The following is a 60948-nucleotide window of genomic DNA, read 5'->3' as shown; positions in this document are numbered from 1 at the left end:
AAGGAACAACAAATTAAAAGAAAAAAAACCTGACTATATGTTGTAGTATGTTTTCATTTTAAATGGTATGCTGATACTACCTCTAACTCTCAACACAAAATAGTGTATCTAGCTCATAAAATTTCAGTGGCCATTTATTAAATGTTGAATAACTATCTCCAAGCCTCCATGAGAATGGCAATGAGTCCATGTTGATGAGGATAATAGTTATGTTTTTATGATACTCTCTTAGCACACTGATCCAATTGATGACACATGATTCAACATTTATTGAACATATATTATGTACCATAATAAATGTCACATTGTCATTTTTGCAAGAAATTCTTCTAATAAAAGAGAAAGAAAGAAAATATCCATAATGTTTCATCAATGTCTTAACATTCTAGAAATCTTGAATTACACGTCTAATAATCCTGAACAGGAACATAAAAGATGGAAATCTTAAATCCCATTTCTATGACCACTTAATTAGAATCGGATGTATTTTTACAATTAAAACTACACATACATTTGTTGTAATAAAATGCCATGGGAGTTTTTCCCTCAGGTACCCTTTATGCCTTTTAACTCAAAGAAATCCCAGCAACAGATCTCTGAACGATCCTTTTGGACTGAAGATTCGTGGGTGTGACAGACGCTTTCCACATCTGTTTGCTGGTTTGTGCTACAGTGACAGAGAAATGAACGAAATCATCCTGAAATGCCACATTGGCACTTGAAGGTAATGTAAAATCCTACAGATGTAAGAATCATTATGTATATGTATTTTAAATTATAATATAGTCCTTTTAGCTTGAGTAATTATTTTATATAAAATTTAATATTAGTGAATTCTAATTTTTAAGTTTAATTTTTATGGAATATTTTCTCTGGTGTTGTAGGTTTTGAGGAAAATCTGGATAGTAATTTACGGACAAGTGAATTTGAAGGCAAAGATTTTAATGCTTTATTTTTATTTGTGAGATGACCTACCTGGTGAAAAATTATGAGTTTTTGAATCACACAAACAGAGTTTAGATGTAGCTCTTCCCTTTATTACTTATATTACCTTAGATTCTAGTTTCCAAATTTGCAAAGCAGAAAAATAAATACTGCAACATGTGCTTCACTATATCCTGATGAAATGAAATGCACAAGTCAATGCACAGTGTCTAGTTTCATTTAATGAATTATTAATTTCCCAGAACATGTTTTTACTTTGCATGTGATATGTAACTATTTTGCTGTAAATATATCAAGTAATTAAGCATAACAGCTTTCAGTTTTAAATTTTTCTTTGTTGTACATATATGATAATGAAAGAAGTAGAAAAATATAAAATTTTCTTTGATGATTTTTCACTGTTTATATTCTTTTTTTTTTTTTTTTGACAGGCAGAGTGGATAGTGAGAGAGAGAGACAGAGAGAAAGGTCTTCCTTTTGCCATTGGTTCACCCTCCAATGGCCACCATGGCAGGCACGCTGCGGCCGGTGTACCATGCTGATCCTATGGCAGGAGCCAGGTACTTCTCCTGGTCTCCCATGGGGTGCAGGGCCCAAGCACTTGGGCCATCCTCCACTGCACTCCCTGGCCACAGCAGAGAGCTGGCCTGGAAGAGGGGCAACCGGGACAGAATCCGGCGCCCCGACCGGGACTAGAACCCGGTGTGCTGGCGCCGCTAGGTGGAGGATTAGCCTATTGAGCCATGGCACCAGCTATATTCTTTTACAATGCTTGTCATAAGTCCCAAGAATTGCATTTCAATATTTCCCTGTATTTACACTATCAAACTACAGCTAAAATATCATTAAAACACTTCCTCTCAGTGATTTTTCACAGATAATTTAGGTCTTAAAGGAGAGATTTTTGGAAGACATGCTTTAAGTGGCAGGTATGTGAAAAAGTTAACACAATTCTTCATTACTATAGCCCTGTATTCTGGATATCTGTGGTTGGTGTGTGTGTGAAAATGAATTATGAGATGAAGATTTTATAAATAAATTGTATTGAAAATATTAGATAATAAATGATAGGATAAAGAAAGACCATATATCTTTTAAGAGATGGAACGCAGATGCAATCTCATTTGGTCTATGGATAATTTGGCATAACATTTACGATCATGGAATCTGGCATCAAGTATTGGATCATATCTTAGTTCTTTTACTATCTTAATAATTTTGTTCAATAAATTAACCACATTTGTATTATCCCTCTATTTCTTCATATGTAAAATGGCCTAACAGGCTCTTATGAGAGCTGAAGTCATATAAATATTCATATATTTTCATGTGCAAAATTTTTTTATTAAATAGAAACCTAGGAAGAGTTTAAAGGTTAAAAAAGTCATACATTTTCTATGGCCTACATCTCTGTTTTTCAATTTATGAATATTTCCAAAATTTAAAATGTAATATTAAGATGTACTGTGCTCTATATTATTCCAGATGGATTAAATTTCCAGTGTGTATGCTGGACTCACCTGGACTTCATGGAAAATCATAAAAATGTCACAGAATTTGTTTTCATGGGACTGTGGGGAAATAGGCAAATAGAACTACTGTTCTCTTTCTTATTCCTGCTTTGTTATCTGGCTGTCTTGATGGGGAACTTCGTCATTTTCCTCACAATCACCCGCAGCCATCTCATTGAACAGCCTATGTACTATTTTCTCTGCCACCTTTCCCTCATGGACGTCTGCTACACCTCTACTGTGGTCCCCCGGCTAATCAGGGACTTAGCTGCAGTAAGAAAACACATTTCCTACAACGACTGCATGACCCAGCTCTTCACTGCCCACTTGCTGGCTGGTGTGGAAATTTTCATCTTGGTGTCTATGGCCTTAGACCGCTATGTTGCCATTGTCAAGCCCTTGCACTACATGATCATCATGAACCGGAAGAGATGCAACATGCTGCTAGCCATGGCTTGGGTTGTGGGGTTTTGGCACTCTATTGCTCTGCTGCTCATGGTGCTCAGTTTACCTTTCTGTGGTCCTAATCAGATAAATCACTACTTATGCGATGTAAAGCCTCTCTTGAAATTGGTCTGCAAAGATATTCACGTTGTTAGTATCTTAGTGATTGCTAATTCAGGGATGGTGGTAGTTGTAATTTTTCTGGTTTTAGTAGCTTCTTACGTTCTCATTTTATATAATCTTAGGACAAGGTCCTCTGCAGGGCGTCGCAAAGCTCTGTCAACCTGTAGTTCTCACATAATGGTTGTAGTTTTATTTTTTGTGCCCTGCATCTATACCTATGTACTACCTGCAGGTAGTGAGAACAAGGACAAGGAAATCTCTGTGTTTTACACTGTGATTGCTCCCATGCTAAATCCTCTCATCTACACCCTGAGAAATACGGAGATGAAACTTGCCATGGGGAAGGTATGGTCTCGAATGTCAAATTCAGAATTAAAGTAGATAAGGCGATATTCACTGTGCTTTTAATTGCATCTCTCCCAGTAAGTTATCATTTAAAAACTAACAGAAGCATTGTAAACTTCCTTTGGGAGTTGGACTAAATTACCTCTTACGTAAAATGAGAAAAGATGCAAGTTGGCAAGCTACTTTGGTTCACACTGCAATCTGCACTTACCACAGTTGTGACCACCTGGATTTCAAGTGTTCAAGAAATGTTCTTCTAAAGTACATATTTGATGCGGTCAATTAACTTGCTAAGAAGAATTACACAAAATTCAATTTCTCTTGGAATAAAATACAGGTTTCTCACTCGTTAATCAGAAATCTCTCTTTTGCAATGAAATGGATACAACTGGAAACTATACTTAGGGAAATAAACCAGTCCCCAAGAGATAAATACCATTGGTTCTCCCTGATGTGTGGTGACTAATAGAGTACCTAAAAGGTAATCTATAGGAGTGAAGCTGAAACTTTGAGATGTGATGATCTTTAACAGTAATTGTCTTGACTGTTGATGAACAGTTTTTTTTTTTTTTTTTTGGTCATACTGTTTGTTGAACTCTTAGTTTAGGGTAAACCTTATGAGTATAAAGTGAACTGAAAATAGTTCTTTGTAAAAATTAAGAATAGGAACAGTAGAGGAAGGGAGAAGCAGGGTGGGAACATGGGCAGGAGGGAGGATAGGGTAGAAAGTATCACTATGTTCCTAAATCTGTATATATGAAATACATGAAATTTGTATACTTTAAATAAATTTCAGAAAAAAAGAAATTTCTCAAAACTGGTCTAAATCTAATCTACTAATCTCAGAATTTCCTATACTAGAAGAAACTATAATGCCATGGAATTAGGCTTTGGAATCAGGGAGACCCACGTGACAAGCTTGTTTTCTCAATTTTTATCTCTATGTCTTGGCAATTTGCTTTAAATTTATGATTCTTCAGTATAAAATATCTTTGACAAGAGCCAGTAGTACAGTTCCTAAATATGTAAAATTCCTTTGGCTAATGTGAAGTTTCACAGAGCACATAGAATAATAGAAACTCATGCTAGGTATTACTCCTCTTTGCACACTTTTCTTTCTGTGTTCCCTACCCTTGGGTACTTTCATCCATCCACAGTGGACCTCTCTCTATTTCCCACCAGGTCATCATTCTGACATCTTCTCTGCATAAAACTACCTTTCTCCTGCGCTTGCAAGTCCTTCTATTAGATATAATTCAGGCTCCTATATTTACCTCATCCAGGATGGTCTCAAAAACTGAACACAAAAAAATACATTTTTATTCTTTACCTGTTAATATTTTGGCATTCATCTGTATGTGTACAATATTCCAAATAAGCCCATTCTAATGCTGATATTCCTTTTATGAACATGTTTTTCCAGTTGAGGCAGATAATGGGATATATTCTTTTGTTGCATCATTCTTTTTGTTAATTTGACACAGATTAAGATATAAGTAGAAACTATTGAATCTAATTTACAGATACCATGGTCTTTTTTTATTTGACTACATACACTGTTCTCACATACCCTGACCCTTCACTTATATCAAAAACCTTTATGTATCAACAATAAAAATTAGTGTGAGAAATGCCAACAATTCAATCTGCATCCTATGTGCCTAACTTGGCAGAAATAAAATCCAGTAGGTACTCTGCCTCACAAAAAGTTTTTGTTTTTGTTTTTGTTTTAATAAACTGTAGGTTTTATTCTTAGTTTACTCATACTTTTGACATATATAGTAGTAATTTTTTCCTCCAGAAATCTTTTATTTAAGGTATATAAACTTCATGCATTTCATAAATACAACTCTAAGAATATAGTGATTGGTGCCGGCGCCATTGTGGCTTGGTTAATCCTCCACCTGCGGCGCCGGCATCCCATATGGATGCTGGTTCTAGTCCTAGGTGCTCCTCTTCTAGTCCAGCTCTCTGCTTTGGCCCAGGAAGGCAGTGGAGGATGGCCTGAGTGCTTGGGCCCCTGAAGCCACATGGGTGACCAGAGGAACACCTGGCTCCTGGCTTTGGATCGGCACAGTTCTGGCCGTGGCGGCCATTTGTTGGGGTGGACCAACAGAAGGAAGACCTTTATTTCTGTCTTTCTCTCACTGTCTATAACTCTACCTGTCAAAAAAAAAAAGGACAAAGTGATTCTTCCCACCTTTCCCACCCTCTACCCACACTCCCACCCCTCTTGCTTCTCCCTCTTCTATTCAAATTCTTATTTTTTAAAAGATATATTTTCAATTATTTTATACACGAAAGATTAGCCCCATACTAAATAAAGAGTTCAACAAATGGTATGAAAAATAAAAAAACTTCTTCAAAATTGAGACAAGTGTCAATTTTACTTCCATAGATCAACTTGTAGGGGTTCTGTTAGTTACCACTAAACAGGGAGAACATATATTTGTCCTTTTAAAACTGGCTTATTTCACTGAGTATGATGTTTTCCAGCTTTATTCATTTTGTTGCAAACAACAAGATTTCATTTTTTACTGCTGTGTAGTATTCCATGGCATACAACAATAGCAAACCAAATCCAAAACTAGTAGAAAAAAGGAAATAATTAAAATTAGAGAAGAAATCAACAAAGTTGAAACTAAAAAAATTACAAAAGATCAACAAAACAAAAAGCTGGTTTTGGGAAAAAAAATAAAATTGACACACCATTGCAATTGGTGTTTTCATAAAGGTATGAAAAATAAATCAATGTATCAGAATAGAATCTTGAAGGAACATACACAGATGGAGCTAACTAATATTTAATATGTTGGCAATTTGGAAATTAAACAAGAAGAAGATTATTCCTCATTTGGTGTTGGAAAAAGTGGATGTCCCAAGTGGATGTCCCCTTGTAACAAACACACACCTTTCATCAATGTATCACACTTTGCACTAATTTAAATGAAACAGATCTTGAATCTATCTATGAAATGTAAAAGTGTAAAAATGATTAGAGTAAAATAAGGGAAATTCTTTGTGAATTTGGTAAGATAAATAAGTTTCAAGTAACAATATCAAATGGATGATCCACAATATATTGCTAAGTTACGCTTCAGCAAATTAATGCTATTACTGAAAAAATGGTACAATACCTCAGATGTTCTAAAATACAAAAAGATAAGTATATGAAGTAATAAAAATATTAGTTTGAATTAGCCATTCAAAATTTTATACATAAATTACAATATCATGTACACAACAAATATATATGATAATTATTTTAATTACAATCAACATATTTTGAAAATTGAAAGTGTAAGTACAATGCTTATCCTATACATCTTCAATGGATGCCCTACTATGTGCTTTTTTTGGGGGGGGAGGTTAAGATATGGCTGTCTCCGTCTGTGGATTTATACAGGCCAATATGAGTGAAGTTTACTCAACATTGGATGTCATGTGGAAGTGGACATGTAACAAAACACTAGATTTTTGATATTTCTTGTACTGAATTCCACTTTTCTTTGAGTTATTTAATTCTGAAAGCCTAGATTCAAATACTAGACTTAAAAACACTTATTTTCTTGTTCCTCTTGATTACCAGCTGTTTGTGCTAGTTATTTAGTATTTAGAAGCCTCTGTATATTCATCTGTTATAATAGATCTAATAATGCTAAAATATAATTTCATAAGTATTAGATAACATGACAAACTTTCAAAAATCCATATAAAAATTCACATTATCTTATAATTCCATGTCCATTAACTTTTTAAAAAAGGTTTCTATTATTTATTTATTTATAAATAAATTTGAAAGGCAGAGTTACAGAGAGGCAGAGGCAGATTACAGATCACTCCCCAAATGGCCGCAATGTCGGAGCTGGGCTGATCTGAAGCCACGATCCAGGAGCTTCTTCATGGGTCTCCTGTGTGGGGCCAGGGGACCAAGAACTTTGGCCATCTTCTACTATTTTCCCAGGCCATAAGCAAAGAGCTGGATTGGAAGAGGAGTAGCTTGGACAAGAATCTGTGCCCATATGGGATTATGGGGCCACAGGCGGAGACTTAGACATCGATGCCACAGAGCAGGCCCCAAGAGATCTTCATTTTTTAAAATTCTACTTAACTTGTACAAGTTTCACATATTTCATATATACAGATTTAGAAGCATAGTGACACTATCCCCACCCTCCCTCCCACCGTGCTCTAACCATTCCTTCTCCTCTCACACTCCCAGTCTTTATTTTTTTTAAACTTTTATTTAATGAATATAAATTTCCAAAGTACATCTTATGGATTACAATGGCTTCCCCCCCATAACGTCCCTCCCACCCGCAACCCTCCCCTTTCCCACTCCCTCTCCCCTTCCATTCACTTCAAGATTCATTTTCGATTATCTTAATATACAGAAGATCAGTTTAGTATACATTAAGTAAAGATTTCAAAAATTTGCTCCCACACAGAAACATAAAGTGAAAAATAATAGATGATTTTTTTTTCTTTTTTTTTTAACTTTTATAATGAATATAAATTTCCAAAGTACGATTTATGGATTACAATGGCTTCCCCCCCATACCATCCCTCCCACCGACAACCCTCCCCTTTCCCACTCCCTCTCCCCTTCCATTCACATCAAGATTCATTTTCGATTATCTTAATATACAGAAGATCAGCTTAGTATACATTAAGTAAGGATTTCAACAGTTTGCTCCCACACAAAAACATAAAGTGAAAAATAATAGATGATTTTTTTTAAATGATGATGAAATCAGATCAGACCTATTGTCATGTTTAATCCCAGTGAGAGTCAAGTTGGGAGTTGATAATTTCTTTTTTTTTTTTTTTTACAGAGGATCAGTTTAGTATGCATTAAGATTTCAACAGTTTGCACCCCCATAGAAACACAAAGTGAAATATATTGTTTGAGTACTCGTTATAGCATTAAATCTCAATGCACAGAACATTAAGGACAGAGATCCTACATGAGGAGTAAGTGCACAGTGACTCCTGTTGTTGACTTTACCAATTGACACTCCTGTCTATGGCATCAGTAATCTCCCTATGCTCCAGTCATGAGTTTCCAAGGCTATGCAAGCCCTCTGAGTTCTCCGATTATTATCTTGTTTAGACAAGGTCAGGAGGTTCTCTCCTCCCTTCAGAGAAAGGCACCTCCTTCTTTGAAGACCTGTTCTTTCCACTGGGATCTCACTCACAGAGATCTTTTGCCAGAGTGTCTTGGCTTTCCATGCCTGAAATACATCAGTAATCACCCTAGGCTCTAGTCATGAGCTGCCAAGGCTATGGAAGCCCCCTGAGTTCACTGACCTTGATCATATTTAGACAAGGCCATGGTCAAAGTGGAAGTTCTCTCCTCCCTTCAGAGAAAGGTACCTCCTTCTTTGATGACCCGTTCTTTCCACTGGGATCTCACTTGCAGAGATCTTTCATCTAGTTTTTTTTTTTCCCCCAGAGTGTCTTGGCTTTCCATGCCTGAAATACTCTCATGGGCTTTTCAGCCGGATCCGCATGCCTTAAGGGCTGATTCTGAGGCCAGAGTGCTGTTTAGGACATTTGCCATTCTATGGGTCTGCTGTGTATGTCACTTCCCATGTTGGATCGTTCTCTCCCTTTTTTATTCTATCAGTTAGTATTTGCAGACACTAGTCTTGTTTATGTGACCCCTTTGGTTCTTAGTCCTATCATTATGATCAATTGTGAACAGAAATTGATCACTGGGACTAGTGAGATGGCATTGGTACATGCCACCTTGATGGGATTGAATTGGATTTCCCTGGTATGTTTCTAACTCTACCGTTTGAGGTAAGTCAGCTTGAGCATATCCCGAATTGCACATCTCTTCCCTCTCTTATTCCCACTCTTATATTTAACAGCGATCACTTTTCAGTTAAGTTTAAGCACTTAAGAAGAATTGTGTATTGATTACAGTATTCAACCAAAAGTCTTAAGTAGAACAAACAAAAAAAAATGCTAAGAGGGATAACATATTAAGCTGCTCATCAACAGTCAGGGTGAGGGCTGATCAAGTCACCATTTCTCATAGTGTTCATTTCACTTTAACAGGTTTCTTTTTTGGTGCTCAGTTAGTTGTCACCTATCAAGGAGAACAAGTGGTATTTGTCCCTTTGGGATTGGCTTATTTCACTCAGCATAATGTTTTCCAAATTCCTAACAGGGATCACTTTTCAGTTAAAACCAGTCTTTATTTTTACAAAGATCTATTTTCAGTTTACTTATAGACCATAAAGTTGACCTTACACTAAGTGAAAGAGTTGAACAAATAGTATGAAGGAACAAAAAAAAAAAAAAAAAAAAAAAGTGTTCTTACTATTCCTCTATGGAAGAGACAAAGGCTGTAAACAATCATCAAATCTCAAAGTGTCTATTTCACTTCAATACATTCCATTTCAGGTACTCTATTACTTACTCTGGATCATCATTCTCCCTTCACTGCCCCAGGAACACAACCTTTATTTGGGATCATCATTCTCACTGACATGACATTCGGTCGCTTCTCTGCAGTCTATAAGCCTCTTCACTACATTATCATCATGAGCAGGACGAAATGTAAACTCCTGGTCCTGGCTGCTTGGGTTGGTGGAGCTGTCCTTTCATTTCTTCAATTGTCTATAACAATCCAATTACCCATCTGTGGTCCTAATGAGATTGATCACTATTTTTGTGATATTTTTCCTTTGCTGAAAATTGCCCGTACTGATACCAGTATCACGAGTGTCCTCGTGGTTGCCAAATCTAGTCTGATTGTTTTAGTTACTTCTGTTATGCTATTTGTTTCTTATATATTTATAGTATCCACATTAAGAAATCAATCAGCTGGGACAGACACAAAGTGCTTTCTACTTTCAGATCTCATATCACTGCCATTGTCTTATTTTCTGGACCCTCCATATTTGCTTATCTCAGCTCTCCCACCACTTTCCCTGAAGATAAAGTGTTTGCATTTTTTTTCACACCATCATTGCTTCTATGTTCTATCTCCTAATTTATACATTGGGAATTCCAGGGATAAAAATTTCCCTTAGAAATGCTTTGCATCAAGCATGGTTTTGTTGGCTACATACAGTTAATTTACAGAATATTATTGACAGCATCTGTAAAAGAAACTGAATGTGAATGAAAATGTGATAGACCACCTCTGAGATTTTGTGCTACTTGACTAACTTGAGTCAAAAGCATGTAGGGAATAAGACTCAAATGTGAGACCCTGAGCTGCCATCGGCCCAGAGTTGCTGAGACCCTCTGCCTGCTGCCTCCCTGTGTCCCCCACCCTGCCCCATGCTGTCATAGCAGACCTTCAAGCCTACAGCACCTTGAAACAAAGAGTAGACATCCAATTTAACCAAAAACAGCATCCTACCAAAGTCTTGGTGATAACAGAACTACACAAGGGTGAGAATCAGCTTCCTGTCCTGGATAAAAGCGAAATTCTTGTAGAACATGAGTAAACTCGTAAAAATTATTAGGAGGCACTTACAGCTCAACGCCAATCAAGCCATCTTCCTGTCGGTGAATGGTCACAGCGTGGTGAGCATGTCCACACCCATCGCAGAGATACACAAGAATGAGAAGGATGAAGCTGGATTCCTGTATATGGTTTATGCCTCCCAGGAGACTTTTGGAGTGACATTGTCTGTGTAAGAGTAGAACAGCATCTACTCTAGAATTTTTTTTAATTTATTTTTATTTTTGACAGGCAGAGTGGACAGTGAAAGAGAGAAACAGAGAAAGGTCTTCCTTTGCCGTTGGTTCACCCTCCAATGGCCACCGTGGCTGGCACACCACGCTGATCCAAAGCCAGGAGCCAGGTGCTTCTCCTGGTCTCCCATGCGGGTGCAGGGTCCAAGGACTTGGGCCATCCTCCACCGTACTCCTGGGCCACAGCAGAGAGCTGGCCTGGAAGAGGGGCAAGCGGGACAGAATCTGGTGCCCCGACCGGGACTAGAACCCGTTGTGGCTGCGCTGCAAGGCAGAGGATTAGCCTAGTGAGCCGCAGCATCGGCTCTACTCTAGAATTTTACCAACAGAGATTCATCAGTTCATCTGATCACAGATCTTCTAAACAGTAGTGTCCCTGCCTAGGAGTTTTAGGAAATTGTTTTTGTGTTTCAAGCGGAAAAAAGAGCTCCAAAGGAGTGCATTCAGCTTTGGAAAACTATTATTTAACCTAAGCTATCTTGTTTCCAAATTTCAGGAATTGAAAAATAAAATACTATGCATTCTAAGTTGTCAATAAAATAGACCTTCATGTTGTTTTAATGCTCTTTCCTCCCCAACAGGAATCTGCAATTTAAGTAGTAACTTAAAGACCTGCGGAAACATTGATTCTTCTCTTTGGGTTTACAGACCCTGCTGTCTTTTTTATTAGAAGAGGTTCTGCTCAACTAGAGAAATTGCCCTCAGAGAAACGTGTGTTAGTTGTCAAGCACAGCCCCCTAAAGCCACATTTGCCATTACAGTGGGTACAAAACGGGGTCCACAGAGATGTATGAAAAAACAGCTCCGACAGGGAGCTGCCACTGAGAGCTCCTGATTCCTGATAGCAACATACGAAAAACCCAGGCTTCTGCAGTATTGGAAAGTTCTTGTTGGTTCTCTGGAGTAATAGAGAGAAAAAACACTGCTCAGTGGGAACCTTGAATGATTTTTACTTTTGCTCTAGTTTCTTAAAAGGCCCCAGAAAAAAAACAGTTGCATTGGTTCTAGTTTGAACTTTTCTCTAGGAATTCAAATCCATGCCTGCTTTGGTAAAGAAGCAATGGTTTTGGTGTAATTTTTTTTTTTTCTACAGCTAAAAGCAATAAAATTGAAATGCACCCTCTTCCTACTTTTGGTTTAAAGTTGTGTGTGATCTATGGTTTGTGTTTTGTTGTTTTTGGTTTTTGTGTTAAATGTGTAATGAGAAAAGGCTGTCACATTTTAAAGAGTACTTCAGGTAGGTGGAGCAACCATTAGAATCCTCCCTCTAAAGTGCATGTCCATTGTCAAGAAAATAATCACAAAAGGATACATGAGATTATTAATGTCAAACATCTTCCACACCCAATCTAGAATAAATGTCCATTGCTTCCTACTACCTGCATGGGGGTTAAATATTTACTATTTCCTTGGAAGTTTCACAGAAATATCACAGCTATCCTAGGTCACAACCCACCTTATGTGCTGAGATGTGTATGGGTACCTGTGTCTGTTGGTGCAAGTTGTCTGAGGAGAGAAGCACTGGGCCCAGGATGGATCATTGAAGGGGTTCCTGTTACCTATTCTTCCTGCTGTGTGCATCTGTCCACATGGCTAACTTTCTTTTTTTTTTTTTTTTAAGATCCATTTCAATCATTTGAAAGTCAGAATTACACAGAGAGAGGAGAGGCAGAGAGAGAGAGAGAGATCGAGAGAGAGAGAGATCTTCTATCCACTTCTATCTACTGGTCCACTCCCCAGATGGCTGCAACAGCCGGAACTGCGCCGATCCGAAGCCAGGAGCCAGGAGCCCCCTCCCGGACTCCCACGTGGGTGCAGCGGCTCAAGCACTTGGGCCGTCCCTCACTGCTTTCCTAGGCCACAGCAGAGAGCTGGATCAGAAGTGGAGCAGCCGGGACTAGAACCAGCGCCCATATGAGATGCCAGTGCTTCGGGCCAGGGCATCAACCCGCTGCGCCACAGTGCCAGCCCTATGGCTAACTTTATTTATTTTTTTCTTTTTTAACAGGCTCAGTGGACAGAGAGAGAGAGACAGAGAGACAGAGAGAAAGGTCTTCCTTTTTGCTATTGGTTCACCCTCCAATGGCCGCCGCGGCCGTTGCGCTGGGGATGGCGCATCGTGCTGATCTGAAGCCAGGAGCCAGGTGCTTCTCCTGGTCTCCCATGTGGGTGCAGGGCCCAAGAACTTGGGCCATCCTCCACTGCACTCCTGGGCCACAGCAGAGAGCTGGCCTGGAAGAGGGGCAACTGGGACAGAATCCGGCGCTCCGACCGGGACTAGAACCCGGTGTGCCGGTGCCACAGGCAGAGGGTTAGCCTATTGAGCTGTGGCGCAGGCTGAAACAACTTCATTTTTAATGAAGCAAGGTAAATAAGGGTACAGCTAAAAAAAACCTTGAATGTATAATTAATAAAATATTAATTCTAGCATACCAAAGAGCAAGAAATTAAGTTTGTTTTATTTATTTTAATGAAGTATATGGTGTCACCATCATGAGAAAAAAATCTGAACAAAATCCAATAGGGAAATGTTATTTTGAATAGTGAATCATAGTTCAGATTAAAAATGATTTTATTAAAAACTTTGTGCACCAGATCACATAGTGACACACATGATGTGATAGTGAGAAGCTGAAATCTATTCCTGAAGAAGTGTTTTAAAATATCTGATAGAATATTCACATATATATCCTACAGAAGATTCCAGAAATCAGTTTTATAACCAAGAAATTATTTTGGATGCAAACAACATGCCCATCTGTAGGTAAATAGAAAGATTAACAATGCATTAGAGGCCAATGCTGTAGCGTAGTGAGATAAGCCTCTGCCTGTTGTGCCAACTTCCCATACGGGTGCTGGTTCAAGTCCTGGTTGCTCTACTTTCAATCAAACTCTTGGCCATGGTCTGGGAAAACAGTTGAAGATGGCCCAAGTGGAAGGCCCGGAACAAGTTCCTGGCTCCTGGTTTTGAATCAGCCCAGCTATAGCCATTGTGGCTATTCAGGGAGTAAACCAGCAGATGGAAGACCTTTCCCTCTGTCTCTTCTTCTCTGTCTGTAACTCTACCTCTCAAATAAAAACATTAAATCTTAAAAAAAATCAATTCATTACAGTCAATCAATGAAATATTACTCATCAATAAAAATAAATCCACTAAGAAGCTATTAACAAAAAACAGAGGAAATTTAAAAGCATATTAGTAAGTGAAAGATACCAATCTGAAAAGGCCTACATACTTTTATACACATAGTGTCATTCCAACTCTATGAACTTATGGAAAGGGTAAAATTGTAGAGACGTAAAAAAGATCAGGGGTGGCTAAGGGTTGGAATACTTGGAGGGATGGGTAGCAGAGCATAGAGGGTAATTTGGGGAGTGAGATTATCCAGTGTAATGTTAACAATTGTGGTTCCAAGTTCATACATTTGTCCAAAAGAACAGAATGTGCAGCACCAAGAGTAAATCTGAATGTAAGCTGTAGGCTTCGAGTGAAAATGATTTGTTTATGTAGGTTCATCTGATTGTAACTGCTACTCTGTTGGGGGATGTGGATAATGAGAGATGCTGGATGCGTGTGTCTTTAAGGGAGTGGAAGGTTGTCCATCAGAAATTCTGATTTAGTTTCGGTTGAAATCTGACACTGTTCTTAACATACAGTTTATTAATTGAAAAACATGATGTTTCTCATTAAAATCTCCTAGGAAAAGCAGAAAATTATAGAAATATTTTTCTTCATTGCATGACTAATGGAACTAAAATGATCTCTGGGAATAGTGAAATTCATAAGGGATAATGGACTAGATAACGGGATTTTCTGAAAAGGAGGATGATGAAAATACAACTTTTTATAATATGCGAATTCAATGCAAGAGTTATATTCATCTGAGTTACTGAGGAAAAAATGATCAGAAAAAAGCAAGGGGGAGGTAAATTTAAACTATTGTCTGGTTTACTGGAAATTTGAAAGTATACCCTGGGGGCCAGCACTTTGGTGCAATGGTTAAGCTGCCTCCTGAAGCAATGGCATATCATGTGGGTGCTGGCTTGAGTCCTGGCTACTCCACTTCTGTTCCAGGTCTTTGCTAATGAGCCTGGGAAAGCAGCAGAAGATGGCCCACATCCCTGTGCCCTGCTACCTACATGGGAAAACCAGAAGAAGCTCCTGGCTCCTGAGGAGTGAACCAGAAGATGGAAGATCTTTCTTTCTCTTCCACTTTCTCTGTAACTCTGCCTTTCAAATAAATTAATAAATCTTTTATTAAGTACCCTTTGAATAAATAGTATTAAAGAAATAATTTATCCATCTGCTAAGCAATTGTGCTGCAGAAGGATAGCAGGGGAAGGAGAGAGAAAGGGAGCATGTTCTTAGAATTGTATCTACAAAGCATATTGAATCCAATAAAACTAATTAAAATTAAAATAAAAAAATTAAAAACAAAGCCACTGTACTACAGAGGCCCACTATATAAGCCTCAGAATTGACAAAAGACGTTGGACTAGAAGAAGCTTTGTGGCCAGAAGAGGTCCCTATGTGAAAACGGGAGGTCAGAAGTAGCCATGAGTGACACTGTTCTGTACAATTTCCTGAGCCCATCACATGATCCTGTCCCTCATATTTTCTCTCAACTCAATGTCTGTCTTGAGACATCTTGGAAAGGGCTGATTTATCTACTTCTATTCTATTTCAGTAATGTTCTTAGGATCTGAGAGTCTTATTCTAGTCACTTTTCCCTGGTTTTTCAAAGTGATCTCAATTTCTATGTACCTAAACCATCAATTTTAGTTGGATTTAACTAAGTTTCTTTTAGGCTATTTGCTTCATCTGAAAGTGTAAAAAATGATTTCATTTTACTTCAAGTACTGAATGTTTTACTCTACAATGAGCTATAATTTGAAAGAATTCCACAAGAAAGTTATACTGCCTCTATATTTAATTCTAGCTTGTATATGAGTTTCTTAAGCCTGTTTAGGTAGCTTTCATGGTGAATTCTTCCAAAGAGTAAGGAAGATATACTCTTCATTCTGTACAAATTCTTCCAACTGTAGATCTGAAGCAAATCCATATGAGCTAATTCTATTAGCCCAAAATTTCCCTGTTATTTATAAGGGTTTTTTATGCTTGTGTGTTCCTTATACTTTGTACATAAACAATCATTTCATTATTCATACAGAAATTTTACTATATCCTACTCAGTGTGCATGACTGTTAATATGAATTTAAGTAAATTTGGGGAATTTGAGGTCAAGATATGATTATCAATTTTATAAATTATACTAATAACTAGAAAAGAGGAACTGGAATTTTTCTTTATTTTTCCAGTTTTAATATAGGAGACAAATATAAATTGAATATATATGATCTACATATATATTCTGAAATAGTTTCCATAATCTAGCTAAAATTTCACTTATAATAGTATCAAAAATATAAAATTAAGAATAATGCCAACAAAATCAGAACAAAACCAGCAAAATTACAATAATTTTGCTCACAGAATACGATTATCTTAATAAATATGAAATAATATTGTGATTATGTACTAGATTTCTCAAAATTATAAAATATGGATTCTTCCTATACTAACTACTGCAATCAAGAATTCCAATTAAAATTGAACAAGCATTAAAAAATATTCCAGATAGATTATAATACTACTATGGGGAATGTCAAAGAAGTAGAATAGCTCCTACAGTTATAAAACAACAAATTTGGAGATATAAAATATAAAGATTTATTATATAGCTGCTGTATTAAAAAACAAATACAGGGGCTGACATTGTAATACAAAGTTTAAGCCACCACTTGCAACACAGGTGTCCCATATCAGAATGCCATCTGGGATACTCCACTCCCAATTCAGTTCCTTGCTAATATACCTGGAAAAGTAGCAGTGATGGCCCAAGTGCTTGGGCTCCTGCCACCCACGTAGGAGAGAACCAGATAGCTTCCTGGTTCCCAGCTTTAGCATGGCCCAGACCTGGCTGTTGTAGCCATTTGGGAATTGATCCAATGGATGGAAGACACTTCCCTCTGTTACCTTTCCTCCCCACTCTTTGCCACTCTAACTTTCAAATAAATCTTTTTTTATTTAGTAAATATAAATTTCCAAAGTACAGTTAATGGATTACAATGGCTTCCCCCCCCATAATTTCCCTCCCACTCACACCCCTGTCATCTCCCGCTCTCTCTCCCATTCCATTCACATCAAGATTCATTTTCAATTATCTTTATATACAGAGGATCAATTCAGTATATATTAAGTAAAGATTTTATCAGTTTGCACCCACACAGAAACACAAAGTGTAAAAATACTGTTTCAGTACTAGTTATAGCATTACTTCACATTGGACAACACATTAAGGACAGATCTCACATGAGAAGTAAGTACACAGTGACTCCTGTTGTTGACTTAACAACTTGACACTCTTGTTTATGGCGTCAGTAATCTCCCTAGGCTCTAGTCATGAGTTGCCAAGGCTATGGAAGCCTTTTGAGTTCACTGACTTGAATCTTATTCCGACATGGTCATAGTCAAAGTGGAAGTTCTCTCTTCCCTTCAGAGAAAGGTACCTCCTTCTTTGATGGCCTTGTTCTTTCCACTGGGATCTCACTCACTGAGATCTTCCATTTCAGACTTCTTCTTCTTCTTTTTTTTTTTTTTTCCCCAGGGTGTCTTGGCTTTCCATGCCTAAAATACTCTCATGGGCTCTTCAGCCAGATCTGAATGCCTTAAGGGCTGATTCTGAGGCCAGAGTGCTGTTTAGGACATCTGCCATTCTATGAGTCTACTGTGTATCCCACTTTGATTCTGTCAGTTAGTATTCACAGACACTAGTCTTGTTTGTGTGATCCCTTTGACTCTTAGACCTATCAGTGTGATCAATTGTGAACTGAAATTGATCACTTGGACTAGTGAGATGGCATTGGTACATGCCACGTTGATGGGATTGATTTAGAATCAAATAAATAAGTCTTAAAAGAAAACCAGACACTAATACATCAATGGGCTAGACTATAGAATCCAGTAACAGCATGCACACAGATAATCAACAATTTTTCTACAGAGGCATGTGAGAAATATTGACAGAAAAGAAGGTTTCTGCAACATTGGGAAGTGGTAGATGTTTGTTTCCCCTAAAACAAAACCAACGATGTTCTATCTATATATCCAACCTAGTGCAGAGTCAGTTCAAAATAGATCTTAGGCCCTTATTTACAATACAAAAGTAGTAAGTGTTTAGAAAAAAATGTAGAAGATTGTTGTGACCTTGGGTTAGGCCAGTAATGGTTAAGTAGAAGGCCAAACATATGATCTTTTATAGATGATAAATTACACTTCCTCAAATTTAAAATTGTTGCCACACAGCAAGTTACATGATTAGGGATGGATTCAAGATCTGGAGATACAAAGGCAACATCTGTTTATCTCCACAGAGTGTCCCAGTGTTCATCTTTGTATGGAGAGGGGGTTGGAGATCTGATAAACTGTGCTCTGTGGTTTAGTTCAGTCCAACTTGGAGGGTGGGGTGATGTGGCACAGCAGGTTAAACCACTACCTGATGTGCCTGCATCCTATATTGAAGTACCTGGTCAAGTCCTGCCTATGTTGCCAATCCAACTTCCTGTTACTGTATATTCTGGGAGGCAGCAGGTGACAGGTCAAGTAGCTGGGTATCTGTTGCCTTTCAGGGAGACCTAGATGGAGTTCTCGGCTCCTGGCTTTGGAATTCATTTATGAGGATACTTAGCTTTCAAAGCCTGAGACTAAGCACTATGGAAATAGCCATTTTCCATGCTTCTAACGATTATTAGTTTTTTGGGATAGTTATGTCGAAGCTTCGGTGTTGTCATTTGACAATACAGTTAAAAATTATGTCTAAATTATATTTTATAAGTATAGAATACTATAATGATCTTAGATAGCTAAACTATTTCTCAACAAATTATTATCATGATTTTTCTACATAGTTTTATCCAAACTTTACCATATAGTATACAACTTGATTTCCTGAATTTTTGAATGCAGGGAGTAATTTTAAATGTGTGGGTTTGTGTATAATAAGAAGAGACTAAATGTGCCTCAGTGTGCACAGATGATGCTGAGACTACACAACCATGAAAGTCCATTGAAGAACCCGTTGGTAAGCAGAATAAAAGTTTTGCTGAACCTTTGAATGCTATCTTCCTGTGAGTTGTCCTGTGGATCGTGCATCCTGTACCCTCTGCCCACTATGTGGGAAAAACTTTGATCCTTTTAGTTTTCCTTTTCTTTCCCCCCTTTCTCCAGTCATCTGGTCCAGCAATTTTAGTCCCTGGATGCAGGGGGCTCCAATCGAAAAGGAAGCAAAGTTGCTAAGCCTTCACTCAACAAGGCCGCTAAACCTTTGCCGCACTTCCGCATCCCAGTGACTCAGCGTTTCCAACAATCCAAGATGGACCCCAGGGGAGGTACCTAGCCTGACAGGAGACTTCCATATTTGTGGACAGTATGTGTCCTTGGCTGTGATTGGCCCTTGAGGGCATGCCAGGCGTGTGTCCTGCCTTACCTTTCTGCTGGCTGGCTCTGTTCCCTTGTGCACTGGACAGCCCCCTTTCTGTTTCTATAAAAGCTCTTTCCCTCCCAGCTGCAACCTGGGTGTTGAGTGATCTCCTGGCTCTGGTGTGATTCCTTTGCCGCCGACACTCGTCATCCAACTCGGCCCCAGAGCTCCACAGGCTGGCCCTGAGGCGCTGTATCGGACCTGCTGCCCTGTGAGGAGCAGCACCTGGAAACAAGTAGCTTGGTGCCAGCTATGATCTCAGGGTACATTGTTTGGTTGATCTATCAAATTATGTGACTGTGATCTTGATAACAGGCCATTTGTAGATTGTATATACTTGACTTTGGTTCTTTATACTCACCTCAGATTTTTCTACCAGATAATACAACACGATTCTAGATATTTTATTTTTCTTTCTATTTTTCAAGAAATGTGGAGGGGTACAGAGTAGGCATTTTGCTGAACAGCTCTGACTACTGCATTTTGGGTCCTTCAGGGAAATAGTACCTTAGCCAAACTAACCCCAAAGTGGAAAGTAAACACCCAGAGACAGCAGGGATGCTACTGTGGACAGTGGTTGAGCAGCATGTAGCCAAGATTTTTTTTGTAATGCTGCTGGGAGCACAACTTCATAGAGCCTTCAAAGTCCTGTTTGTTCTTTCATTGGCACTCTATATTCTGTTCTTCCCGAAGAAATTTTCTTCTAGTGCAGGTCTAAAATAGGTGACCCTAAAACTTAAAATGTCTATGGTAGCTTTTGAAAGAATCTCAAAACACTTTCTGATTCTTTTTTTTTGTCTGTGCCAGTGTTAAGACGTTGAACAGGCTTCAAATCTGCCAGTCTGCTTTATTGATCGATCCACATGTATACTTCTCCTGCATTACTGGTGCTTACAGTGAATTCCCACGGGCAACCTGTGGACAGTTTAAGTAATATTGAGATTTCAAAAATATTTTCAGATAATTTGGATAACTTAAACGACTGCTTTCTAATTCTATGAATTGTACTTTATATTTTTTTGGCACCAGAAACAATGCCTCAGTGAATATCTGAGGACTGAATATTCCCTGATCACTGTGTAAAACTAACCTGACAGCCGCTCAGACCTGAGAGTCAGTGTGCTGTCTTGGTTTGTCAGGAGTCTCACAAACCAGGTGCTAGGCTGTATATGTGTTACTTATATTTCTTATATATAATTTCATTTGAAGGACTGTGACATCCTTTGAGGTGCATAACTTGATTACTATAAAATATGTAGTATAAATTGTACATTATGTATAAGCCGAATTCCAGGAAAAAATAGACTTGTTGTTAAAGGCATTTCATGTTAACAGTGAATGTCATTGTTTCCTGTCTTCAAATTTGTGTCTATTTCTCCATATTCCTGTTAAGAAAAGCCCCGGTTTATGTTCAAACATCTACAATAGCAAGAAATCTCCATTCAAAAAAAACTGACATCGTGAAATAGACTAGTGTTGTGTAAGCCACCTAAGGTAGGTTCATAGCATGCTACATTCTGAACACTCAGAACATATTTCAATATGTGGTGGAGACTGAACTTTAAACATAAAACCGTGTTGACAACATACCTCAAAGATCAGTGCAGAATTTATTTTATTAAATTCTACTTATGAATAAAGTAATAAAGAAAGAAATAAAATGATTAATAAAGTAATCATATTTCTATAGTGTAAAAAAGTAAATTACTGATTATGTTAAGCAATGGCCAGGTGACCAATCTGTTGTAAAACAAATTATTTTTTTAACTAACAGTTGATTAACATTGAAGTTTACTTAATCATAAGTTAATATTTTCAATATTTTACTATTGGACTTGGTTGTGTATGTATGCATGGCAATTTCTGTAGTTGCTGAACTTCTCCGAAAGAAGAGAATGTAGGAAAAATAGCTGTGTATTATGGTCCACTTAGGTCACTCGTGTATTTCATAATTCATATATTCTTCATTGCATCACTGAATAATATCATGACAGCTGGATTGTATAGATGAGGAAAATTGGGCTTATAGCAAATAAGCAATTAGTTCAGAGATCATAACTAGACAGTGCATTTTATGCTGTTCAATATTTTTACCACTTTCTGTGTTGCTATCTTTGCAAATATTCCCTAATGCTCTTTATCATTATGACTGAAGTTTTTAATAGTATTTTCCAATACAGTTGATGTTGTCTGGAAAATGTTTTTTTTTTTTTTAATAACTAAACATTGACTTAACTTGCAATTATGCATAACATAGAAAACTTGCAAATTTAGTAATTTGTCATTTATTCACTTACATAACAAAAATCACTGAGTGCTCACCAACCACACGGTTTGTCTGAAAATTTCTTCTGGATTATCTCCTTTTATGGATATTTAGTTTCTTGATTGTATATAAAATATATGAAACTTTTGGTAAAAGCCATGACATATGCACAATGGAAATATACTTATGCAGGGTAGAAATATTATCCTTCCTTTACTAAATGTCATCACAAGCTTGACAAGCTATAAATTATTTTAAAAGGGTCTTTAAAATCAAAATGTACAAAGAAGATAAAAACAAATTTGCTAAGTGTTTTTCACAACATCACTCATTAACTGGTATTGTTCCTTTATTTTTTTTACTGAATAGATTCTACCTTCTTTGTTTTTTAATACAGGGCCAATTACCAGAGTTTAGTTCACACATTCATTGTTTGCTCACAAAAAACCAGAAAGCTGCAAACATACAAAGCTCAGCATTCAAGCTGTGTTTCTTAAATACATTTTCATTGGCTGGATATTTATTCTTAGATAATTCAGTAAATTTGACTAGATCATGTTAGAATAAATAAAGCTCACTGCATAAATGGGGCACGCATTTAGAAAAATACACAGAGAGCTTTTTAGTGCGAATAGGCTTTTATTGTCCAAACAATATAACCACCAATAATAAAATGTTAATTATCCTTAAACTATTTAAATATTTTATGATTACTAAAAATTTTGTAAAATGTAAGCTTTATTCTCATTGAAATATTCTGTGACAGATTTATAAAATGAGTATAACCATATAAAATAGAAAAAATATTTCTCTAAACTGTGCTGTGAACAACATAAAATTCTGTATGCCAACATGTGAGACATTTATAAGATGTACAGAGAAAAAGACACATGTATTTTGTGAAAAAAGATTTAGAAGTCCATGAGTGAAAGTGATCTTCAGATATTTATGGAAAGTATGTGTTATAAAAAAACTTAGGAATAAATATAAGAAATTTTCACAGAAATACAAACTGACTTTTTAATTCTATTTTTCTTGAACTTTTGTAGTACCCTTGCACTATAATATATTTAATTTTATAATGGTCTTGATGTTAACTTTTCATCTAAATTTATGTTTTCTTTTAGGTAGTTGCTCTTTTGTACATTATGCATACCGCCCTAGAATATATGGATATTCAGAGAAACATCTCAGAGTTCATTCTTCTTGGACTTTCTTATGATCATAATATACAAATGTTTTGTTTTGCACTTTTCTTATTCTGTTATATTGCAATCTTGGTGGGAAATCTTGTAATTCTTGTCTCCATTCTACGCAGCCCTCTTTTTCATGAACCAATGTACTATTTCCTTAGCCACTTATCTTCCATGGACATCTGCTACACCTCTAGTGTTACACCTAAAATGATTGGTGACCTACTAGGAGGGACAAAAACCATTTCCTATGGTGATTGCATGCTGCAGGTCTTTACCATGCACTTCTTTGGGGGTATTGAGATCTTCATTATTACTGTCATGGCATTTGATCGTTATGTTGCCATCTGCAAGCCTCTTCATTACATGATCATCATGAACAGAGCAAAATGCCATCTCCTAGTCCTGGCTGCTTGGGTTGGTGGAGCTGTCCATTCCTTTCCTCAATTATCTATGACAATCCAGTTACCTTTCTGCGGTCCTAATGAGATTGATCACTATTTTTGTGATATTTTTCCTTTGCTAAAAGTTGCTTGTACTGACACCTATATCACAGGAGTCCTTGTGGTTGCCAATTCAGGTCTGGTCTCCTTGGTTACCTTCGTTGTGTTATTTGTTTCTTATGTCATCATATTATTCACCTTAAGAAATCATTCAGCTGAGGGAAGACGCAAAGCCCTCTCCACTTGTGCATCTCATGTCACTGTGGTTGTCTTATTTTTTGGACCTTCAATATTTGTTTACTTGAGATCTCCAACCACTTCCTCCAAGGACAAAATTTTTGCTCTATTTTACACCATTGTTGCTCCTATGTTCAATCCCTTAATCTATACTTTAAGAAATGCTGAGATGAAAAATGTCATGAGAAGAGTTTGGTATAACATGTTATTTTCCAAGGAATGAAATGGATAAAACTTGGAACATTAAAGTTGTTAATACCAAATATTAATTCTACAATGCCACAATGAGTTGGAAAGTTAATTGCTGGAATATTTAGGTAAAGTAAGTAGGGTTACCTTGTTAAAAAGAAAAGTATCAGGAGGGCTAAAGACAGTAACACAATGTGACATTGTGCAGTGAGTTATCAGGCAAACAAATTAGCAATAATGTTATTTTAAAAGTCAGTGACTGGGACCAGGCCATGAGTGACAGATGGTCTTTGGTTCTATGGTTGAGAGGAGGTTGAATTCTATCATTGTAATACAATATTCAAATTTATGAAAAGATTTTCACAGATATTTACTCCACTGGCAATGAGAAGTCAGTGATGCAACAAATAAATCAATATTGTAGAATTTATTTTAAAATGATTTGTAGTGTCAACTCTTTTGTCTTCCTATAGGGAAAAATAACAAATGGTGAACACGAAGTGAAAATAAAAACTGAGAATGCAGAAAGTAATGGATAGTCCACCTGTTGGCCCTAGTTTTAAAGTAAATTTTTTCCTAAAAGTTAAAGAGATTGCATTTTAAAATACAAGTGAGAGTGGTCTTTGGCCTAGTGATAAACATGCCAGCCATTGTAGGAATTTGAGAAATGAGGTAGAGGTTGGGATCTTGTTGTCTCTCTTCTTTCTGTAATTTTCTATGTGTGTGTCTCACATAAACATGGATTAAAAAATAAATTAAAACAATTGGAGTCCTACTTTGATTTGCCTAAAATTAAAGGACTGATGGAACACAATAAAGATGCATTCATAAACAAAGAAACTGTCTGATAACATAAGGAAAAATGTAAAACAGCAATATGATATAGTCTAAACACCAACCAATCGAGCAACTAACAAGTATACTGGCTCAATAGATAAAGCAAATCATCTTCAACTACATTGAAGAAGAAACTTGTGAGAAAGGTGTTCAAGAAAACCCATTAAGATTGTATAAAATGTCTTTTCTTTTTGCCTTGTTAATAGGATTGAAAGGTGTCTCTTATTGGACACAGCACATTTAATAAGACACAATGGACTGGCTAATAGGCTTATATGAAAATAAAGATAATTTAAAAATGGAAAGAGTTGTTGTCTAGGTAATGTATTACACTTTGAATCTTTCTGCATGCACTGTACAAAGAAGAAAAAGAGCAGGAAAAATCATGCAGCAATTTTAACTAGTGAAGAAAAAAATATTGTCAAATTTAAATTTCTCTTCTAAAAAAATGACAATTGACCAAGGTTGGAAGTGTGAAGAAAATCACCAATTATATTACTGAGGAAACTTCATTTCCTTGTTTATAGAAGAGAGAAGTTATTCCCACTGGAACGGGGCGTATTACATGTGGCACATCTGTTTGTCTCAAAAAATTAAAAGTTTTTCTAACAACAATTTAAGCACAATGCCTCCTTTTTATTTGATTGTTTATATGATATACGTGTGTCTAGAATAATCCTTATGCTCCTTGTTTCTTAAGAATAAAATGAGGAGCCAGCGCTGTGGTGCAGTAGGTTAGTCTGCGGCACTGGCATTCCATATGGGTTCTAGTCCCAGCTGCTTCTCTTCCGTTCCAGCTCTCTGCTGTGGCCTGGGAAAGTAGTAGAAGATGGCCCAGGTCCTTGGGCCCCTACGTGAGAGACCTGGAGGAAGCTCTTGGCTCCTGGCTTCAGATCGGCTCAGCTCCAGCCATTGTAGCCATTTGAGGGGTGAACAGGAAGATGTTTCTCTTTGTCTCTCCCTCTTTCTGTCTGTAACTCTACCTCTCAAATAAATACATAAAATCTTAAAAAAAAAAGAATAAAATGAGTGATGACTGAAAGGCCAGAAATTTAACTTGAATCCAAGCCCAGATTTTTTTTTTTTTGGGGGGGGGGTGGTGGGGAAGGGAAAGAAATGAAATCCAACTGACTTGCAGCTTACTGTAATGACTTTTTCTATTTTTTTTTTTCCTTCATGGAGGGGACACTACCATTCTAGTTATTACTGAATCTCATTTTTTACAAACCCCTTCAACCAGTTTCAATTCTGTCTTGGTGCCCACTTGGCATGCATCGCTCTCGGTCTAGTCACCTGTCTTTTGTCAGCAGAGTGCATGCATTTGCTTCACACAGTTCCTTGCCTGAATTCGTCATTTTCCATTGTCAGGGAGAGAGCCAGAGACAACATAAAATCAGCAGTATTTTTGCTTAGTAATATGAATCTCTCTGTTAATGTTTTACCTCTTGATATATTGCAAAAACCTATGAACTTTTATTTATTAATTCATCCACTGATGGACACTTCCATTGCTTCCATATTCTGGCTATTATAGGTAGAGCTGCAATAACCATGGGCATGCAGACATCTCTCCAACATACAGGTTTCATTTTCTATAAGTATACGCTCAGATGTCAGATTGCTGGATCACATGTTAGTTCTAGTTAATGTTTTTTAAAACTGAGGAGCCAGTGCTCTGGCGCAGCAGATAAAGCCGCCACCTGCAGTGCCCATCCCATATGGGTGGAGGTTCCAGTCCCTGCTGCTCCACTTCTGATCCAGCTTTCTGCTATGGCCTGGGAAAGCAGTACAACATGGCCCAAGCCTTGGGCCCCTGCATCTACATGAGAAGACCCGGAGGAAGCTCCCGGCTCCTGGCTTCGGATTGGTGCAGCTCTGGCCATTGTGGCCAACTGGGGAGTGAACCAGCAGATAGAAGACATCTCTCTCTCTTCCTCTCCTTCTCTCTGTGTAACTCTGACTTTCAAATAAATATTAAAAAAAAAAAGCTGAAACACACATGCATGGAGAGAGAGAGATTGAGAGAGAGAGAGAGACTTAAAATCCATTTGTTCACTCTCCAAATGGCCACAATAGCTGCAGGATCTGGAAATGCAACCCAGGTCTTTCCCCATGTGACTGGCAGTATCCAATCACTAGAGTCGTTACTATAAACCTCTTTGCATTAGAAGGAAGCTGGATCCAGGTGTTAGAGCCAGAAATTGAACCCACACTCTGTGATGTAGGATATGGGCTTTTCTTAAAAAAGATTTCTTTATTTGAAAGACAGAGTTACAGAGAAGTAGAGGGAGAGACATCGGCTGGTTCACTCCACAAATGGCTGCAACAGCCAGAGCTGTTGATCCAAAGGCAGAAGCCAGGAGCTTCTTCCAGGTCTCCCATGCAGGTGCTGGGGCCCAAGGACATTGGCTAACTTCTACTGCTTTCCCAGGACATAGCAGAGAGCTAGATCAGAAGTGGGGCAGCCAAATCTCAAACTGGTGCCCATATGGGATGCTGGCACTGAAGGCAGTGGCTTTACTTGCTACAACATAGCTCTGGCCTTGCATATGGGCATCTTAACTATTAAGTAAATGCTCACCTCTTATTTTTAATTTTTTTAGGAATATCTATCCTGTTTTAGATAAACTAATTTACATTCCCAACAACTGTGGGCAATTGTTTCCTTTTGTCCACAGGTTGGCCAATAGGTATTTTTTCTCTTTTGATAGTAGCCATTTGAATAGGTATGAGATGATATCACATTTTAGTTTTGATTTCCATTTCCTTGTTGATTGATGTTGAGCACTTTTTTCATATACCTGCAGGCTATATTTACATATTCTTTTGGAAAAAAAAGTGTTCAAGTATTTTGCCAGGTTATCTGTTTTCTTAGTATTAAGCTTTTGGAATTATATGTTTTGAATATTAATATCTCATTACATAGATGTTTGCAAATATTTCCTCTCCACTCAAAGATTGTTGTCTTCCCTCTGCTGCTTTTTAAAAATATACAATATTATTTGTTTGCTTTTACTTTTGCTGGTTGATTTGGGAATTATATAACAAAAACTCATTACCCAGAAGATTCAGATTTTTACTAGATCATACTGAAAAAAGGAAATTTGAACCCAGTATAAGTGACATATATTTTAATATAAAAATTCTTAGTATTATGTAAACTATGTTTGTTGTTATCTGGATATTATTAAGAGTAATAATATATTTTATGGAATAAATCATAAAATACAATAAATTAATAACACAATTATTAGTTATTATACTAAGAAACTGAGAAACACAGAGAGAGAGGGGGAAAGAACACACTCCCATCTGTTGGTTCACTCCCCAAATGTCCACAATGGCTTCAGGATGTACAAATGCAACCAAGGTCTCCTTTGTGGGTGGCTGAACCCGATTACTAGAGCCATTACTATAACTTCTGAGGGTCTGCATTAGAAAGAAGCTGGGATCAGGAGCTGGAGCAAGGTATTGAATCAAAACCTTTCCTAAGAATAGGACAGAAGTGTAAGGAATATTCATATAATGGCCAAAGCAAACAAAACAAATGTAGACATACAGACTAATAGTTGTTGTGTAGCTATCATGAAAGTGAGATATTTGAGATAGAATTTCTAGATAAAGCAAAAGAAGATGTGGTAAACTGTGTTTATTTGTATCCTAATAGGGCACAATGATAAATTATCTCTAGGAAATAGAGAAGATATTGCATAATTACAATCATCCTGGCAATACTTTATAGAAAACTATAAAGTGGAGAAAGGATAAAGAGGATTCAAATAAAGTTCTTAAAAAGGAGAGGAGTTTGAAAATTATTCTTTTGACAAGTTACTAGTAAAAATATTGCATTATTTAGAATTCTTTTCTGAAAAATCATCACCTTTGCTTTGGTAAAGTCTAAATATTGCTGGGAAACATTTGAAAGAGAACTTTTTTCCTACCAATCTATACTTTATTGTATAGGATAAAGAAAAACACGTTCTGATTAAATTAGCTCATGGATTAAACAATCACTGGTCTTTGTTCAAAGATAAGCACTAATTTTTTTTTTTTCTAAAGCCAGCATTGTGTCATAGCAGGTAAAGCTGCCACCCTGCAATGTCACCATCCCATACGGATGACAGTTCGAGTCCCAGCTGCTCCACTTCTGATACAGCTCCCTGTTAATGGCCTGGGAAAAGTAGGGGATGATAGCCCTAGTGTTTCAACCCCTGCCAGAAAATGTTAATATCTTAAGACAATATAAACACTTTGACTGAAGCAAGATTTGGAGAGATATATAGCAAATATATAGGAAATATATTGATCATAGTAAATCTTTCAGAATTCTTTGATAATTGACGAACTTTCAACATGAGTCAATTTTCAGTATCATGATCTATGATCACAGTTTATCTTATACATTATCATTTCAATATTTTAGTTATTAAATATAGCACACTGAGAAAATTTACAGAACAATGAATAAATTTCACAAATAACTTCTTTCTATAACAAGAAATAGTATACCTATCCTTCCACAGTTAAATTTGCTTTGTCCCTAAAGGTAACCTGTATCCCATGGACATCACTTCCTTGACTTTGTAACTGTATATGCTCCAGTTTCTTCAGTCTTAGAATGCAGTTGGTAACAGCATCTTTATCATAGTTTTTTTAGAAATATATGTAAGAACATTCATACTGATTTTTGCTCATGTCTGACATCAAATATGTTTACTACACATTGCTATTAGTATAGCTCACAGAGCACAGGGGTAATAAGCACTAGCTTGAAATCCCTGAAAAAAGGGAAGTTTATTGAAAATTACATAACAGCAAAATTGCAGAATGTTCAACTGTACTCAGAAATTTTATTAAGAATTGTATGTATTCATACAGACAAGAAAGTTCTATATGTCTGTCATTTTCCAGAGAATTCACTATAAATGGAATTACCATACTTTTCCCCTAGAGAACATGACTGAAGATGCTACTTGGGAATCGGTGGATATCACTTCTTAACATAAGGACCAGACTGCAGTGCCATCCTCAGATAATAGAGATGGGAATGAGAAACTCCAATTGCTGAAGCAGCGTATTTCAGTAATTGCAATAATGAGGTTCAGTGATTGCAATAACTGGCTACAATGTTATTTTTTGTGAGGCATTTATAATAGAGCTGTAAAATTACTTATATGTTATTTCTGATAACCTTGGATGTAAAAGAATACTTAATGGTGAGTTGTTTATGTGGGTATGTGAAAATAACTTTGGGTATGTGGGTATGTGTAAATTAACTTTCAATAAGTAAACATTGTTTTGAGTGGAAATAAAAATAAATCATCTAGAATGTAATATTCACCAAAAATTTTAAATTGTTTTTGAAGCTTAAAATGCTCATGAATAATTAGACTCTAAATTTACTATGATTTGACTAGTTCTTGCAACCAAATTGTCCTGCTTTCAAACTGTTTTCCATGAGATACCCCTGTACTCAATTTGATTTGATGATGTGAGAGGTGGCAGGAGTTACTAAAATGCTATGAATTTTATATTTGTTTATGCATATGTTGGAGAAAATAGAAAGTGAAAATTCAGTAGCCCTCATTGTGAGGGAAATAATTTAAGTATTTAAGGACTGACTGTGTATCTTCAAAGAAATGAGTACAGAAGAGATTATAAAGGAAAACAATAGACCTAAAATAATGAAAATGAATTATTTTTTTCTCACCATTATCCACATAAATATGTGATATTTGTTGACTTTTTAACTCCGGTGTTAAGAAAGCATAGGAAATAGCAGCTAATTTTTAATCAGGCTGTACTGTAAGTTTTTTTTTTTTTTTTTTTTTTTTTTTTTCTTTTTTTTTTGACAGGCAGAGTGGACAGTGAGAGAGAGAGACAGAGAGAAAGGTCTTCCTTTGCCGTTGGTTCACCCTCTAATGGCCGCTGCAGCGGCGAGCTGTGGCTGGCGCACGGCGCTGATCCGATGGCAGGAGCCAGGTACTTCTCCTGGTCTCCCATGGGGTGCAGGGCCCAAGCACTTGGGCCATCCTCCACTGCACTCCCTGGCCACAGCAGAGAGCTGGCCTGGAAGAGGGGCAACCGGGACAGAATCCGGTGCCCCGACCAGGACCAGAACCCGGTGTGCTGGCGCCGCAAGGCGGAGGATTAGCCTACTGAGCCGCGGCGCCGGCCTTGTAAGTTCTATAGACAGAATATTGTTGGGTTAAGAGAGCACTACATTCTGGGAGGATCTGGTTGTCTGTTGAGAAAAATAAGAACAAATTGACAGGATAATATGATCTAATTTATTGGAAGACTGCACCTGAAAATAAAGGCATGCTATTTAACTCCAGGGAGATAGTAAAACTGACAAGGAGAAAGAAAATTGCATTCTTAAAAGGACATCACAGGGAAAGGAAATGCTTTTCAGGTACCTGAGGCTAGTCCACTCATTTTACAGGAAGGAGGTGAATAGGCATAGATGGTTCTCAGGAGGGGCAGCTAAGGCTTGAACTCAAATTTCTCTTTCCTACCTGTTTTTGTCTTATATAACCAATAGTTGAGAATGCAAAATCACAATCTATTTAGAGATAATAAAAGATATACCGCTTCAAATTTTTTACTTTCTAGAGCTGGCTTATATGTGTAAGAATTCTGAAACAATTTGATTTGTGGTTTATAATAAGAACTTCGGCCTCATTTATAGTTCCATGATTCCATTTACATATTTCCCATTTGAATGTGATTTGAGAAAATGAAGGAAGGGGATGAAATTCAGGGAATTCTTTGGGTTTTGCCTGGCAGAACAAACATCTACACAGACTTCAGGTTTTAGAGACACAGTTAATGCTCCATTTATGCTATTGCTTTAGCTTTGATCCTTTTGACAGGACATGCCTTGAGATGGTTGTTAGCTTAAATTTTAAACCCTAGCTTGGTATGCAATAGATAGGCTACCATGTACAAGTTTCTTAACCTCTGTAAACCTAAAGTGATTTTTATTATTTTCTGTGGTGCATGAATATTAGCCCAACGATACTTCCTGAGATTTTATCAAGTTATGTTTCTCATCTGTTATGAAGGCTGAGCCTCAGCACCAATCTCTATTTTCCTACATTTCAAGTGAAAAAAGAGCTTTTTAAAAGAATGAATGAATTTGCAAAGAACACATCTAAGGTTAGTGGCAGAATTAAGACATTTCACTGGGATTTCCTACAAATTTTAAACAATGATTAAATAATGATCAGCTGTAGCCTGATGAACCAAAACAATTAGGGATTCAAGTCATGTGCAAGTTTTACTTTCAGTGAGCTCATATTAAATGAAAAAATGTGGATATATTAGCTTTGAACACCATATTTTGAGCTTTTCTTCACTTAGAGGCTTAATTTCAAGTAGAGTTTTAATAAACTTCTTGAAAGAATGAGCAGTACATTTTAAGTCATACACATATGAATTTATCAATGAAAATAATTCAACCCCTAGTGAATTAAATAGTATTTTATTTAAATATAATAAATACTCTTTCTTCATAATGGCAGACTACTGTTATAGTTTGATATAGGGAAGTTCAGAATTAGTTTCTTAAAACTTTATCTCAATCTAAGTTTACTTCTTAAAATTCTTCTATGGGCATGAGTGTGTGTTATAAAATTCAGTCTGTATTATAATGCAGTTATTCATTAAGTGAGTAACAATGTTAATTTAATCCATCGTATGATACAATCTGGAGGCAATTTGAGTACAGTTTAATTTAGAAACCAACTATGAGATTAGGGCTGAAAGTGTATACTATGAAATGGTCAGCATTCTGAGGATGTCTCAGAAAAAATAATAATAAAATTAGACTTAAAAGTATTTTTAAAAGTTGGAATACATTGTTAATAATTCACTATTTTAGCATCATCCAGGACTCTGACAGCCTCATTTCAGATATGATCACCACTACTGTAATGTAATCAAGTCCTACTTATTTGGTATCATGTTTACTACATGAAAGGTGATCCACACTGTCATGATATTTTTTTGACTTGAAGTTAAATTTGCACACGAATGAATGGAAGGAGGAAAACAGAAAGGTGGATTAAGAGATGTTTCGCTCAAAATACTTTTAAAATTTTATAATGTTATTTTATTTCCTCAGAGCAAAGTTTAAAGATTTTTCCTATTATTTAAAATATGAAATGTACTATAAAGTTGCCTAAAATTTACAAAGAAACTTCATGTTAGAAATCTACTTGCACTCTACTTATAATCAAACAAATGGCATTAGTGACACTAAAGGTGGGGATGTATTATGGTCCTATGTAAATAACAAAAACTACAATTCCAACTGGTCTCCTATAAACACATTTTCTTATGGATTTGTCACCATCTGAATAATTTATGGGTTTGATTAAAATTCTTGTATTGCCAAATATAGAAAAAGTAAATACATATTCCTTTATAATAAAGTTAAAGGCAATTTCATTTGCCTTTAAGGGTAAACCTTTGGTACTCCCTTTTTTTCACTCTTCTTTTAAACATTTTTATTGCTTTTTATACTTTCCATTTGAGGGACATAAGGACAGAGAGAAAGGCAGACAGCAGAGAGACAGAGCTTTCATCTGATGGTTTGCTTTGCAGATGCCCACACCATCTTAAGGCAGGATTGTAGCTGAAGCCAGGTGCTGTTATAGCAATCCAGATCTCCCACATGCCTAACAGTCGCCCCATTACATGAGTTATCACCAATGCCTCCCAGGGTCTGCATTGACAGGAAGATGGGAGTCAGCACCTGGAGCCTTGGATCAAACCTAGGCACTCTTGTTGGATTTTGGAATTTTAACTACTTGACTTTAACTGCTAGAGTTTGCTCCCACAGTCTTCTAAGAGAGCTAATCTCACATTTATTTGTAAATTCACTAAGTTTTGTTTTAATTTTATTAACTATAGGACTACAAGTCTTGTATTTCAAAATGTCAGCACAAATTTTGACCTGATCACTGAGAAAGCAGGTAAATAAGAAAGTAGCAACAAGAGCAACAAAATCAAAAGGTTTGCATCAGCTTCTTGAAGAAAGAAGCCTTCCATCTTAAAATATTTGCCTATGAATTTTCTCATTTTTATGCTACTGATCTAAAAATGGAGTTAATATCATGTATATTCCACTAGTAAAGACAGCATAAATTTTACACAATGAAAAAAAATCTATGTGAGTTATACTCTGTTCCTTAATAAATTTTGAGTTCCAGAGAGTAACAGAAATGTTTTTGGCAAAGATTTAATGTATAACATTTTTGGCTTTGGAAATACACATTTCCTAAAATAAAAATTTAATAATGTTGATGAAATAAAGATATTCTTGCCTCCTGAGATAGGAATTGATGACAATTTGCTGGAAGAATGAATGAAAATCACATAGTTTATGTTGACAGAGACTCTTGTTTGCAAGACATTTTATTGGAACTTCCAATTTTTATTCTCTGGGGCACTTGATTATGATAAATGAAATCCATTTAGTTCATAGAACGGAGTATCAGCACCACACTTCTCAACATTACAAATTATGTCATTTCAGGTGATTTATGTGTTCTGTCTACATCAGACCATGGAAAAAAGCAGCAACATCACTGTGTTTATTCTGTTGGGACTTTCACAAAACAGGAATATTGAAATCCTGTGCTTTGTATTATTTTTATTTTGTTACATAGGTATTTGGACTGGAAATGTGCTCATACTGATTTCTATCACATGCACTCAACTAATTGACCGACCCATGTATTATTTCCTCAATTACCTCTCACTCTCTGACCTTTGCTACACAACCACAGTGACGCCCAAACTAATGACTGACTTGCTGACAGACAGGAAGACCATTTCATATAATAATTGCATGCTACAGCTCTTTACCACTCATTTATTTGGAGGCATCGAGATCTTCATTCTCACAGGAATGGCCTATGACCGCTATGTGGCCATCTGCAAGCCCCTGTACTACACCGTCATCATGAGCAGGCAACGATGCAACACAATCATCATAGCTTGTTGCACTGGAGGATTTGTGCACTCTGCCAGTCAGTTTCTCCTCACCATCTTCTTACCGTTCTGTGGCCCCAATGAGCTAGATCACTACTTCTGCGATGTGTATCCTTTGCTGAAATTGGCCTGTTCTAACACACGTATAATTGGCCTCTTAGTCATTGCTAATTCAGGGCTAATTGCTTTAGTGACCTTCGTTGTTTTGATGTTGTCTTATTTTATAATACTGTACACCATCAGGGCATACACTGTAGAGAGCCGCAGCAAAGCTCTTTCCACTTGCAGTTCCCACATAACAGTTGTGGTCCTGTTTTTTGCACCAGCATTATTCATTTACATTAGACCAGCCATAACATTCCCAGAAGATAAAGTGTTTGCTCTTTTCTACACCATTGTTGCTCCCATGTTCAACCCTCTGATCTACACACTGCGGAATGTGGAGATGAAGAATGCCTTGAGGAAGGTGTGGTGTCATTAGACATGCCTGAAGACAAAGCAAGTTTTGTGATTAGTACTGCTCTTCATGACATGGTTTCATGAGGCCATAACTGTGGAAGAGACCTGTTCTCATCATCTTCTGCCCTAGTGGGTTAAGTCACTGCTGTGAACCTGCCTCATGGATGCCAGTTTTAGTCCCTGTTTCTCTACTTCCAATCCAGCTTCCTGACAATGTACTTGGGAAAGCAGCAGAAAATGGCCCAAACGCTTGGGCCCTTGCACACATGTGGGAGACCCGGAAGAAGCAAAAGGCTCCTGACTTTTTCCTGGCAGAGCGTTGGCCACGGTAGCTATTTGGGGAGTGAACCAGCCAGCAGATGGAAGATATTTCTCCGTCTCTTTCCTTCTCTCTCTGTAACTCTTTCAAGTAAACAAAAATAAATAAATATTCAAAAAAAGATTTTATCTGGTATGTTTTCTGTGATAATATAGAATAATAAAAAGATAGAAATGAAATGGACTTCCTGTGCTATGACTGTCATTTGTAGCCTTTGCTTACACTCCTATGGAACTATGGTCTTCCTACATGCTACTTGTTGAATATTATGGTTAGTGGTGAATTAAGCCTGTGATTACAGTGCATTAAAATGATATCTTTACAAACTGATGAAAGAAAGAAAAGGGAGGGAGTGAGGGAGAGAGGTTGGAGCAGAGAGACAGGAAGTGAAGTGTGGTCATCTTCTTGGAAATGTACCTATTGAATGCACAAAACCTCTTTTTTATATATAGAAAAAGGAAAGGAAGGAGGGATGGAAGGGAGGGAGGAAGAAAGAGGTTAATGATTTCTTAAAAATAAAGAATAATATAGCATTGCATTAACAATAAAGTAATGTATGCATTTGCTGCCCACAGATGCTGAAAAGCTGAATCAAATATCACCTCCAATTTTTAAACTTTTATCAAAGTATAAATACAGAAAATTGTATTTATCATCCATATACAACTCATGAATGTTTGCAAACCAAGTGCTATTATGTAATAAGCAATCAGTTATGAGCAGAGTTAGCATACACTAGGAGTCTTTCACATTCTTCTTTAAAACTGATATTTTCAAAAAGGAACACAGCATGAAGCTCTAAATTCAATTAATTTTACTTGTTCTTACACTTTGTAGAGTAAGAATGATATAAATTATAATCTTTAGTTTCTGTCTTCCGAGTCACTTCTCATGAATTTTTAAAATTAATGTTTAGTACCTCATTGTGTTAACATATGATAATTAAACTATGCAATTTCCCATTTAGAGTTATGATATATAACATGCTTCAAAATTTTTGAGTATGCCTTCTATTGGTTCTGAATCATGCTTTGAAATTATGACAAATTTTTACAAAGTGTTTGTTAATAGGAATTGACGTTCTTTTCAAATGTATCACTGACATAAAATTTAAAAAATCAAGTTAAAAAGAATTATCAAAAAATTATAGTTAGTGAAATAAAAGCCATGGAAATATATGAAAAGTCCTGGTACTTTATTACTGTGGGGTAGGGAATATGTAAATTAGAGTAAAGTTGCCTGTCAATGATAGGCAAAATGAAGAGACCTCCTAGAACACTGGTTTTTGCAATGGAGCTTGGATAATCTCCCTGGGGTTTATCATCATGCTGTGTTATGTAGAGTAATATATAGGAGATCATCATCGGGAACTTTTTTCAAACAGGATCTTCACTGCAGCATACGTGGTAATTTTGTAGATGAGGTAAAATTGATGAATTCTGTATTTAGCTTCTAAGGAGGAATATGCTTCCGTGGGTTCATAAGAAGGGCATAGGGTATCAGAGTAAGAAGGTAACCTGTGAACTTTGCTAGCATCAAATCACTATGCACACATTCAAAGACAGACACATACAGATGAACAACACATTGCATAGAAAATAGTATCTTCCCAGCAGCTTCTGTCTTTGATATAATTAGAATCAATCTACTCACATAGAGAGTCAAAAAATGAATGATGGAATATTCAATTTTTTCCTCAAATCATGCAATCACATAATTAAAAATTACCGGAGGAAATTAGGTTGGAAAGAGCTATTGCAAAATGCAGAATGCTAGGACAGCATAACTTTCTTGCTGGAACTCAGGCATTCAGCTTCAAACTGAGAGTTACACCCTCAGCTTCCTCGCTCTGAGGCTTTTGGGTTTGGACTGAACCACATTGCTGGCATTGTAGGACTTCCAGCCTGCAGACAATCTGTCATGGGACATCTCAGCTACCAGATCACTTGAGCCAATTCCCCTAATAGATTCCCTTCTACCTATGTATACATATTATACCAATTTTGTCTCATATTGGGGATCCACACATATCATATTAATACATACACGTTGATCATACCATAAGCATATCCTATTGATTTTGTTTCTCTATAGAACACTAATACAATGGAAAATATTTAGAAAAAAATGCTGCAACTAAAGAAAGGATTTGCTCTTAGATCCATTGAAAATACATCTAATCAATAATAGCTTAAAACAGAGTGAGGCCAACACAAATTGAAATTAGCACATTAAAGGCTAAATGCAAACTATTGCCATTGAACTCTATATTATTTTCAAGGAAAGTGATTTGAGGAATGTCCAGTGCGGTTACACAAAAAAAAAAGATAATAAAAGTGGCTGACAGTTAACTACACCTACCCTCTCACTGAAAGGGTTATAGTGCCTACTTTTTGTAGAAATGGTTGATGCTCCAAGAAGGAATGTATGCAATTCAAGAACAAATTAGCAGTAAGAAAAGTCATAACCCTGTATATAAACCTAGACATTGTGTTAAAAATAACAGTGGTGTGGCTCTTGCTGCAAAGTGGAGTGAGCTACAACTTGCAGTGCCCTTGTCTCATATCAGAGTGTTTAAGACTGAGTTCCACCTACACTTCTTACACAGCTTCCTGCTCATGTAGGTCTGGGAAGCAGCAGATGATAGATCATATACTCGGGTCTCTGCCAATAAGCTTAAATTCTGGCTCTTGGCTTTGGCCTGGCTTTTTCAACCTAAGAGATTATTCTCATCAGATAGACTTCCTTACTCAGATTCCTAAGTCAATAACTGCATATTACTTATTGCATTAAATACATTATGTATAGTTTATCCAAAAGTTGTTTCAAGCATCACTTAAATTCTAAAATACAACTTGCAGAGTCAGGAAAAATGTGGAGTGACTTTCCCACGATTTTACAGCTAACCAACAAACTGTAGTGGCAAAGCATGGGCTCTCAATGATGTGCACTAACTAATATGCAGAACCTGTGAATATGGTTTGTAACATATAAAACAGAGATTGAGATCGCAAATGGAATCAGGTTTGCTAACCAGTTGACCTTACAGCAAAGATGTTAGTCTGCAACTACACTATGCAAGTGGTCCCAAAGTATTCACAATGGTCTTTTCTCTTTATTTCTTAGAGGGGTGAGAGGGGTGATGGATGATAGATAGAATGAGAGGGAGAGGAGGAGGGGGAGGGAGAAAAGGAGGAAGAGGGGGAGTGCGTACTCCCATATACCAGTTCACTATCAAAGTGCCTACAATAGTTGGTTGAGTCAGTGCTAAAGCCAGCAGCTGGTTCCACAAACCAGGTATCCTAGGTAGGTGGTAGGAGCCCAATTATTTGAATCTCCCAATGTTCAAAATATAAAAAGTTGAAGTCAAGCACTAGAGCCAAATATTGAACCCAGACTCTCTGATATGGGACACCAGTGTATCATCCGTTGAGCTAAACATGTTTGCACAAAGGTTCTTTAAAGAGGAAGAGTGAGACCGAAGAGGAGATCAGAGTCAGTGAGAGATATTTGAAGATGCTACGCTGTTGGCTTTGAAAATGGAGGAAAGAGGACACAGGATAGCAGGAAGCTTCTGGAATCTGGAAGAATCAAGGTTATGTGTCTAGAGGATTCAGATGTTCCAGTGCCTTGATGTTAGTTCAGTGAGGTAAGTTTTGAGCTTAACTCCATAGCTCAAAGGCAATGTATTTGTATTGATTTAAGCTAATACATTTTTGTTAACTCGTTACAGCAACAATAGGAAACTAATACAATAGCTTAGTCCTGTGGACTGTTTCCACAAAACCAAACACACTCCTTTGTGTCTTGCTCTTTATTTTTCACTTATTTCCCCTTTTAACTCATGAGCGTGAGAATATGAACAAAATGTCCTTGGCATTTTGGTTATTGTGTGAAAAAAAAGAAGTTAAGAGAGGATAAGAAGGAGGAACAAAAGTAAGCATAACAGGAAAGAAATAATAGGAATAGGGGAGAAAAATCAAGACTATCAGTGATCAAGGGTCAACTCCAATGATTTAGAGCAAGAATGTAAAGGAGGTATGGGTGTTTATGATGCTGGTCAAACACACATTTCTTGTTGGACTCCCTGGGTTTGATTCCTGCATCCAGGTCCTGACTCCTGCTTCCTGCTAATTCAGACCCTGGAATGCAGCAGTAAAGTTGCAAGTAATTGAGTTCCTGCCATTTACATGGGAGACATTGATTGGTTTCCCAGCTCCTGGCTTCAGCTCTGGACTAAACCCAATCAATGTGGGCTTCTGGGAGTGAACCAGTGGATGGGAACTCTCTATCTCTTTCTCTGTATTTCAAGGTAAATGAGAAAAGTAACATTTTTGGAAGAAGTAAATAATACAAGTCAATGCCACAAGTATAGGCTACAAATGAACCTTATTCCACCTCTGTTCAGAAGTCAGCAGAGTCCGGACCAGGAAGAAATGGAGCCCAACAGCAAATGAAAACTAACAGCAAAATTGAATCCTCTCTTTTCCATTCAAATAAAATTTAAAAAAAGAAAAAAAATCAAAATCCAATATTAACATAAAACATATTTATTATATATTAAATAAACAGTAGATTGTTATATTGAATCACATGAATTGGAAGAACAATTACTACCATTGTTGCATTTGTGGATTAAGCTTATAATTGGTAGGGTTTTACATCTAGCAATAATATTTATTTACTGTTAATTTGGTACTGAACATCAAAGATCAGTGTTAGGCTTGCAATTTGGCTTCACCTATGGAGGAAAACTTTAGGGAAAAGGTTTCCCCATGGTCATTATCATTTTGCATCATTCTGTATAAATAGACCTTATATGAAGTTAAGAAAGCAGCATTACTTGCCAAAGGATCTGTGAATGTAGGCTTTTGTTAAGTGAGAAAACCAGCAATAAAGTGTACTGATTTCCACCAGCCTTTGCATTTTGGGGGTTAGGGGTTCTGCGCTACTAATTCTTCACAAAGCAGTTCCTCAAGTGTCAGTGTTATTTGACTTTGAACACCTGCACTGAAATCATATCGAGAAAAGAGAGGACATAAAGCAATCTCAAGACCTGGTAATACTGGTGAGATCTCATTTCTTTTCAAATTGGTTCAAAATATACAAAAAGGAGAATTCAACTGAGGTTTTTGAGTTTAATTAATTTTATTCCATTTTTTACAGTGAACAAATGTCATCTATACATATTTAGGAGTATAGTGATAATTCCATTCCTGAGAACTGTGGTTTTTCTACATAATGCTTGTTGAATTCTTTATTTAATGGAGGATTAAACTTGTGATTATAAAGTAAATGGAAAGAATGTCATTGCAAAGATGATAATGACACTTATCTATACATGACCAGGAGGTAAAGTAACTTTGAATAAGAAAATAAGAAGGCAATGGTTTCAAAAGAAAGTGAGGCTTTATCCTACTTGAATACTCAGAAAGCAGGGTGGGGGATCCATCCTTGAGAGGTAGCTTGGTTTAAAGGGATATGATTCCTCTAGGATCCTGCAGTATGGATAGCAGAGAAACAGTTCCAAGTCTTGTCAAGGCTGTTTCTTCTAGATGGAAGTCAAAAAACTTCAATAACGATTGCCAAAAAGTGCTACACTTTGATCTCCCTTTAATTGCAAGTCTTTCTTAGTAGAGGATAATATACGTATGTGTGTGTTTGAGTATTGTGTGTATATATATATATATATATATATAATTATTCAGAAAAACCAAAGGGGAATGGACATTTAAAACAGGAAGTGTGCTTAAGTCTGCATTTGAATTATTAAATTACTATTACTGCTTTTATTAATGTCATCATTATTTTATAATGCCCAAGAGAAGGTATTCCTGTACTGACTACTTTAGCAATTCTAATACACACAGATGAAGAAACTTAGATGTGTAGTGCCCCCCAAAATGCTAGCCCATGGCACAATATTGCTGCAGAGAGCTAGCTACACTCACAGCTCAGCAGGAGCTCCAAGCATGAAGGTTAAGGCATCTTAGGAGGGTGGAGTCTCAGGTACGCAACCTGTAACTAGAGGAATCATTTCCATCCATGGTCTGATTTGAGGAAGAACCCTGAAAATATCTTGATTAAAACCATCCCATATACTTCTTTCCACCCAAACATACCAGTGACTCTACCACAGAACTTGGAATTTTAGCAATCAAGATTCATACATTTAGATAAATATCATATTCTTCATGAGCCCATTACAATATCAGTCAGTGATGATCTCTCCCTGAAATAGTGAATGTACACAATCTGGGAAAACACCACACAGCTTTCAAAACTTGAATAATCAGAAAGATGATAAAGGCAAGATTAAAAGGCAGAATGTTTCATTTTTTCCTTTATCTGTGTTTCAGTTACCAGAAAAAAAAAAATGAATGTTTAAAATATCACAGGTAAGTAAATACTAGGGAAGCCTTGAGAAATTTGAGCTTGAAGATGGAGAAATCACCCAAGATGGCACTTCTCATGCTTTCAAATCAAACTGATCTTGAATTGCCTCCTGAAATTTATTCAGTATTTTATCTTCTTTTAGAACTGCCTTACTATCAAGGTCTTATGGCTATTTCGAGCCAGCAGAAGTGATTTAATATCATGGTAGAACTCACAACTGATATGATGGGTGATAGTAAAATTACAATTCTATTATTTTCTAAATAGGATAAAAGAAGTTCCATGAAGTTAAAGGACTCACCAAGAATTCCAGTATTATTATTTCAGACTCAGATTTGTATAATCTTTTGTCTTGTTTCTACTCTACCACATGACCTTTTGACTATAAGGCTAACCTGAGAGAGGTGTGGGGCATAAATTCATTTGTACAAAGATCTGAGTTTCATAAAAAGGAGAATTTGCAAATATTACGCAGTCTCCTTTACTTTGGTACTCATCTGTGAATTTGATGCTTGGTCATGGTAGTTTACGGGGCTTGTTTTCACTTCCAGCTCAAGAATACTTCAAAATATGTAATTGTTACCATATTTCCAAAAGTAGAAGTTGACTAAACAAGAACAAAGCGAATTTTAGAAGCAAGTGAATAAAACTTCATCAAAGGTAAGTGAAGACAGTCACTTGGTAACATGAGAATATTTACTCTATCTCTTTGGAGTTCACTTCCTCATCTGAAATGAGTGAAAGCAATTCTCTATTAAGGCAAAAAGACAAAAATAGGTTTACTTCAATTTCTTTAAGTATGCAAGTTAATCAGCAGTAATCACCTGTTATCCCATTATTAGTTATTGCTAACATCCATGGGTTATGAGTTAGAAATGGATGCTGTGAGTAATTTAAATGTTTCTTTCAGGTAATTTTAAGTGCCTCTTGGGAACTTGGCCTTGTGGACTCATTCCATGGAAAAAATAAACAATGTCAGTGAGTTCATTTTCTGGGGACTGTCTCAGGACCCAGAAGTTGAAGAAGTTTGTTTTGTGGTGTTTTCTTTCTTCTACACCATCATTCTACTGGGAAACCTCCTCATCATGATGACAGTTTGCCTGGGCCGCCTGCTCAAGTCTCCTATGTATTTCTTTCTCAACTACTTGTCTTTTGTGGATATTTGTTACTCTTCAGTTACTGCTCCCAAGATGATTGCTGACTTGTTAGCAGAGAAAAAAGCTATCTCCTATGTGGGGTGCATGTTGCAACTCTTTGGGGTGCATTTCTTTGGGTGCACTGAGATCTTCATTCTTACTGTGATGGCCTATGACCGTTATGTGGCTATCTGTAAACCACTGCACTACATGACCATCATGGACCGGGAGAGATGCAATAAAATGTTGCTGGGGACATGGGTGGGTGGGTTTGTACACTCCATTATTCAAGTGGCTCTGGTAGTGCAATTACCCTTTTGTGGACCCAATGAGATTGACCACTACTTTTGTGATGTCCACCCTGTGTTGAAGCTTGCCTGCACAGATACCTACACTGTTGGTGTTGTTGTGACAGCTAACAGTGGCACTATTGCTCTGGGAAGCTTTGTTATCTTGCTGATCTCCTATACCGTCATCCTGGTGTCCCTGAGAAAGCAGTCAGCAGAGGGCAGGCGCAAGGCTCTCTCTACCTGTGGCTCCCACATTGCTGTGGTCATCATCTTCTTTGGTCCCTGCACTTTTATGTATATGCGGCCTGACACCACCTTCTCAGAGGATAAGATGGTGGCTGTATTTTACACCATTATCACCCCCATGTTAAATCCCCTGATTTATACACTGAGAAATGCAGAAGTAAAGACTGCAATGAAGAAATTGTGGAGAAGAAGGATTTTCTTGGAAGCTAACAGGAAATAGTTTAAAATAATAATTTAAGCTGGATAACCTGATATTTTCTCAGCCTTGGTTGACTCATCTGTATGGTGAAGATAATAAAAAAAAAAACTAATAAGATTCATGAGAATTTCAGAGAACAGCATAGTCTAAGGCAGAAAGAGTATTATTTTCATTTTCACCTCAATATTTCTTTTTTTAATATTTATTTATTTACTTGAAAGGCAGAGTCACAGAGAAGCAGAGGCGAGAAAAAGAGAAAGAGAAAGAGAAAAAATTCCTCCACCCACTGGTTAACTCCTCTGATGGCTGCAAGGGCCAGAGCTGAGCCAATCTGGAGCCAGGATCTAGGAGCTTCCTCCGGGTCCCCGACAAGGGTGCAGGGGCCCAAGGCCTTGGGCCATCTTCTTCTGCTTTCTCAGGCTATTGCAGAGAGCTGGATTGGAAGTGGAGAAGCTGGGATTCGATCTGGCTGCCCCTACGGGATACCAGCACTGCAGGCTACAGTTTATCTGCTACACCACTGCGCCAGGCCCTCACCTTAATATTACATAAGGACTAAAAAAATCCTGAAATATATATGGCTGAGAAATCTTGGTAAATCAGAATCTCATCACATTCACTCAGCATTATTATGTTTCATCCTCCTCTTTTGCCATTTTCTTTAAAGATTAAGAGTTCACTACAGAGAACTTCAGATTATTTCTTGGAATTAGAACTCTGACTGGAACATATTGAGCCATCCACGTGTTTAAATCGTGCAAATGATAGAATACATGAAAAACAACTTTTCTGATCTCATGCATTGTGGTATAAGTCAACCAAACACAGTCGCAGTGAAAATGTAGCCTAGCAAGCTACAAATGGAAGCTGAGATGCATACAAATGTGAAAAAGATAAAACACAAGCTTAAAAGATAAATAATCGTTTTCATCCTCTAATCTTGGCAAAAGCTTTTCCTTAGTACACATTTTCTTTACCAAAACAATAAAGAAATTTGACTGATTAATTTCTCTATGCCCCTCCTTTCAATGGTAACATCCCATTAAAATCTTCTTGTTCTAGACAAACATTTCATTCCTCTATTAACTCAGTTTGTCTTGATGATACATTTTTCTTTCACCAGAAACCATATGTTTCTGTATTCTCTGACTGTATATAAACACATCAGTGATTGTGATTATGCCATGGTTTTGATGTCATCTCCAGAACTCAATTTATCCATATTCCTACATGTGTATTTAGGCATTAATCATGGTAAAATTTAATAGAATACCTCAAACTTGATATCTGATGCTGTTGCACCCATAGCATTAAAGACCTAAAAGTTAAAAAGCCAACAGACATCTGAATTAGAAGATGCAACTGCAGTATGAGTCCTGCCTTGAAACCCCAAACATCTGTGTTTATTGTCCTGCCTTAGGCATATGCTCCCTGGTCTCTACATGCCTTTGTTTGCTTTATTTTAAAATGAGGTACAAAGTGAAGATTTAAAAGCCTTGGAAGATGACTAGAATAATTCTAAGATTTTTTAAAAAATATAACAGAGCATATTCTAGGAGATTCTTATCAAGTGGGCCAATGCTAAGGATATACAAATTCTTAAACTTCTAATAATTTCCTCTGGTGTTTATAGAGTTCAAGGGCACACCTGGGAACTCAGGTTTGGAAACTGATACTAGATGAACCTTAATGATTTTATGACATAAACGTTTTCAAATTAATGGAAACAACTAGCTTTTAGAATAAATGTTCCATTTGTTCTGCTATCCAACATGAAGAAGCTACAGTTGAACTAAATTTAGAAAATAGAACAATGCATTAAAGTTGTCCATTGGAAATTTCGGCATATTATCTTTCTTCTATGACTTTGTGAAAGAGGCTTGACTCTCAGGGTCTACTGATGATATTGAAGGTCTAATGTAGCAGGTGACTGATTTCTTGGGACACAAAGATCAGGAAGTGTAACGTAAACTTAGCATTTAATTTTCCATCAGTGGCTTTATAAACATAAGCCTATTCACAAACTTTCCTGGGAGTCAATCATTAGAGAAGCTCAGAGACTTTCCTCTTGGTAAAAGGAAGAAGATAAGACAGGAATCATGAGAACTTAAGCTCCCCTCAGCAGAGAGCTGGACTAGAAAAGGAGCAACCAGGACAGAATCTGGCTCCCCGACCGGGACTAGAACCCAGGGTCCTGGTGCCGCAGGCGGAGGATTAGCCTATTGAGCCGTGGCGCCAGCCTAAGTATGATTTTTATAAGCAAATTTTGATATAATGCTTCACCATATATGCGATATAGTTTTCATGTTTCCCCTGTGTGTTATCCTTTTTGTTAGTTATGCATATTTAGGGTACAAAAATACTTATCATATGTGAGGTACTCCAGAATTTTACTAGGTGTGTAGTACCTGAGTGGGTTTACCTGATTCCATCAGTTTTCTAGTGTGCCCTATTCTTTTAAAGAGAGCAGGTACAGTGAATGCAGTCTGTTCAGATGAGCAAGGTGATACTATTTTAAAAATAGGAATGATAAATGATACATGGACATAACTAACCCCATTGTGAAGTCTGGAATTAAGCCAAATCAAATTCAACTGAGGTCAGTGGAATACCATATCACACACAGACTTGTGAACAGAATCAAATACTTGTTATATAAGCCGTAAGTTTCAGGATACTTTGTTAAACAGAGATATAGACCATGGTGATCCAAGAACAGCCTGGGAAAACTGTAAAAGTGGGGAGTCTGAGGCATGCCCATGAATTAATAAAAGCTCTAATTTATTCTTCTACAATTTGAAAGTAATAGTGTAAAATGGCAAGCTACAGAAAATGGATTTATAAAAGTAGCTAAGTAGACATTGACCTATGTGTGTGACAGAGGCCAAAGAAGAATGGCAGTTTTCTGTGGTTGTATGAAGGAAGCAATGTGGAAGCAAGTCTGAGCAGCAATCTCATATCTCAAGTATTCATTTTGTTCAATAACTTTGTTCATGGATGGGGTGGGTCCCAACCCTCTCCCAAAGGCATGTTAGGGATATCTCCCCCACTCCACACCAAGGGGGCTTTTAGGTCCATTATGGAGTTCTGTGATGAGTCTTGGAGATTCCATCCCAGGAAGTCCTCCACCCAGCCAAATCCAAGAGAGGGAGTGGGAAGGAGAAGCAGAAGAGCACAACCCATATCCATGAAAACTCCAATGTGGATATTCACTGAACTCTCAGGTCTTTCTTGAGTGCATTCTTCAGTGTATTGTTTCATGATTACCACAAAAACAAAGCAAAATTATTTTTAAAGAAGGAATTACACAGGGTGGCAGGATTGGTCCCATATGATGTATTTGAGGCTCATCAATGTTGTGTGTAACAGTGCTCCATTTTTTCAACTGCTGAATGAGTTGTAAGAATACACTAAGATAAAACAAAAAACACCCATACCATGCACTTTAGAAAACCTTAAGGCAGCTTGATGTCTGCTGACTAAAGTAAGTATGACTGAAGTTTTTATCATTTTTGATGAAAGAAGTACAGTTCTAATTATGTCTAGGATCACAGAAGACAGAATAAATTGTAAAACATCAGAGCTGGGAGGGAACAGGCGTCGTGTGAACCATAGCCCCTTGATTACTGGCTCAGAGAATTAAAGTAGCAGAGATAAAATGGTTGGGGTCTGCTCTCTTCAAGGCTTGCAAATTATGAAGATAGCCCACACGTCTTTGCACCCTTTGTCTTTGTCAACATTGATTCTGTGAATTTCACCTAGCAAATGGCTCCAGCACCAGAAGCTTCAATTCCCTTCATACATGTCTATCTATCTCCATGATATCCTTCATGTCTGTATTAATCATCATGCAGTTGGCAGGATTAAATAAGAGAGCAAATATAAAATAGAGCAAACAGCTAGTCTGCCAAGGATGATTGTTGGGGTCTTTTATGTTTTTATTTTTGACAGGCAGAATGGACAGTGAGAGAGAGAGACAGAGAGAAAGGTCTTCCTTTTGCCGTTGGTTCACCTTCCAATGGCTGCTGCGGCAGGCACGCTGTGGCCAGCGCATCGCGCTGATCCGAAGCCAGGAGCCAGGTGCTTATCCTGGTCTCCCATGGGGTGCAGGGTCCAAGGACTTGGGCCATCCTCCACTGCACTCCCGGGCCAGAGCGGAGAGCTGGCCTGGAAGAGGGGCAACCAGGACAGAATCCGGCGCCCCACTGGGAGTAGAACCTGGTGTGCCGGTTCCCCAAGGCAGAGGATTAACCTATTGAGGCACAGCACCGGTGATTGTTGGGTTCTTAAGTAAAGATAAGAGATAAGAAACATGCACACAACACTGATGTGTGAGCTGCAGGTGGCGAGGACTTTGCGCCACGCTTGGATAAGTAGGTTCTCAAGTTGGACAGGATGGTGATGTAAGAAATAAACAAGGCAAAAAAGTTCCAAATGAATATTAACTCTGTGGTGAAATGATTCATAAAAAATAAAAATAGTCTTAGGGTCAGTGTAGGGTGTGGACTACTCCTACGAAGTCCGCCCTGTCCAGGGGAGTGGGGTGATGGTGTTCTTCCTCAAGAAGCACCAGGGACAGGCTTTGGTGAACAAGTCCATCTTTATTCAAGTCCATGTACACTTTTAAAGGGCAGACTGAAGAAGTGTAACTAATTCAGGGTAAACATTTATAGGACAGAACCAACACAGCTGCCAATATGCCTCTCCAATCAGCTTGAAGGTCACTTAGCTAGGGTAGCTTTCCAGGTGGGCTTGGGCCACACCCAGGAGCAGTTTACCTGATTGGCAGAAGGTAGGGGTGGGAGGAAATGTGGCTGGGGCTCCTGCCGCCTGCCAGCAGTGAGGCTAACTGCATGGGCCAGGCAGTCAGCCTCACAGGATCAACCACAGTGGAGCAGTGTCGGCAATGCAACTTCATAGTTAAAGAGTGACCTGCCTGATTGGTGGCACAAAAGGAAAGTTTGATAAAAATCAGTAAGTATAAGAATAAATTCATAAATGATTCAATAATAAGCACACCTGTCTGCCCAGGATGATCCCAGGGAGAGTTGGCTACATAGGAATCATAGGTGAAGGTCACCAAGATAAAGCTCTCGGTGATGTTAAAGAAATGTTATTAAAGCCTCTTGGCCAAGAAACCATAGATAGAAGGTGGACTTCCATTGACCCAGTGGTCAATCAACAGTTTCAGAGCCAGCATGGAGGTTAAGCAGACACCAAGGAAAGATAAGTAACTGAGAAGATAAAACAGGAGCTGTTCACCAAGGTGGCTGCCTTGATGGTGAGGAAAATGAGTGAGTTTTCAGAATTGCAAGACAGCAAAGCAAGAATTGCACATAGCATGCAGTCTTCCCATAGTTGTCACCAAAAGGCCACATGAAGAAAATTCTGTGTAGCTTTCACATTATGTTTTTCTGTGGACTTGATGCACTACAGGGGAAGGTTAATATACCTGAAACACCAGAAATTTTGAAATTATTCATGTATTTAAAAATCATTTTATTCAGTAAATATGTTTTTATTACTTTTTCAATGAGAATAATTGGCAGTAAGATACAGCAATGAAAAAAATACATAGGATATGTAGTATGGGTAGAGTGCAAATTAGCAGAATATGTACAATAACTATAATAGCACAAATAGTCAGTTAACTGTAATTGTGATCAACAAAATCTCCTCGTCTATGTACAATAGAGTGAGTAATTTAAAATGAAGCACACTTTTTCAGTTAAAATGTTTGATGTAGTTTCAGTTTTATATTTTAATCGTGGACTTCAGGTATCTAGAATGTATGAAACAGCCAGAGGGGCATCTTTTCTTCCAAGGCAGGAAGGCTACTATAATTCTCAGTCCTTCTCAGTGACTAAAAGGGAATTGACAAATGTCCTCAGAGTTCAATGGTCTCATTAAGCTAAATACATACTCTGGGCTTGCAAAAGCAGAAAGTGACCTTGTAACTTTATTACAAATATTTTAAATGAAGAGAAAAAAAAAACCCTAGTAAAACCCTAATACACAAAAACTTGGAGAAAAGTTACCCATTGTATAGGTTTTCAATACATTTATGAATATTTGAAATGTATTTTATTTCACAGCTCAGTTTTCTTTGTAATTTATATGCTCACATCCTTGTCATCTGGAGATGCAAGCGATTCATAATCACCAACCCAACAATGAGGGAAGAAAAAAAATATTGGAGAAATGTCAGCATCTAACCTCAAGACAATATGAACATACAAAATCAACACCTTGTAATTGCTTTACTATATTTTGTCCTTTCTTTAGCTGCTTTCTTTCTTATCTATATTTTTTTTATAGTTGAGGACTTATTTTGTTTAGAATTCCATTTTATCTCCTGTCTTATCTTTTCATGTTAAAGACTTTATTATTAGAGCAGTTTCAGTGTAGAGGAAAGTTGAGTGTAAAATACAGATTTCCCATTTGCCCCTGCCTGCGTCCGTGCGTGTATTCCCCAGTAATTGCCATTCTCCTCCAGGGTGAATCAATTGTTACAACTGAGGAATTTATGCTTACACATCATTATCACCCAAAGTATGTAGTTTACAATAGTAGTTTACAATAGTTTACAATGCTTGCATCCCTTACCAGAGCACCAGTTCAAGTCCCAGACACTCCAGTTCTAATGCAGCTCTCTGATAATGTAGCTAGGAAAGCAGAGGAAGATGGCCCAAGTGGTTGGGCTCCTGCCACCTACACGGGAGGCTGTGATGGATTTCCTGGCCACTGGTTTTGACCTAGCCCAACTCTGGCTCTTGCAGCCATTTGGAGAGTATACCTGCATATGGAAGATCTCTCTCTCTCTCTTACTCTGCCTTTTGTATAAATAAATAAATAAAATATTTTTGAAGCACATTGTGCTAAATATATTGGTGACTTTATTAAATCAAGAATTAGCCTCTGAATTTTCACTTACATAGAAACATAAAGAAACAAAAAGAAAAGATCCTAAAATGTGCAAGAGAGAAACGTCAGATTACTCTCAGAGGATCTCTAATTAGACTCACAGCTGACTTCTCAGCTTTAGAATTTCATTTTATCTCCTTTCTTATCTTTTCATTGTTAAAGACTTTATTATTAGAGCAGTTTCAGTGTAGAGGAAAGTTGAGTGTAAAATACAGATTTCCCATTTGCCCCTGCCTGCATCCGTGCAGTAATTGCCATTCTCCTCCATGGTGAATCAATTATTACAACTGATGAATTTATGCTTACACATCATTATCACCCAAAGTATGTAGTTTACAATAGGGTTTCCTCTTAGTGTTCTACATTCTGTTTCTTTCTTTTTTTTTTTTTTTTTAATTTATTTGACATGTAGAGTTATCGACAGTGAGAGACAGAGACAGAGAGAAAGGTCTTCCTTCCATTAATTCACTCCCCAAATGGCCACTACGGCCAGCACTGTGCTGATCTGAGGCCAGGAGCCAGGTGCTTCCTCCTGGTCTCCCATGAGGGTGCAGGGGCCCAAGCACTTGGGCCATCCTCCACTGACTTTCCAGGCCACAGCAGAGAGCTGGACTGGAAGAGGAGCAACCGGGACTAGAACCCGGCGCCCATAAGGGATGCTGGCGCTGCAGGCAGAGGAGTAACCAAGTGAGCCACAGTGCCGGCCCCCCATTCTATTTATTTCTAAATAGTGTGTAATGGTGTCTGCACCATTACAGTGTCATGTCTCTGTGCTCTGGCTACCCATCCCTCCTCTTCTCATAACTTAGAACAACCACTTACCATTTTACTGTTTCCCTAGTTTAACATTCCCCTGGACTCACATTGTACTAGTCTTCAGGTTGGCTTCTTTCATTTAGTAATATGCTTTTGACATCGCGCCATATCACGGCATGGCTTGATAGCCAATTTTTTAAGTGTTGAACAATGTTCTGCTTAAATTAGATCGAATATGGATATAGCATGTGTATGCATTTGTTTATTTTTAGTAAAGTACTTATTTATGTCTGTGGAAAGTGCAGAGTAAGAGATATGGAGAGAGTCAGAGAGGGGAGAGAAAGGGAGAGTGAGAAAGAGGGAGAGAGAGAGTTTCCGTCCACTTGTTACTCCCTAAATGGTTGCAATAGCCAGGGCTGGGTCAGGCTGGAGCCAAGAACCAGGAATCCATCCAAGTCTCCCAAGTGGACTGTGTGAATCTGCGTAATTAGTTTCAGGGTGATGAAGATTTCAGTAGAAATATTCTTTCAATAATACCCAGACATGCCCTGTCTGAAAAATTACAGAACAAAAAGTTTGAGGAAGTCATTGAAACGATGAAGGATGTTCAAAGGAGATGACTAGACTATAACAAATCAAGTCAGGATTAAAAATAATGCAATTTATTAGTAAGCTTATTTAAAAAATATTTATATTCATTTTATTTGAGTGTGTGTATGTTAGTTGGGGAGAGAGAGAGACAGACAGAGAGAGAGAGAGAGAGAGAGAGAGAATCTTCCATCTTCTAATTTAGTTTTCAAATATTCCAAACAGCCAGGGTTGGGCCTGGCCAAATCCAGGATCCAGTACTCAACCCAAGTCTTGCACATGGTTAGCAGGGATCCACGTACTTGAGATATCACCTGAGGCCTCAGGGTGCATATTAACAGGAAGCTGGATCTGAAGTGGATCAGCTGGCATTTGAATCAAACACTTCAACATAGAATGCAAGTGTCCTAAGCAGCGACTTACCTGCTCTGTGCACACCATCCTCTAAGGTAGGATCATCACCTGCTTCAGACTAACTCTAAATAAGATTTTTCGTTTTGAGAAGGTGAAGCTGAACAGAGATATATTTAGTTCTTTAGGCAAGTGTCTTAATTCTGGCGCTCATTTTCAGCAAACCTATTGTTGGCGTCTATTTAGGCAATGTACATTAACAAGTTAAATTTGTTTACTGGGAAAAACTCACTATTTAGCTTCTTCAAAAAGGAGATATGTCTTTCACAAGTCTATTTGGACATGGCTCATATTTATTCTTTATTAACTCTTACCTTAAAATTTTTCAAAAAATAAATGATGAAAGAGAATCTACCAAGCTGTGGCTAATATTCTGTAAAAATTTTTTAAAAAATATTTTACTTACTTGAAGGGCAGAGTTACAGAGAGAGAAAGTGAGAGAAAGCGAGAGAGAGAGAGAGAGAGAGAGGGAGAGAGAGAGAGAGAAAGCCAGAGACACACAGAAAGAACTCTTCCATCCTCTGGTCCACTCCCCAGATGGCCACAACATCCAGGGCAGGGTCAGGCAGAACCCAGGAGCCAGGGGACCCAAGGAGTTGAGCTATCGGCTTCTGTTTCCCCGTACACCAACAGGGAGTGGGATCAGTGATGGAGCATCCAGATCTCAATTTGACACCCATCTGGGAGGCCAGCATTGCAGGCAGCAGAGCAGCTTGTAATACCGTAATGCTGGCCCCTTTGTCCATTTCTTCCTCTGTGTGAATCAAGAATGAAATAGTGAGTGAGGCTGGCCCTCTTGTTGGGTATTTAAGATTTGCCCTTTTGTATGTAAACAAGGTTAGATGCTTTCCCTTTTCTATAGCTCAGCATGTTTTTCACTTCTGCTTTCAAAGTAATTACACTGAGACTGGTGCTGTGGTTCAGTAATCTAAGTGGTACTTGCAATGCTTGCATCGCTTACCAGAGCACCAGTTCAAGTCCCAGACACTCCAGTTCTAATGCAGCTCTCTGATAATGTAGCTAGGAAAGCAGAGGAAGATGGCCCAAGTGGTTGGGCTCCTGCCACCTACATGGGAGGCTGTGATGGATTTCCTGGCCACTGGCTTTGACCTAGCCCAACTCTGGCTCTTGCAGCCATTTGGAGAGTATACCTGCATATGGAAGATCTCTCTCTCTTACTCTGCCTTTTGTATAAATAAATAAATAAAATATTTTTGAAGCACATTGTGCTAAATATATTGGTGACTTTATTAAATCAAGAATTAGCCTCTGAATTTTCACTTACATAGTTTGTACATCAAGTTTTTAACCAAGCTCTACAATATATGTAAAATATACTGTAAAACTCAGAACAAATGCAATAGGCATTTAGATCTGTTTCATGTGTCTTTGAGTAAACTGGGGTTCAGCTGATCCAGGCTGGGCTGCGTTGAATTTCGAACTTTATAATTTCTTTCCTCCTACTATTCTTGGGTTTGTTGTGTTCTTGATTTTCTAAGTCCTTGAAATACATTGCTGGATCATTTATTTGATGTATTTCAAATGATTGCTATAAACTTTCCTATTAACACTGCTTTTCTCGCAACCCATAAGTTTTACTTTCCAAGAAACCTTTTAATTAAGGAATACAAACTTCATACATTTCAACATTAGAAATTTAGGAACATGGTGATTCTTCCCACTGTAACCCACCCCGTTCTCCTAATCCTCTTCCTCCTCCCTCTCCTATTCCCCTTCTTATTTTTTACTAAGATCTAAATTCAATTAAATTTATACACATGTGGATAACTCTGTGTTAACTAGAGTTCAACAAATGGTATTAAAAAAAATAAAAACTGTCCCTCAACAGTCAAGACAAGAGCTGTTCAAAGTCATTGCTTCTCAAAGTGTCAATTTCACTTCTACAGATTGTCTTGTAGCACCTCTATTAGTCAGGTAAAACATACAGCATTTGTCCTTTTGGGACTGGCTTGTTTCACTATGTATAATGTTTTCCAATTTCATCCATTCTGTTGCAAATGACAAGATTTCATTTCTTTTTTTATAAACACTGTATAGAATTCCATGGAGGACATATCCCATATTTTAATTATAAATACCCTATAGTATGTATTGAAATCTGATATACTGTTGCCTCCATCTTTGTTTTTGTTGTATAAGACTGCATTAGCAGTTTGGGTTCTCCTGTATTTCTGTATGAATTTCAGTATTATTTTAATGTTTTCTCAGTATATGAGAAGAATGTCCTTGGTATTTTGATTGATTTAACATTGAATCTGTAAATTGCTTTTGGTAGTATGCACATTTTGAAGATAATGATTCTTCCAATACATGAACATGGAAGACATCATTTTTTTGTATCTTCTTCTATTTCATTCCTTAATGTTTTATAATTATCATCATAGAGATCTTTGACATCCTCAGCTAAATTTATTCCAAGGTAATTGATGTTTTTGGTAGGCATTGTGAATGAGATTCATCTTAGAGGTTCTTTCTCAGCTGTTTCAATGTCTATGTATACAAGGGCTGTTGATTTTTGTGTGTTGATTTTATATCCTGCCACTTTACCAAGCTCATTTATGAATTCCAGTAGTCTCTTAGTGCAGTTGTTTGGATCCTTTATGTATAGAATAAAGTCAACTGTAAATAGGGATAGTTTGACTTCCTCCTTCCCAATTTGTATCCCTTTGATTTCTTATTCTTGCCTAATGGCTCTAGCTAAAATTTCTAGTACTATATTGAATAGCAGTGTTGAGCGTGGGCATCCTTTTCTGGTTCCTAATCTCAGTGGGAATTCTTGCAGCTTTTTCCCATTCGATAGGACAATGGCCGTGGGTTTGTCATAAATTGCCTTGATTGTGTTGAGGAATGTTTCTTCTATACCCATTTTGCTTAGAGTTTTCATCATGAGAGGGTATTGTAGTTCTCCAAATGCTTTCTCTACATCTATTGAGATATGGTTTTTATTCTTCAATTTGTTATTGTGATGTGTCACACTGATTGATTTGCGAATGTTGAACCATCCCTGCATACCAGGGATAAATCCCATTTGGTCCAAGTTAATGATCTTTCTGATGTGTGTTGGATTAGATTGGCTAATATTTTGTTGAGGATTTTTACATCTATGTTCATTAGAGAAATTGGGCTGCAGTACTCTTACTCTGTTGTATCTTTTTCAGGTTTAGGAATTAAGGTGGTGCTGGCTTCATAGAAGGAGTTTGGGAGCATTTCCTCCCTTTCAGCTGTTTTGAATACCTTGAGAAGAATTAGAGTTAGTTCTTTTTTAAGTGTGTGATTCAGCAGTGAAGCCATCTGCCATCTGTTCCTGGGCTTTTCTTTGTTGGGAGGGCCTTTATCACTGATTCAATTTCTGTCTTGGTATTGGTCTGTTTAGGTTTTCTATGTCTTTATGGCTCAATTTAGGCACTCTGTATGTGTCCAGGAACCTATCTATTTATTTTAGGTTTCCCAGTTTGTTGGCATCCAGCTGTTTATAGTCATTTCTGATGATTATTTTTTATTTCTGTGGTGCCTCTTGTTCCATTTCCTTTTTCACCTCTAATTTTATTGATTTTGGTCTTCTCCCTCCTTTTTTTGTTAGGTAGACCAATGGTATATCAATTCTTATTTTTTTTTTCAAAAAAAACAGCTCTTCGTTGTTCTTATCTTTTTTTACCTTTTATTTAATGAATATAAATTTCCAAAGTACGACTTATGGATTACAATGGCTTCCCCCCCATACCGTCCCTCCCACCCACAACCCTCCCCTTTCCCACTCCCTCTCCCCTTCCATTCACATCAAGATTCATTTTCGATTATCTTAATATACAGAAGATCAGCTTAGTATACATTAAGTAAGGATTTCAACAGTTTGCTCCCACACAGAAACATAAAGTGAAAAATAATAAATGATTTTTTTAAATGATGATGAAATCAGCTCAGACCTATTGTCATGTTTAATCCCAGTGAGAGTCAAGTTGGGAATTGGGCTTTTCAGCCAGATCCGAATGCCTTTAGGGCTGATTCTGAGGCCAGAGTGCTATTTAGGACATCTGCCATTCTATGAGTCTGCTGAGTATCTCACTTCTCATGTTGGATCACTCTCCCCTTTATTTATTCTAAATGCCCATCAATGATAGACTGGATAAAGAAATTATGGGATATGTACTCTTTAGAATACTATACCGCAGTAAGAAACAACGAAATCCAGTCATTTGCAACAAAATGGAGGAATCTGGAACACATCATGCTGAGTGAAATAAGCCAGTTCCAAAGGGACAAATACCATATGTTCTCCCTGATCGGTGACAACTGACTGAACACCAAAAAGGAAACCTCCTGAAGTGAAATGGACACTATGGGAAACGGTGACTTGATCAGCATAGCCCTGACTGTTAATGAACAACTTAATACATTATCCCTCTTAGTAGTTTTTTTGTCTGTTCTACTTAATATGACTGGTTTATTTCTGTAATTAATACACAGTTATTCTTAAGTGTTGAAAATTAACTGAAATGTGATCCCTGTTAAACATAAGAGTGGGAATAAGAGAGGGAAGAGATGTATAATTTGGGACATGCTCAAGCTGACTTGCCCCAAATGGTAGAGTTAGAAACATACCAGGGGATTCCAATTCAATCCCATCAAGGTGGCATATACCAATGCCATCTCACTATTCCAAGTGATCAATTTCAGTTCACAATTGATCATAATGAAAGGACTAAGAGTCAAAGGGAGCACATAAACAAGTCTAGTACCTGCTAACACTAACTGATAGAATAAATAAAGGGGAGAGTGTTCTTATCTTTTATATATATTTTGATTTCAATTTTGTTGATTTCTTCTCTAATTTTAATGATTTCTTTTCTCCTACTAGTTTGGAGTTTGGTTTGCTATTGTTTTCCTAAGATCTTGAGCTGCACTGATAGCTCATGTATTTGGTGCATTTCTGATTTCTTGATGTAGCCACAATTGCTATAAACTTTCTTCTTAACACTGCTTTTGCAGTATTACATAATGTTTGATAGGTTGTATTGTCATATTCATTTGTTTCCAGAAATTTTTTGATTTCTTTTTTTTACTTTTTCAGTGACACACTGTTCATTGAGGAGCATGTTGTTCAATATCCATGTGTTGGCATATGTTCTAGAGATTCTTGAGTTGTTGATTTACAGCTTCATTCCATTGTGGAGAGTGAAGATGTGTGGTATGATTTTGATTTTTTGAATTTTCTGAGTCTTGCTTTAAGGCCTAGTATGTGGTGTATCCTAGAGAATGATGCATGCATGGTGAGAAGAATCTGTGTTCTTTGACAATAGGATGGGAAGTTCTATAGATATCTGTTAGGTCCATTTGGTCTATTGTGTCAATTAACTCTACTCTTTTTTTCCTTGCTGATTTTCTGTCTGATTGATCTGTCAGTTGCTGAAATTGGGGTATTGAAGTCTCCGTTGTGAGTCTCCAATGGTATTGAATTACAATTGTATTGAGTCTATGTCCCCCTTTAGATCCATTAATATTTCTTTAAATAGCCAGGGGTCCTGAAATTAGGTGCATAAATGTTTATAATAGTCATTTATTACTATAATGATGTAGATTGTCTCCTTAGGTTGTTGTCTCTTTGAAAAGTTTTTGTGTTAAAGTCTATTTTGTCTGATATTAGGATGGCTACACCAGCTCTTTTGGTTTCTGTTAGCATGGAATATCTTTTTCCATCCTTTCACTTTCAGTTTGCATGTACCTTTGTTAGTGAAAAGTATTTTTTGTAGGCAGCAAATATATGGGTTTTGTTTTTTTAATTCATTCAGTCTGTGTCTTTTTTTAAATTTTTTTTATTTATTTGAAAGTCAGAGTTAAACAGAGAGAGAAGGAAAGGCAGAGAGAAGGAGAGGGAGGGGGAGAAGGAAAGGGAGAGTCAGAGATAGATAGAGAGAGAGAGAGAGAGAGAGAGAGATATTCTATCCACTGGTTCACTCCCCAAATGGCCACAATGGCCAGAGCTGTCGGACCCGAAGCCAGGAGCCAGGATCTTCTGCATTTCCCACATGGGAACAGGGTCCAAAATATTTAGGTTATCTTTTGCTGTTTTCCAGATGCATTAGCAGGAAGCTGGATTGCGAGGGGAGCAGCTGGGACTTGAACTGATGCCTATATGGGATGCCACCACTGCAGCCGGTGGCTTTACCTATTACACCATAGCACTTGCTCTGATATTCAGTATTCTTGTAGATTTTCTTAATTCTTCTGCTTATTTCAAATGTCTTGTACTCAAGGTCAGAAATTCTTTTCTCCACATGGTTTATTCTGCTTTAAATATCTCAATTATTATAATTTTGTTTAATAAATTAAAGGTTTCATCTATAAAGTTTCCATTTTTCTTCTTAATGATTTATATCTCCTTAGTGATATTTTCTATCATATCTCTCATTAATTTTGTCATTTCATTCATCTGTCTATCGATACTCTCTTATTTTTAATTCTATTTCTGGTACTTCAGAGATTTCCTTCAGGTCATGATCTAATTATGGAGAACTGTTATGTTCTTTTGGAGGTGTAATGTTACCTTACTACTTCATGTTTCCTGTGCTCTTATGTTGCTGTCTGTGCATCTGGTGTGATAGCCTCCTTTTTATGGAATAAATTTCATTGTAAAAGAGTTTATATGATTTAGATAGGATACAGAGTTTTACTTGCTTGGCTTTCTTTGTAGGTGAGCTCAGAAATACAGTCCCTATGTGATTTCTTTTGCTTTAATCAATGTTAGCTGTGCGACAGAGTGCTCTTGTCTGCTACAGTACATAGGAGTATAAGTGTGACTTTGAGATAAATGTGGGTTTCCTAGGATGTGCATCTTCAGTCCACAGAGAGTCCAGTGTCAATCATAGTCGTGAATGTGATAGCAATGGACTTGTTCTTGGTGCTGAGGGAGACAAAGGAGGTCGTCCCCTTGTCCCAGTGGCAAGCCTGAGTAATGCCTGTGTTTGTGGCCCCAATTTCTGTGACTATGGGACTGTGTGATGTAAGCGGACCCTTCCTCGGGTCCTTCATGCAGAGTGCAACTGGTGCTGCTTATGACACTAACAGCCCTGGAGGATGTGACCTGAAACCTGCTGCAGTCCCACCAGGTAAGCAGTAGGTTTTGTTCTGGCAGGTAAGCGCCCACAGAGTTGGAATACAAGAAGGGTCTTCCCTAGGTCCACTAGGTAGATTCCATTGAGACTGAGGAAATTAGTCATGACATGTCAGTCACAGTGTTGCAGAGTACAACTGGGTCATTACTCAATTTCCCAGGTGGGGAGAATTTCGTTTATGGGCTGCTACCCCTGGTAGCCCCCAGAAGCTAAGAGAAACTTAAAATGCTCATGAATAATTAGACTCTAAATTTACTATGATTTGACGAGTTCTTGCAACCAAATTGTCCTGCCTTCACACTGTTTTCCGTGAGATACACCTGTACTCAATTTGATTTGATGATGTGAGAGGTGGCAGGAGTTACTAAAATGCTATGAATTTTATATTTGTTTATGCATATGTTGGAGAAAATAGAAAGTGAAACTTCAGTAGCCCTCATTGTGATAAAAGAAATGTCAAGTAGAAATTGCAGGGAAATAATTTAAGTATTTAAGGACTGACTGTGTAACTTCAAAGAAATGAATACAGAAGATTATAAAGGAAAACAATAGACCTGAAATAATGAAAATGAATTATACTTTCTCACCATTACCCAAATAAATATGTGATATTTGTTGATTTTTAACTCCAGTGTTAAGAAAGCATAGGAAATAGCAGCTAATTTTTAATCAGGCTGTACTGTAAGTTTTCTTTCTTTTTTTTTTTTTTTTTTTTTTTTTTGACAGGCAGAGTGGACAGTGAGAGAGAGAGACAGAGAGAAAGGTCTTCCTTTGCCGTTGGTTCACCCTCCAATGGCCGCCACGGCCGGTGCACTGCGTCCGGTGCACCGCGCCTATCCGAAGGCAGGAGCCAGGTGCATCTCCTGGTCTCCCATGCAGGTGCAGGGCCCAAGCACTTGGGCCATCCTCCACTGCACTCCCTGGCCACAGCAGAGAGCTGACCTGGAAGAGGGGCAACCGGGACAGAATCCAATGCCCCGACTGGGACTAGAACCCGGTATGCCGGCACCTCAAGGTGGAGGATTAGCCTAGTGTGCTGCGGCGCCGGCCTTGTAAGTTCTATAGACAGAGATATTGTTGGGTTAAGAGAGCACTACATTCCGGGAGGATCTGGTTGTCTGTCGAGAAAAGTAAGAAGAAATTGACAGGATAATATGATCTAATTTATTGGAGGACTGCACCTGAAAATAAAGACATGCTATTTAACTTCAGGGAGATAGTAAAACTGACAAGGAGAAAGAAAATTGCATTCTTAAAAGGACATCACAGGGAAAGGAAATGCTTTTCAGGTACCTGAGG

At 37.5% G+C, this 60948-nt stretch overlaps 4 protein-coding genes and 1 pseudogene across 4 annotated transcripts; all 5 read left to right on the top strand.

Annotated features, from left to right (window-relative positions):
• The first annotated feature begins 2474 nt into the window (after positions 1–2474).
• Positions 2475–3404, top strand: LOC100356605 (olfactory receptor 4P4-like). Its single transcript, XM_002708891.4, has one exon. It carries the CDS (start codon positions 2475–2477, stop codon positions 3402–3404), a length of 930 nt encoding a protein of 309 aa, XP_002708937.2.
• A 3340-nt stretch (positions 3405–6744) lies between these two features.
• On the top strand, positions 6745–10499 carry LOC100356856 (olfactory receptor 4P4-like; annotated as a pseudogene).
• Positions 10500–23063: 12564 nt separating this feature from the next.
• LOC100337789 (olfactory receptor 4P4-like) lies at positions 23064–23990 on the top strand. Its single transcript, XM_070064388.1, has one exon. It carries the CDS (start codon positions 23064–23066, stop codon positions 23988–23990), a length of 927 nt encoding a protein of 308 aa, XP_069920489.1.
• Positions 23991–34367: 10377 nt separating this feature from the next.
• Positions 34368–35276, top strand: LOC138846981 (olfactory receptor 4P4). Its single transcript, XM_070064386.1, has one exon. It carries the CDS (start codon positions 34368–34370, stop codon positions 35274–35276), a length of 909 nt encoding a protein of 302 aa, XP_069920487.1.
• Positions 35277–42910: 7634 nt separating this feature from the next.
• Positions 42911–43861, top strand: LOC138846980 (olfactory receptor 4S2). Its single transcript, XM_070064379.1, has one exon. The coding sequence runs from the start codon at positions 42926–42928 to the stop codon at positions 43859–43861; it is 936 nt and encodes a 311-aa protein (XP_069920480.1). The 5' UTR covers positions 42911–42925.
• The last annotated feature ends 17087 nt before the right edge of the window (positions 43862–60948 follow it).

This window comes from Oryctolagus cuniculus, chromosome 1 (genome assembly GCF_051225735.1).
Source record: "Oryctolagus cuniculus isolate XC-2025 breed Fujian yellow rabbit chromosome 1, ASM5122573v1, whole genome shotgun sequence".
Classification (NCBI taxonomy): domain Eukaryota; kingdom Metazoa; phylum Chordata; class Mammalia; order Lagomorpha; family Leporidae; genus Oryctolagus; species Oryctolagus cuniculus.
This window is presented reverse-complemented; position numbering and strand designations above follow the sequence as displayed.

Excerpts from the sequence above, each read along its gene's own strand:
- LOC100356605 (XM_002708891.4), top strand. The coding sequence starts at position 2,475 with ATGGAAAATCATAAAAATGTCACAGAATTTGTTTTCATGGGACTGTGG.
- LOC100337789 (XM_070064388.1), top strand. The coding sequence starts at position 23,064 with ATGGATATTCAGAGAAACATCTCAGAGTTCATTCTTCTTGGACTTTCT.
- LOC138846981 (XM_070064386.1), top strand. The coding sequence starts at position 34,368 with ATGGAAAAAAGCAGCAACATCACTGTGTTTATTCTGTTGGGACTTTCA.
- LOC138846980 (XM_070064379.1), top strand. The coding sequence starts at position 42,926 with ATGGAAAAAATAAACAATGTCAGTGAGTTCATTTTCTGGGGACTGTCT.